General features: G+C 43.8%; 3 protein-coding genes across 3 annotated transcripts; 2 read left to right on the top strand and 1 right to left on the bottom strand.

Annotated features, from left to right (window-relative positions):
* Nucleotides 1-563: 563 nt before the first annotated feature.
* On the bottom strand, nucleotides 564-8,910 carry METTL6 (methyltransferase like 6). Its single transcript, XM_027897256.1, has 6 exons — nucleotides 8,360-8,910; nucleotides 7,324-7,702; nucleotides 6,474-6,608; nucleotides 5,337-5,507; nucleotides 3,785-3,926; nucleotides 564-1,080 (listed from the first exon to the last, which is right to left on the bottom strand). Exons 2-6 carry the CDS (start codon nucleotides 7,603-7,605, stop codon nucleotides 920-922), a joined length of 891 nt encoding a protein of 296 aa, XP_027753057.1. The 5' UTR covers nucleotides 7,606-7,702; nucleotides 8,360-8,910; the 3' UTR covers nucleotides 564-919.
* A 491-nt stretch (nucleotides 8,911-9,401) lies between these two features.
* On the top strand, nucleotides 9,402-29,499 carry EAF1 (ELL associated factor 1). Its single transcript, XM_027897269.1, has 6 exons — nucleotides 9,402-9,584; nucleotides 12,704-12,798; nucleotides 16,114-16,250; nucleotides 18,788-18,954; nucleotides 25,529-25,759; nucleotides 27,750-29,499. The coding sequence occupies exons 1-6, from the start codon at nucleotides 9,482-9,484 to the stop codon at nucleotides 27,794-27,796; spliced, it is 780 nt and encodes a 259-aa protein (XP_027753070.1). The 5' UTR covers nucleotides 9,402-9,481; the 3' UTR covers nucleotides 27,797-29,499.
* Nucleotides 29,500-41,601: 12,102 nt separating this feature from the next.
* Nucleotides 41,602-54,279, top strand: MTURN (maturin, neural progenitor differentiation regulator homolog). Its single transcript, XM_027897282.1, has 3 exons — nucleotides 41,602-41,810; nucleotides 47,520-47,642; nucleotides 53,970-54,279. The coding sequence occupies exons 1-3, from the start codon at nucleotides 41,649-41,651 to the stop codon at nucleotides 54,078-54,080; spliced, it is 396 nt and encodes a 131-aa protein (XP_027753083.1). The 5' UTR covers nucleotides 41,602-41,648; the 3' UTR covers nucleotides 54,081-54,279.
* Nucleotides 54,280-70,767: the final 16,488 nt, after the last annotated feature.

Below are 70,767 nucleotides of genomic sequence, written 5' to 3' on the forward strand. Positions count from 1 at the left end.
AAAAGGTCCTGCAGTGCAAAGTGCCACAGCTGCTGAAAGGAAAGGATGAAGTTCCTTCGAGCAGTTAAGTCTGTGGCAGGCTATGAGCCACAGCAACAATACAGTGGCTTGTAGTAGTAAGAAGAGCAAAGACCATCACAACTTTCCTAAGAGTGATGGAAAAGAATTAAGACCTCTGCTCAGGAAAGAAGCAGCTGACAACAATTCATATGAAAGAAGGTACTCCCAATTTGCTGATTTCAGTTCCAAATGGGGAACTGACTTGCAAAACCTCAACTAGTTCTGCTAATCAAATGAAGAACGTCCGAATTTAGGAAGGGATACAGACAGCCCAATCCACTAACACGCTTCTTCAAGCATGAAATCAGAAAAATTAGGATCTTATGTAAAAAAATGTTTACATTCTAAATATCTAAATGCTAAGCATATTAAAAAGATACCATTATTAAATACCAAAGCATGTTGCATTATACTGCTCACTGACCCTGTTTCATTCCTGTAAGTCCTACAAGTATGAAAGGAGGCAAAATATTGTAACTTTAATAAGCCCCGAAAAACACAAGTGATAAGAAACACAGGATGTTTATTTAAAAAATAGTTTTTAATAAAAATTAAAATAACAATTATGATGATAACTAATGGAAGCTAATGCATAAAATTAACCTTATTTAGTGTGCTTTACCTGATCCTCTAAGTGTTGCGCAGGTTTTACTTTTTAAGTAGGAATACAGACACTCAACAGGTTGTCTGCATCAGTAAACCATCTTAGACGTGAATTAGAAGTAACATTCTTATTTTGTATCCGAGGACGGAAACCAACAGGAGGCACTGGATGCAGTCATTTCTGGTTTACCAGAAAGATGAGCACACACGAGGCTATGTGCTAGCTGCCATTTCAAACAAGCAATGCTGTTGCTAATCAGCAAGAACTTAACATCTTACTGAAAGGCTTTTGAAATTTGCCTTGAAGAAAAACTCTTGGAACACGTAAGTCTTCTTTCCTATTCACAGTTTCTCGCTGCACATATTCATTGACCACTTGCTCATATCCCTCAGCCTTGAAAAGCTGAGATAAGAACTCTGGAAGAGAATTGGGGGAGAAAAAAAAAAGATGAAATATTATGTTTAAGCTATTTTTAAAACACCAGACAGCATTTATATAAGCATATGTTCTTCTCTGTTACAGCATGAAAATCACACAGGCCTTCAGATTTCAAGCTGTTCTATGCAGGCAGACTGCTGAATAAAAATCAATACAGATCTCCTTTAGAAACATCAACCTAAGCAAAACAGCTTGTAAAACTGGGGCTTAAGCTAGTTACTCAGTTGATTTTCCAAAAATTGCCACATCTCTTATTTTTACTGAGCCTTGTCATTCTCATTGTGACTGATGCCAGTGCCTTTTTACTTTGTGCAGCTGACCTTCGCTGGCTGAATACATCACTAATGGCAAATATTTCAAAGGTAATCCAGTCTTGCAGATGCATCTCTGCTCAGGGAAGAACATCACACCACGTTACATGCCATTGCTCAACAGAAAAACTGTCAAAGTGGCAAGGGGAATGTGGTGATATCAAGCCTCCACTAAGTCCAACTGAAAGTATTTTCCACAAACAAAAGAATTTTAGTCAAAGCATGTCTCCCTTAAGGAAGGCAGAAGTACCTCACAAACAGGGTGAACTACGCAGCAGGGAGGGCTGATTATGCTATTGACTTGTCATGTTAATTAAAAATCATAATTTTTCCTTTCCTGCACCTTATTTCACTTACTCAGGCAGTAATTTCACAGTAAATTTAAGCCATTTCTAAACTTGTGTTCCTTGACAGAAAACAAAGAGCATGCCATTTTCCACTGCTCAGGGGGATGAGCTCGATGAAACACTCACTGATCTTGAGGGTACAGGAAGCACTAGAAGAGATGGTGCACTGAGGAAGATGAGACCACCCACTCTGGTGGTACTGCAGGCTTATATCAACCTAAGCCCACCATGAAGCCACACGCACTGGCTGTGAACAAAGTGTGTTTTTGTAAAATGGGGGACCCATATTGATGAAATATAAATAAACAGCACTTAATTGTGGACCTGTTGAAATCTCACTGTAAGGAAGTTGCACATACTTCACAACACATAATTGCAACCACGCATTCCTCCAAAAATTTAATATTATTTCAAACAGTAAGAAAATAATGGATTTTTTTTTTCCCATGGAAGAAGTTCAGTGTTGTTATCTGAGGCCAGACATACTATAATAAGCATCATTCAAATCATCCCATGCAGCAATTACTTGAGGTACCAGTGTAGTGCCAAACAAATGAAAAATAGCATGGGGTTGCAACCTGTGCAGAATTGATGGGAGTCATGTCCCCAGTAACAAAAGAATTCTCAAGCATTAAGCAATATTGATATGAAAATTTGTGAGATGAATGAGATCATAAGGATTAAAAATGGGAGCAGAGATGATCTGTGAGACAGTCTCAGACCAGCCCAAGGAAAAACAATTGCTAACATGAGCAATAGAGAACAAATTCTTTTTTTCTCCTTCCTTCCTCTTCCTCCTTCCTACCTCAATTCTCCCAGCAATGGAAACACGCATACTAGAGAGGAATTTCTCATTCAGAAACAATTCTAACACACAATAAAAATGGGATTTAAAATTCCACAGCTAGGTCGGTCAGTCTCCTATTTGTTCCCTTTACCATCCATTCTCTTTGCAAGGCCTATTTGTTCAAACAGTACCAAAAATCACTTCTAGATTCTAGAAAACAATTCTAGAAATGCTTCAATGAAGCTGTACCACAGCCTGCATTATCTCAGATTTCATCATTGTCCTGTGAAGGATAGAGAGAGGATAGAGAGACAAGATTAATGGGGTTTATATATCAGAATTAGCAATTAGGTAATATGTTATGGCATGAAATATGAATAACATTTGTTTGGCTCCAAGATGGTCTCTTCAGTGTCTATATTTCACTTTAGACTAAAAACAAAGAGCCCCAAAGAAATAAACTCACAGCTTTTATTATTACACAATGCTCTACAACTGATAGGGGGAGTAACGAGTTTAGCTTGAGGAACAGAGGGAGTTAGAAGCTACGGCCAAACTATAATCCCAACTCATTTTGAAAGTCTGAGCAAATTCCTTCATCTCTCCCTGCTTCACATTCTCCACTACTATGCTGCAATAATTACCTTCCTTCCTAAACCATTATGAGCACTGTATTAAAAACTTTATATACTGTATCACATGAAAATGTTTTTTGCACCATCTTTACTGGAAAAAAAACCACAAAAACCAGAAGACAGAGTGACCGAAGCAAGTCAGTGCCAACTCAGCAGGATCTGTGCACAAGCTTCTCGGCACTGTAGTCATGGTTCGGCTCTAGAAATCAATGGCTTCTTCAGTAGAACTCCTTTTGCACACCAGGAATAGCCTTGCACAAAAAACGATGTCAAGAAAACTGCTTAGTTGCTTCATGAAGATTATCAATTGTCTGACTGAACATTGGTCTTTTTCCCTCAGCTAACAAATCCGAATGAAATTCAGCAAATTCAGAAACTGCTGCTCTTGGCACATACAACAAGCTCGTAAACAAGAAAGTGCTCCATAAAGTCCTGCCAGTCTAAATACCCTCTTGTTTCCAAAAAGGATGGTAAACCAAATACACCACAATTTAACAGCTCATCTGCACAAAACAGAACGTCCATGGGCATGCTGGCAGTTCCCTGAAGCAAGTTTAAACAGGAGATTCACAGAAAAGAAAGCACTCCACAGCATGTCTTACCTTCAGTAAAAAAATACGATCTTGTCCCATCTTGTCTAACATAGAAGTTTTCTCCAAGTTTGCTGCCGGATTTAAACCTGAGCATTGCGTGGTCATACAGTCCATAGTCCCGGAACAAGACACACTTGCCTGGTTTTAATACCTGTCACATAATACACACATGCTTTAAGAAAAACGTTGCAATATATTAAGAGATAAATAAGGAACAATTTCAGTAAAACGGGTTGTGGATTTTGGTTGTTTCGGGTTTATTTGCTCTTTATCAAAGGAAACAGGCCATAAAGAGTTTAAAATTTAGAAATACGTGGTCATTGGCCATGCTGATTTTAGATATCTGATGCATGCAACTTTCCTATGTCATCAAATACCAGCTGTATTTGTTAGAGGAGCAAAGCAGTACTTGCCACTTGCCAATCTGTGCATCTCCACTGAGAAAATAAAAATTAGCCTTTTCATAAGCACGAGCTAAGAACCAATCCTGATTTTGCAAAGCAGCTGGAGATGTACCAAAAAAACCTAACATTCCCATTTCAGACTACTGAAAATAAAACAAACAATATGAGAGAATATAAAACTTTTGCATATATGAACACACATATGCATAAGTACAAAACATATTGACTGTTTCCCTCTGCAGTCAATATATGACAATCTCGGGAAAATCAGAACTATCACAATTCACATTTAAACCACTCTTTGGATGGGACTATCCTAGTCTATCAACTAACAAAGGCAGCCTAAGGAGATGGGTCTCTCTGGATTAATTTTGACCTCTGAACACTCCAATTTTAAGTCACCACAGATCAAGTGTGTTTAATAATAACAGCAACATCCTAACTCCAAGTCACTTTATCCCTGGAAGTCAATTCTGGCTCACTATCATTCACACCTTATCAACACAGACATCTCTGCAACCTATAAACATTACTTGTAGCATGCAACCCAAGTCAGAGCTTTAAAATCATCAAATCATAGAATGGCCTGGGTTGGAAGGGACCTGAAAGATCACCTAGTTCCAACCCCATTGCCACAGGCAAGGACTCCTTTCAGTACACCAGGCTACTCAGAGTCCCATTCAGCCTGGTCTCGAACACTTCCAAGGATGGGGCATTCACTACTTTTCTGGGAACCTGTCCCAGTGCCTCACCAACCCCCCAGTAAATAAATTCTTCCTAATATTTAATCTTTTTCGGTTTGAAGCCATTCCCTCTTGTCCTGTCACTACATGCTCTTGCAAAAAGTCTCTCTCCATCTTTCCTGTAGGCTCCCTTCAGATACTGGAAGGTTGCCTTCTATATACCTTTTGGTTATGTTGATAGCATGAATTAGGCCTCAATCCAAAAAAATCTCACAATACCAGGATAAAAAAAAAAAACAAACAAACATTATAAACCATATTTTAGTCCTGTATGCTAAGTGAACTAACTGAATACATCCACTGTATATAATATTAAAGATCACTATTACAAGAGGGGTTATGTGCTCAGAAAAAAAAGAAATGAGCTAAAAAGAAGGAAAGTGCTTTAAAGGCTGTAAAATCTGCTGGTGCTACCTTGTAAATGTTCTTCAAGACAAGATTCATTTTGTCAGGATGAATGGCAGAAAGGACAAATATAAGTGTGACAACATCCACAGAATCTGCTGGTATATTGTCTAGAAGATCATCTTTGGTAAGATCGCACTGGAACACTTTACATCTTTCAGTACTGTATAGGGCATTTTTCTAGGAAAATAAAAAGAGTAAGATTTAATTGAAAATTAGTAGCATTTGTTATTGAAAAACAGTAAAAAACTTGTGAAACTAATCCATACAGCAAAATGAAACATGGTGGCAAAAGAACAGTAACTTCCAATAGGCTACTAATGCAATCAGAAATTTTTTGCTGTGTACTACAATACTGAAATTACAACTAGTAGAATAGTCCGTTCTCATGAGTTTGAGAAGGAATGTGCATTAAGACAGTTCAGAAAATTCAACCATTTCTGTTTTACCTGCTTCTACTCTTTATAAAATACATAAATACCATTAGAAGGAATTCTGTATTACAGGGTGATCGAAGCACAGCTCTTGAGCTGACTGCAAACAGTTTGGGTTCCTGTCACATAACCTGCAGCTGGGCTGTTCTAGCCCACAGTTCCGCTGGGTAAAAGGAACTTGGTCTTGGCAAGAAATAAGTTCAGCAAGAGCTGTGACTACAAACTTAATAAACCAGGAGACTTTTAAAGGCCAAAGTTCCCGCCAGCCCTGCTGGAAGACTCAACTTATAAAAGTATAAACACACCTACTTCTAACCAGGCTACAAATTTCTTTAGCAATAACTTTCATAGCCCTGTTTTTAAGGTTCTCCTTAGGACTCCCTCCATCAAGGGCAAGCTTCCATTGCAAATAAATTTTGCTTGTACTGCACAGTCAGCAGAGACATAGTAGTATTCCCAAAAAAACACAGTCTTCATAAATTATTCAAGTAATGTACCATAATACTACAATGTGATGCTGAAAAGCGAGGTCTGGAGCAATGATTTGACTTCTTGCATAGGATCTCAACTGAAATGGATCAGTCTCCATTTTTTGGCAAAATATATTCTACCCTTCTTAAAAAAAGGAAGGCAAGAGACGCCTGTTACATTCATTTGCAATTTCAGATGCTTCTAAAAACACTCTAAAAGAAGTTCCAAACATCACACCAACCTTCACGTACTCAACAGCTCTAGGAGAGAAATCACAGGCATATGCAAAAATATTCAGATCTTCTTCTAAGAGTGGAAACAAGCAGTTCCCAACCCCACAGCCTGCTTCCAGAATGGTCAGCTTCTGATCTGCAAACTGGGGAAGAACCAATACAAGATAAAGCACATCATTTTTGTTTTCCCCATTACATGAGCATTACACTCTTCAATGAGCACTTTAAAAGCTAAAATCAATTGTAATTACCACTGACTCAAAAAAAAACCCCAAAGTAGACAGCCCCTGGATAATCTGACACTAAAGCCCAGGCAACTTGATTTCTGCAAAATTAGAAATCTTCTTAGAATATATTAATATTTCTTTAGTCATCTAGCCCTTAAGTAAGCAACAGACTGTTGTACCATTCCTTTCTTATCTTTCATTCAGCTCTAGAGAACAACAGATGCAGCTGCCTATTCCCCTTAACTGTGTTCTGCAATCAGCCTGCAAATCTGGATGCTTTTCTTTAAAGGAGTGTACTGAAAGCACACCAACTTGCATCTGAGAACATCCCACCACAGAGAGACAAGCTGTCTATTTGGGACACAATACAAATATTTCAGACTTCATTCTTAGCATCCCATATGCTATGAACGGTATTCCCATCCAGTATGGATCAATTATAAATTGAAACTGAACTGATGCATGTGATTTTCAGGAGTTGTCTTTGATACTAAGAGAAACTACACAGAGCATTGCAAACTTGGCAGCTCTTACCCAAACAGCTTTGTTATAAGTATTATTAACTCACTTGGAAAGAACTGACTGGAAATATTCAATCCCATCTTTTACAGCAGAAGTGTATAAGTCTCACCTCACGACATGCTTTTAACTCTTGAAACTCTCTGGTTGTCCAATGTCTGTCTTTGAAGAAGTTGGTACTATTTCTTTTGTAAAACAGATCCCAGTTCTTCTGTGCCTCTTTCTCCAGTTTTAGTTGTTTGAACTCAGACACCAAAACCTTATCTTTTGCCAGTCTCTCAGCTTCCTCTGGGCTAAGGACTCTTGCACTATGGCCTTTCTTTTGAAAAGCACCATCTTCAGTAGATGTTGTTACTATATTTAAGCAACTGGCTGATGCTTTTTCTTGGAACATCCTAGATTCTTTCACACAAACATGAATGCCAAAGACCCAAGGGTGATTTTTTTTCTTTAGTGTATGGTTCCATCACTTAAGTAAAATAAGTGAGGATCTAGAAGAAAAAATGATAAATAGTTACAGTATGCACTTACAACAATTTTACAGTAATCTGTCCTGATGGACTGACATACCACCAGATTTCTCTTAATTACAGAAAACCTTCATCCAAACTAACAAGCATATACATCATCACACTGATGTCAAAGATACTTCACAGAGTATCTTCTGCATCCCAGAAAGCTACTCGAGAAGAAAAAGATGGTGCAGCTCTAAGCTTATTTTCACTCAAACAGACTTCAGAAGGAAAGAAAGGGCTTTGTTTCTTGTTAGCCCCAGCTGGAAGACCTCAAAAAAATAAGAACTGAAAAACAGATGACACCTAAAAGTCACATTAAAATTGATGAAAAACAGTAAATTCATGTTATCACTTCTCCTTCCTGCTTTCACCTCTGTGAGTTAAAAACGGTGAAAACACCGGCATTTATAACACATCGTCTGAACAAAAGAACAAAACCAGTATTGTGGCCAAAATGTCCAGAGCTGGCCCGTGTCAGCATTCTTTCCACTGCCTCCTCCTGAGAATTCACGCTGGTTTTAACAATCACAGGTGGGTTTATTTCCAGAAGTTAACAAAAACAGAGCAACAAAAAGAGGTTTACGTAGCTGGGAAGGGATCCAAATATTTCTCTGATGTTGAACTAGTTCTCACCTCTGCCTTGCCACAAGCATGCAGATTCTGGATGATGGCACACGCAAATTAAATCCTGCAAGGCCTGGTAACTCCCAGGGAAGCCCAGGTAGCAAAAATGTGCCACTTGTGTATGTCAGTGCCCAGAACCAGGCACTGGCGTCATTTTACCGAAATAGAAATGAGAAAAAACGAACCATAACCACTCCACAGCAAAAAAAAAATAGTACTTCACTTATGTATTTATCTTGCGACAAAAATATATGATACAAATCATGTACCATGATATGTCCATGTTATATATGATGTTGCCATGATATATCCATGTTATGATACAAACATAAAATACGGAAGCGTGTAATTGAAATAAAGAACTGCCAGAATTTTGTCCAGCGTCACAGGAGACAGACGCCCCCTTTTTCCTCCAAAAAACAACAGGCTGTAGAGAAGAGGTCCCTTTGAAATAAAGTCTCTTCGAGAAGAGCGTGTTCTAAAAACAAACAAACAAGCCTAATCAGCAAAATGTCTACTATATTTCTACTACATGCCTATATTCGTGCTCCAAGGAGATTAAGGTGAACGAGCTGGGGGGAGCGGGGGGAGGAGGGGGCTGTAAATCCTAGCCAGCCTTTCCACTGCGCTCAGAAAACGCCGTGTTGGGAGGGCAGCGCGATGATCAACTCAGCTGCACCAGCCCACGCTTGGGCTAAAGAGCCTTTTAGAGCTGTTTCATCCATCCCTAAGACCGCCAACTTGTAGCACCTCCGTGCAATCCCGCGGTCCCGCCACAGGGACCCGCAGGCTCCGCGCCCGCCGCTCGCGCTCCAGCGGTGCCGGGGGCTGGATACCCCGGCAGGGAAGGAAGGGAAAGGAAAAGAAAAGCCCTCCTGCCCAGCCCTGCCCTGCCCAGCCCTGCCGGGGGCGGGGAGCGCCGCGCTCCCACCTCCCCGGGACCCTCCGCGGGCAGCGTAGCCCCGGCTCGGCCCCGCGCCCCCCCTCGCCTCACCCATCGCCAGCCCCGGAGAGCTTTCCCGGAAGGGAAACCGAAGAATTTCCGGGAGCGCGTCGGGCGGCAGCGCACGGAGGGCAGGGCAGGCAAGGGGAAGGGGACGGGAAGGGACCGGCCGGGCCGGGAGCGGGGCCATGAACGGCTCGGCGAACTCGCTGCTGGACAAGGAGGAGCACCCGCTGCAGCTGGGCGAGAGCTTTGAGCGACGGCCCAAGGCCTCCTTCCACACCATCCGCTGTGAGCGCCACCCCCGCGGCCGCCCCTTCCTCCCGCTCTCCTCCCGCTCCCTGCGTCCCGTGCCCCGGCGCCGCTTCTCCTCCTCCTACCGCGCCCACCCCGCCGCCCCTCATGCCTTGCTTCGCGCCGCCGTCCCGGGGCTTCGTCCCCTCTCAGCGCCCGCCTCCCCGCCTTCCCTCCTGCTCCCTCATCGCCCTTCTCCCCCCTTTCCCTCCTGCCCGGCTCATCGCCCTTCTCCCGTCTGTCCTTCCTGCCCCTTCATCGCCCATCTCCCCCTTTCCTTCCTGCCTATTGCGCGCCCATCTCCCACCCTTCCCCGCTCTCTCCGTGCCCATCTTCCCGCCACTGCCACCACCAGTGTTTTCCCCAGGGAGGTGTCCAAGCCGGGGAGAAGGGGAGGGTGGATGCTGGCAAGGAGGAGGTTTGAGCGGGGCAGGCCAGGGCGGACAAACAGCTTTAGGAAGTTTTTCATTAGTCGCTTGGAAACGTAAAGGGATCTCCCCCGACCCCGCTCCGCGAGGGGTGGCTTTTCCATTTTGTTTTATTCTCTTCGTGGCAGTGGCAGGACAGGTCCCACCGCAGGCCCTGGCCTGGAGAGGCAGCCGGAGCACCTGCAGTTTGATTTCTAACTGGGTATTTTCGTGATGAAGGCAGTGTCCAGCAGTAGTCCAGCAGCACTGTCCTGGCTGTCCCGGCTCCAGCCAACTGCAGAAAGGCCTCGGACACATACAGTAATGCCTAATTAATGCGAGATGAATCCTGAGGTAGGGTCTCAAGCGGTTATAATTGAAGGAGTAGTTTATATCTTTTTTTTTTTTAAGATACCGCTAAGGTCATTCCAACTGCTCTGTTTTTCCTTAGGTGTAGGGAATTCCATATTGGAAGACTGTTTTGAAGAGGAACTCACTGCCTCTCTGTACTTGAATTCTGTGGGCAAGAAATCTAAGCTAAATGAGACCAGGAATTTTTACTAAAATGACTAGTAAACCATCAACAGTAAATGAAAAGAATACTGAACTTATAATTCACCAGTTTTCTATGAAAATGGGCAATTTACAGAGACAACAGTGGGATTTTTGGTTTAAGATGCATAATTCTAGGCCCAATCTCGTGGCCCATCTTCATCCACTGCAAGTAAGAAGTGTCAGTGATGTGATATTGGCCATCCAAGTGCCTGATCCTGGGTGAATTGAGCCTAGACCATATCCAAGTAGAAATATACTGGATTTCTTGAATGAAAAGCGCTTCAGTAATCAATTTCCTAAGGTATTGCAAAACCAAAGCTCTTCAGATTGCAACTGGAAGAATACAGTTTTATTTCAAAGGATCTTTCCATGTGCTCTGTTTTCCATCTGTGACTTTGAAGTGCAATCTCTTAATTGCCTGGTTATAATTCTTTTTTCCTAACTGTTGTTCTGGTATTATTTGTCTGGGATCCAAACATTGTATTGTTCCCATAATCCTCTTCATGCAAATTACAATGAGAGGATTTTGGAGGCTAAATTTTTTTGGGCCTTCTTAAAATACTTCATTCCTTTCTGTAAAGTTTATGAAATACTGTACTGAGAAACTGGATTGTCCCTGGAAAACACATCTTAAAAACAACTGACTTTTGGAAAAAGGACTGTGGGTACATTTGGAGGGAAGTATGTGCACTCTATCTACACCAAGATTAGCCAAGCATATGGCCCTAGTAAGCTAACAAAATGAAAACAATTTGTTGAGTGTTTGTTTAAAGTAACTCTGTTTTGCCATACCTAAGAAAGAAGTGTGGTAGTGATATTCCTTTTAAGTTAGTGACTGTGCTGTTGAAACTCTTGATCCAGTTTTGGCAAAGACACTAGCTCTTGTGCAGCTGGTTTGTTTTATTTAGCAAGCTTGCACATAAAGTAGGTGGGAAACAACAGCTAGAAACAGATTGCTCAGATGAAAACGAAGGCTATGATTTGATCTGGCAGTTAAGGCATGAGGATTAAGTCAAGTGTGTCTGATTCTGCTTGTTGTGCTGTCAAAGTTAAACTCAATTAAACATTAACGTCGTCTTAATGAGAATTTATTACAAGCCAGGGTTAGGGTTTTTTTCTGCAAATGCATTTTTCGTAGTGGAATTATATTTTAAATTTGTTCTGAGGTATTAATTTTGTAACTAACACAGTAATTTGAAGCCTTGATCGTGAATATAATTGCACCTCTTCATATCCAGGGATGCTATAATTGAATGGAGGATTCTTTTAAAAACAAACAAAACAAACCAACCTATATCTATCTGAATCTATTTCACTTCGTCTAAATCCTCTGTCAGAATATTAGAGGTTCTGATAGCTTTTTTCTTTTTTTTTTAATGGCTCATTAGCACAACAGAATAATGAGGGGAAAATACTTATAACTTAACATGTTCTCAGGTGAAATGAATATATTAAACAGAAGTCCCTTGACGAGGAGACAAAGCATTCTATACAATAGAGCAAAAATACTTAAAATGAGTGTTAGTTTAAAGCCACTGCAGTGCCTCCCCTTAGTCATGCTTTTTATCCACAGTGGCTTTGGACTAACATGGAGGCTGCTGAATTAAGATCAGCACCTCTTTTTTTCCTAGTAAGTGAGATCTGAGGTCGCCTCCACCCTTGTGGAACTTTTGGTGCTATTGTGGAGGCTGTTAAATAGCCGGAAATATCAGTAAGGCTAAATGAATTGGTGTCACTAAAGCAGTGTTTGTCACAGAGCCCTCAGGTTTGGAATTGGCAAGAGCCATGCAGAGCCCAGGCTCTTGGAAGTTGATACTCTCGAGATGCGTGGTACGCTTATACACTTGCCTGCAAAACTAAGTGCCACTCAAAGCCTGGGGTTTGGAGAAGTCTAGTTTTAGTTTTCAAACACAAGGTCTAAACCCTTATTTCAATTTTAAAAGGGAAGTTCAGAATGTGGTACTATCATATATATGACTGAGGCACTACGTGTAGACACAGTGTACTACTGTGTTATTCCATCCCTGCTGCGAACACCAGTGTGTATTTTAGCATTCCCTATAATCACAGTTAAGTGTATGGTGGTTCTTTGCAGGGCGAGGTGACGCTTCTGAAGACTCTGAGAAATGTAATCACGATTGTTTTCCTCTTCAGATGATTTTAAGCCAGCATCAATTGATACATCTTGCGAGGGGGACCTCCAAGTGGGTAAAGGAGATGACGTTACGATCACTTTGCCACATATTCCAGTAAGTCTGTTATGTTTATGTGTCCTTGTTTACTCTCCAGCAAATTTGCAGTGTAGTTACAGTCTAATGTAAAGGCTATTTTCACTTTCAGCTTTGCTAACACTAGTGGGTTCAATATTTGAGTGGCCAGACTTACCTTAGGAAAGGACTGAACAATTGGATCTTAGTGAAGGCTTATACTTGTAAGGTTACAGTTTGTTCTTTATTTTTGGTTTCTTCTTTTCTGTTCTTCCTTGAACAACAAGGGGACTTTAACTGTTAGCTGAAGCTGTATGCCTGGTACCCATCCATTTTTAGTGCTATGGCTTAATGAAGCAAGGCGGTGTAACTTGGGCTTTAGTCAAGGTTTGATGTTCAGAAGCCACAGGTAGACCTGTAAGCATATTCCTGCCATTACTAAAACATGTACAGATAGGACATAGGGGGTTCTCTTTCTTTACCTTTATCAGTGGAAGCAAGGGGGGCAGTTCTGGTGAGTGGCAATGAAGTGGTTTGATATCCACTTCCTCTGCTAATTACACCATAAAGATCTACTGTGTGAGGATGATGGTCCAACAGCAATACAAACTGTTTATAGGTGCAACTGTTTTGTAATAGAAGATTCAATAGTTTCCTTACCAAAACAAAAGAAAGCGCTCGCATGCTGGAACTGGATTTGTTTTATTAGATGAACCTAATGCTATGTGTCAAACCAATAAACCAGAATTCACAGATATCAATGGGTTTGGTGGCTGCAGGGGGGCACCAGTCAGTTTGGAAGCTGTGTGTCAGATCCTTTAGTGTTGTTTATTCTAGCACCTCGGTGGCTTTAATTGGTAGGTGATGGTCTTGTGGTAATTCTCACCAAATGAGGCTTTAGCCTGCTTTGCCCTGCTCCTGGGTTTTATATGGCTTTGGTCACCTTTAGTGCTGCAGGAGGTCACATACTGGGTTTTGTCTAAAAGAAAGGATGAGTATGGTAGTGCTATTTGAGAGCAGGTAACAATGCAGTTAATAGCAGCATTCATCTTGGATTGACAGGAAACAGTGTTGCTCCTTCATCTTTTGTGTTGAGCAGCATCACTTGTAATGTTCCTTTCCAAATCTCTGTGCTGATGAGCTTAGTTTGGTTCTCTTCCCCCAAGTATGAAGAGCTTTAAGCTTACAGTGTGCTTCAGAAGCTGAGGCAGCCAAGCCACTATGTGTATGTTGTTCCAGGGCAGTGCTGCCTCTGTTCCGGACAGAGAATTGGAAAACACCAGACGTGCTGGAAAAGAGTGAGACGTTTTGAGATCATTTTGTCCTGACAAGTTTTACTGAATTTCTTGGATCCTATTTTTGTTCCCAGTTGCCCAACAACTGGATAGGATTCAGTTTCTAAGTATTTGTGTTTTTTTTAAATGTCCTGATCCCTGAGGATATCTCTGATAATTTGTTCAGCTGAGATATTTTGGTGTCCCTTGCTGCTTGATGTACTATTTCTACATGTGGATTTAGTGACTTTAATATTTGATAAACAGTCTGGGTTGGGGAAGTGAAAAATTTCTGTTTGTTAGATTACTATAGAAGAAGATTATAGAAGATTATGGAACATCCTGAGTTGGAAGGGACCCACAGGGATCATTGAAATCCGGCTCCTGGCCCTGCACAGAATAACCCCAAGAATCACACCATGTGCCTCGGAGCATTGTCCAAACACTTCTTGAACTCTGGCAGGCAAAAAACCCTCACGAGTAAAAATAAATTGATTGAATGTTACTTGTTTCACCTTCCTCCTTTTTCTATTCTGTAATCAACACAATCTTTAAGCCAGCGTAATTTAGGCACTAACGTAAACCCTAAACATTTAATTTTATGTCAATGAGTGGGACTGTAAATTTGCTTAAGCAGTTACATTTCTGCATATTTTTTTAGCCAAGATCAGTCTTTGCTGAGTTAGGAGGCTTCTGGGTAGCCAACAAACTTTGATCAATTTTCATTAAATTTGTGCATTCTGTGTTTCCTGGCTCAGTTGTCAGCAGCAAGCAGGATTTGACTTTCAGCTTGCTTTTTATTTTCTTAAATGTTGTTTTTCTCTCTTAAATGTAGGAATGATAAAAATGTAACATGCCTTTGAAGACTAGACTTTCTTGAGACATCCTTTCTGAATTGTGTTTGTATTTATTACTGTGTCTTTGTTGGGAATTCAGATTTTTCACCTTTAATGTTCAGAACCCATTCTAAATTCAAATATATTCTGTCTCTTAGGAATATGGAGAATAGGAATTGCTTTCCAAATGGTTAAAATATCGTTGTTCTTTTTTGCTACTCAGAATAAAATGTAGGAAGAGTGCAGGTTTTTTTTCTTTTTCTCCATGATTTTAGTTACTTTCCTACAGCATGTGCAAAGGTGAATAAATAAACATGTGTTTTCTAAAACATTTCATTTTTAACATGCAGATTTCAACATCTGCATGTTACAGAGAAGTCTGAGAATGTTTCATAGCTGAGAATATAAGCCCTTGAGGAACACGGCCTTTGTGACATGGCCAGATGTGCAGCCCGTGCATGGATGCAGCACCGCTGAGCATGATCTCAGCGTTATCGGTCAGCCAGTGTGCACCACCACAGGAGTTTGTTGCCTTTATTGCTTCTCAGTCTAAGCCTTTAGACTTTTATGGCTCTATGCAGCCTTGTGTGGACTGAAGGACTTTGTGGAAGGCATCACATCACATCACAAAGCCATTTCCTTTTGAGAAGACATTTCAGTATAATTGCACGGGCATGTACGTGCTAATCTGACTTAGAAGAGGGCAGCTGTTCTTGCATAGTTTATGACAGTTGCTTGTAATCCACCCTGAAAATACTGCCACATATATATATGTAAAATATAGAAATCTGTTTAAATTATTTTTCAATTGACCACATATTTCTTCAGGCAATGGTTGCGCTACACAAATAATTAGAACTTTATTTCTTATCCAAACCCATGATTTCCATAGCAGAAACGATAAGAAGATTTCTGACACTTGTCAGGGCCAGCTATGCAAATTTAGTTATGCTGCCATTTTGGGAATGAGAGCTGTAAATAATGGCAACCATGGAGAAGATGTTTTGTCACTGCAGAGACACTTAAAAATGATGAAAGGCATAATATTACTGCGAGGAAATGTCTGATCTACTGCACATTTTCTTTGCATTTTTCTCTTTTCATTAATGAATGTTTTCTTTAGGAACTAAACATTAAGTGCTTAACCTCTTGTTCAGAACAGTGCATGTGTTCTTTTCTCTTAGTGTTTAAAAACCTTTGGGTAGGGGAATGTAACCAAACAAATATGTGCACTTTCTTTGTACCAGGGTTCAACTCCACCAATGACTGTCTTTAAAGGAAATAAAAGGCCATATCAGAAGGACTGTGTGCTTATTATCAATCATGACACTGGGGAATATGTGCTGGAAAAACTTAGTAGCAGCATTCAAGTCAAGAAAACAAGGTAAAGCTGGGGACAGGGTTGTTGATAGGGTTAATTCTTGCTGAAGTTTGTTCTTCAGACTGTTTTTTGAAATTGAATTTTTTTTTTTTATTTTGTGGTGATGTTTAATTACTAAGCCCTATGGGCTTTACATGGCCAATTATCATGTCCCAAGTATGAATCCAAGAGTAAAGAATTTGTAAATTCTCCACTGCTGAAATGACATAATTATGGTTTGTGGTGAAACACCTCTGATAATTTGAGGCTTCAGAAGCTGGCTGAAGGATGGGATGTATTTCAGGAATCTCTGGTTTACCCGAAAAAGACTGTGGAGATATTAGACTGTCAGAAGGATCATTGGACTTCCTAGGTTTGTTCCCTACAGAGTCCTGTGGGAGTCATGATGTTTTTATAGCATAATCTTAGGGAACAAGAAACACTCATCCCTGTATTTGATTAGTGATATGTAAAGCGGAACGCAAGTACAGAGCCTCCAGCTGGTGAAGGAGTGGGGGCAACTGTAGTAAAAATGGTTGTGAGGTTTTTGCCTAGAAAAATTGCTGAAGGCAGAAGTCCTTTCCGACCCAATATTCTTAATTTGATGCACAAATGCCACACAGTATGCAGTTGGAACATTTCTTAGCAGTCTTACTGCTCAGCAAGTACCTTAAGTCTCTGGATTGTGTTCTTTCAGCATCACTGGACCACAGGTTATTTGAGATCTAAAGAAAAAGCAGTTATTCAGTTATTCAAATTTCTCACGACAAAGAAACTACTTACAAGTTTTATTTTAAAAAACCCCACGTTACTGCAGTGTAGAACTCTTAGCTGCTAAAACCATTAGAAATATGGGCTGCAGTGCATCAGTAGTTGGCTGGAGGTTTGCCAAGAACACCTCGAGTTCAAGGTAAATGGACTGTAACAGTACTCTGAATCATTGATGTAAAAACTCATCCATGTGGCATTCATCTTGTCCAGTGGACATGAGCATATCCTAGATGAGACTTGAATTCCAAATTTAACTTCTGCTGAACTTTATCCAGGTGAAGTTGAAGTCAGAGGAAGCAAATTAGTGCAGGACAGCCTGAGTTTAGTCAGGTGTTTGGATACACTGAGTTTTGACTCGGGTGTGGTGAGAAATTTTTCTCAAGCAGAGGAAGGGTAGTAAGAAATTGGGATCCCTGTTTTGAGGACTAGTGCTTTGCAAAGTCATTAATTTTCTAGATCAGAAGTGCCTTTTTTTTTCATGGCTATTCTGATCTTTAACGACCTTTTGACAGGCTGTGGGAACAGGTTTTTAGTGTTAGCACCTAGATGACATTCACAGGGGAGTAAGTGAAGAACTTACTCTACATAAAACCTTCTGTAGTTCCAAGAGCATAATTATCTACCAGAAACAGCCTTTGGCTTTTATGTGTCACGTGATACTATGAGTACATTCCCAAATCCTCACTTCTGTTGCAGATAGTCTGCGTAAACTGCATTACTGTGGTATCTAACACCTGCATGTTACTGATGAATGAAGGGGCTGAACATAGAGTTCAGGGAGGCACAGAGACCCAAGTACAGGCTGAATGTACTAGCTCAGGTACCACAAATGGTTTAGGTGAAGTCCCAGGAAGTTTGACATGGGCTACTTTAATTTATCTCTCAGCGGGATTAGTTTACACACACAGAGCGTAACACTGCTAAGTTAGGGCCCTCCTAGAACTGAAACTGAGCTCTAATATCCACACAGGCTGCTTCTGTGCTACACTACATAAAGCCATATTCCCAAAGGCTTTGGTGTTATGTGATAAATACCCCGCACCCTTTAACCTTACTATGGTGTACCATAAAGGAACCTATTTTGGTTTTGTAGTTGTTGTTTGGGGGTTTTTTCTTCCAGGGTTATTGGCTGTCCTACAGTCTCAATCACATAACTTATTCAGTAAAAGGAAGAAATACCTGCTTTGAACTGAACAGCTAGGCATACTGTTATTCTGGAGACTGTTTTCCACTAAGAAAACAGCTTAAACTATTTTTAAGGACTAACAGCAAGCAAATGAAAAACAGGAATTAAATGCTTGCATGCTGTATTTAGCAGTAAGAATGATTACTCTTGGCAGGTTGACCTCTAAGAGAGTTCAGTTTGAGATGGTTTAATTGCAAGTGAGAAAATTATTTCTTTTGCTGTGATTGTTTTAAGCAGGATTTTGTTATGAGTGGATTTGTAGTTACTTTAAGTTACTATTCTTGATTTTTATTTTTTAAAAGTACAAATATTAATTACTAAAGTAAAGCCTTCGTTGCTTTTCAAGTAGAGAATTTGACATCACCAAACCACATCTGGATTTGAAAATAGATTTTGTAAGGTTGTTGCAGTGTAGTTGCACATGTTTCTTTGTTATTGAAAGCAAGTGTTACGTACAGAAAGCTGTACTTCACTTTTATCATTATAAACCAAAGCAGAGATCTGTACAAAAGGAAGTCATCAGATGATGCGTTAGTACAGGGATATTGAAAAAGCTGAACATGGTTGCACAGTATCACTGAATGTTTCTGGTTGTTTTTTTCAGAGCAGAGGGCAGCAGTAAGATCCAAGCCCGAATAGAACAACAGTCTGCCCGAGCATCTCAGCCTCCTTCGCAATTCAGAGCCCCAACCAAGCCAGCAGTTGGACCTAAAACTTCTCCTTTGAAGGATAACCCTTCACCTGAGCCTCAGCTGGATGACATTAAGAGAGGTAAAGAAGGGTTTGTAGTTTCCTGAGTTTTGGTTGGTTCTGTCTTTCTTCATACTAATAAAAACTGTGACTTTGCAATTTCTAAAAACATTCAGGAATTAAAAGATGGTACTCAACGGCTGTTTTGTCATCTTTATATCTTGTTTTAAGGCATCTTAGTGAATTATTTATTCTCCTTTGCTAGAATAGATATTTATACTGCAGTCTTCTCTGGCATGAGAGAACTTCCTCTTTCTGGATAATTTTCAGTCTTCCAAATTATTTCTCTGTTCTGAAAACAAGGGAAAAAAAAACAACCTGAATTCAGAAACCTATAGCTGAGTGCTATACAGATTGCATGGGTGTCTTAGGCAACAACAATAACAAAAGCTAATGGCCCAAGATCTAGTTAGGCAACCAAGTCACTTGGACAAAAGTTGTTCCAGCACTGAATAAGGTTGGAATTTGTCGGTGTGATTGAAGCGGTAGGTGGCTGTGTTCCCAGCACAAGGCAAGCTTGCACCGTGCCAAACAGTGCTAGTAGGGGAGGAATGAGAGAGAGAACAACCCTGCAGCTTCCCCTTTCCCAAAACCACTCCCTTGCAGCTTTGATCACGCCATATAGTTGCTAAACTTATATTAAAGCATCTTGAAGGGATGACTGGCTCAACTCACTCTTCTGCTCCAGCAAGGCTTTGTCTCAATGTTTCTCTGTGGGCAGGATGCACTTTGTTTGCCCATGCCCTTCTCTTTATACCGGTGTGATATCTGTTTTTGCTGTGGATAATACAATCAGAATGAGGAAGACTTTAAATTTAATTTTTTATTTGGTTTTCTTGTGTTTCTTCTCTGGCACCAGATGCATTTATTTTATTTTAAGCCTGTAAGCTTGTTCTTTCTGTCTGATTTTTTTTTTCCTGGGTTTCATTTTCTTTCTTTTTTTTTTTATTCTGTCCCATATAGCTATTTTTGTCTGTAGACTTAGCCTACGTTAATTGCCCAGATGACGTTAATTACACGGGGTATTTTTTCGATTTATGGTAATCACTAGGTGACATTTTTACTGCTAAGCTATCTGTGTGTTTGCATAGGTGCTGACTGGTCTGAGTCTTCTGCAGCAGTAGTATTTTCAATACCTGGATGCTGGTCAGCAGACACAATCAACGTCTGAGAGTTTCTGTTAGCTACAGTTCCCTTAGCTGCATTGTCATTTTTATTTTCTGTAATAGGTAAGGAGAAAGATAACACATGATATATCAATTTTTTTAATTTAATCAGTAGTGGATTTAAAATGTCTTTTCTTGTAGGGTGTAATAAGTCACTTAAACTTCGGGGCACGCTTATGTATACATGCAGCAATCTGTAAAGGTCATGTTATAGTAAAATAGTTATACTTATCTGGGGTGAAATCTATTCTACAAGACCATTTTCTAGTAGTCTAAAGTATAAGTCACATTTTTCAGAACTGCCGTAGTGGGGTTTTTTGCCACCTCTTCATCTTTTATTGGAAAGTACCTCTAAATAAATAACCTGTAGAGCTTTGTTTCTAAAATCAAGCAGAAGAGCACCTGACTTGTACTAAAAAAAGGAGTTTGAGTTGGTGTTTTATTGGGAGATTTGTTCGAGGTCCAAAAAGAGCCAAATGCCTGGGCAAGGGTGTTTTTTGCTTGCAGTTTATAACTTTCTCCAGCATTGAGGATCTAGAGCGCCAGCATTACTAAACCATTTATATCATAAGAATCGACTTGGGAAAGGTAGAACTAAAATGGCACCATTCTACAATGAAAGTAGTTAATGAAACTTACCTGTACAAGCTGTAAGTCTTGCTATATTCCCTTAGTGAGTCTTTTTATGAACACAGACTTGTAAGTTCTGAAGAGAGTGTGTTCTCTCCATTCAAGTAGTAACTTTCCTTTTGGTTGATGTACCTTCTCTGTGGATAAACATAAAGGTGAAATTCTGTGGTTTTTCTTTAATGAACACAGCACAGAACCTAAAATCCCCAAAGGAGGTGCTTGAAAGGATGTCTGGCACTGTGACACTCTTTTTGCTTTCAGTGTGCCCTACTTAAGGGTGTGGTGAGACATACAGCCTTAATGTGTCAGATGTTTAACAGCAGTTTTAAGGTAACCTCAGTGCACATTTCTGCTTTCCCCTGGTACCCTCAGCTGTGCATTTCCATAGCTCCACTTACAGATGAGCTGGAAAATGAACTTTCAGGTAGGTCAGTTCTCTGTCCCATTACGCGCTGTCCAAACAACAGTGTCTGAGGACAGAGTCAGAGCATGTGGGAGTTGAAGCACTCCTTTGGGAGGCTGTGTGTAGGGTTTTGCACCAGAGGAATCTTTTCCCCGAGAGCTTTTATGTTGTCCTCCTGCCTGAAGGGAGCATAGGAAGGGGTAAGAGCTTGTTCTTTTGAGTACTCGGCTACATTTGAAAACGTTTCATGAAGCAGCGGACATTTACACACATATACCACCATATAGCCATTTATGTGCATGAAGTAATTGCTGTTTATCAGACATATTTGACCACAACAGAAATGTTTTCAATAACACTGACATAATTACAGCATGCAACATATTGACATATGTCAATAACATTGACGTAATTGCAACATTTGGGAAAAAACCTGCAGAAACATATTTATGGTTTGGAGACTCTAAACTCAGTGCTTAAAAATGTGAGGACATCTTATTTACTTGAAATGCAGCTGTAGTGCTTGAGGATTATGCCATAGCACTTTTGTCTCTCGAGAACACCTCAATGAAATTTTTTTGCACTTCATTATAAAATACTGCCTCTTTTATGTGCCATCTCTGCATGCTCGAAGTGCCAGTATCAGGTTGATTTCTCTCCACCTTGCATGCTATTATTAACAGTAGGTGTTCTGCTATAGGCAAACAATCTTACCCTCCCTAAAGCTGAATGACTTTTTTCTAAAAGTCCTTGGTATTCTTGGAGCCCAAGGTTAGGGATTTACTTAAAAATCCTGCATAGCCTATTGTAATTGAGAGAAGAAGTGAGAACAGATAAACATGATTATGGAAAGAATATAGGGTATTTGATACTGTATATATACAGAGGACAGCCCTGTTGTGAAGTGTGTTCTGTTTGGATAATGGTTTCTTATCTTGAGGGCTTTTTTACTCTACAGACTGCACAGAGTGCCAGTGTAAAACAGTAAGCCGTTTTGTTTTCTTGAAAGAAATCCTACAGCTCTAACATGAAATGCAGAAAAGTTAAAGTTCCTGCAGCAGTGTCAGCCTTTTCAGATGATGTAGACTCAATTAAGGCAAGTGTTCAGAACTGTACTGTCTGGAGAGCTTTTTTAAAAGTAACTGCTGCACATCTTGACACTTCTTATCTTTTAAGACTTAAAGGCACATCAACATGAGGTGTTTGATCTTTTGATGCAAAAAGATCTAGGAAAGGTCAGATGGTGGTGTTGTTCAGATTAGAATGTATGTACCCATATACACACACAACTGTTTTAATTGGAGGCACTGCAAGGAAATGCTTAGCCACGGATTCAGTACCTATAACTTCACTGAGCATAGCAGTCAAATGGCAAAATGCAAAACTGGACAGGTCTAAAGCAGGTATGATTTTCCTACAAGGCCTTGGTGTCATCACTGGCTTTGCCACTGTCTTGGACAGTGTGACACAAGACTAATTTGAACAGACTTCCCTAGTGGTCCTGCTGGGAGTTCTGCCTGAGAGGTTTTAAATGGTGCATCAGCCACCATAATATTAGTGAAAACAATTGTGTTTTTTCTCATCTGTGCAGATGAGGTGTTTAGAATTCTGGACTCAAGGAATTAAGCGACAACCCCTTCCTCAGGGGAAGCTGTCAGCCTGTGAGGCAAAAGTTGACTAGAAGATGGACTCTGACCAGGTTTCCACCAGTGATCACTGTCACCTATAACAACCTTAATTTCCCAGTCCTTGAAGTTTGTGATACTGGTGCTGTTTTGCTTTTTCTTGCCTGTATTCAGTGTAGTAGGCCTTACCACTTCTTCCAAGGCATTCTACTGTTCCCTCCTCATTCCCCAGACCTCTTTTATGGACTCTTAGTTTTCTGCTTCCCCAGGAGAAAACCTCCACTTTTCATTCTGACATTAACCTGTAACTCTGTTTAAAATTGGCCTGGCTAATTTTCTTTCCCATTGGTCAGACAGCATCACTTCCTTCAGTCTCTGCCTACTGTATAGAGTTCAAACTTCTTGCTTAGGTTTTTTTTTTCCTAGTTCCCTGGAGTGCACTTTTGTTTCACCTTTACCCCTCTCACCACCAATGCCTTAGATCTTTTCACCTTCTTCACGCTATTTTAAATGCTGCTTTCTGGGCTCTTTTATTCTTAGCCTGTGTGCCAGCACTGCTCCTTTTCAGCCACAGACTCTAGCTATGTAAGCCTACATGTGTAATTCTCAGGCACCTGCCTTGTGTTAGACTTGTTTCTTGTATCTTTTTGCAGCACGGACTGTGATAGGGAATTGTGCTTGCTGCAATGCAGGATATTCTAACAATGTGTTATTATCATCACTTTAATTTGCAACTAACAACTCCATCAATAGAAGTATGTGGAAATTTTACATCATTAAGCTGTGGAAAAAGAGTTTAAACCTGAGCATTTTAAAGGGAAAGAACCCTTATTGTTTATCTTTCCTATAGCTTTCCCCTGTTAATTTTTTGGCCTTGAATACAAGGAACATTTACAATTTGAAATCCTCGATGTGGATAGTCTGAGAACAGTGAGTTACAAGTGCTCATTTGTCTTGGTATCAGACTCCAGGCCTGAAATGGATTTTTAAAGCCTACAAGACCATGTTGGGAGGGAATTAGGGAGAAAGACATTATAGTACAAAGTAGTATCTTCTGTTGGCCTAATCATATATTCTTCCTCCCTCTTCCAATGGTCTCGTATGCTGTGCCTTTGGGATGAAAGAGTAGCTTTTACCTGGCATACCAATAAAGTACAGAGAGCACACGTGGTCTAGCAGGGATCTAGATTTAGGATGTAAGTTGGAGGAGCAACACCGCTATCCTTAAATGCCCAGCTGCAGTGTAACTGTAGCACTTGAAACTGAGAACTTTGAAACTGAAAAACAGTGGTTTTAAAACTGGCAAAAGAAAACATAATTTCTCAAACTAATACATGCTGAGCTAGAGGAATTCTCTCCAGTAAATATTGTGGAGGCTGGAAACTTAGCTGTTATTCTATAATGTTAGGCAGCCCAAGGATCTTACTAAAAAAGGGAAGACTTCCAATTGCTCAGACTTACTCCTGCAGGGGATGAAGATAAAAAATATTTAAATTGAGCCATTTTTACATAAAGGAAATAGTAATTGTAGATGATCTGTCTCTATGCCATACACAGGAAAGGTGTCATGATCTGTGTAGCTGGGGTTTGTCTCACTCTGACACGTCTTACCTCAGGTGAATTACTCCTGTCATGACTTCTCCATTTGTCAGGTAGAGGTGATAATATCTCATCTCTCCTTCCTGCATTCTTGTCCCTTTAGTCTGTGACTTCCCCAGGGCAAGCATGGAGTTCTCACCTTGTGGGTATAGAACTACTAGCACAACAAAAGCCTAAATTTTGAGGGTTTCACATCCTGTGCTTGAATGTTGCTCTCATGGAAACCTGCCTAAGTGAACTGAGTCATCACATACTCAGCTTTGTGGGTGGGTACAAAAGAATTGTCCTCTGGTAGTGTTTAGGCCACTTACAATTATGACACATTTAACAATATTGTATGATTTGGGGTGATGTACCTTAGTAGCTCTTAAGTAACCAGTCATTCAGCCAACACTAGCTGTTGCTGATGAGGCTGTTGTGGTGCTGTCATGGTATTCCAGCGTTTCTTTGCACTGGAAACCCTGAAGTGGGGAGTGTCTGACTTGAAAAACTTTACAGTTTCAGAGTAGTTCCCGTATTTCCCTGGCTACTTGTATGCTCTGTAGCAGATTATGGTATTTTTACCACTCCCCCAGCATGTGAAAATTCTCAGCTATTCTCATCTGCTCCGCTGCAAGATTATTTGATGTCACCCATCTGTTTCTTAAGTTTGTTTAACATGGGCTCTGATACTGTACTGGAACAGTTTCACATATTATCTGAAGCTGAGCCAGTTTCTGTTGGGATCATTTGCCTTTGTCCATGTTCCCCACACACACGCCCCTCCCCCCATTTTTTGGTATTTTCTGAAAACCTAAATGTCACTGGCACCTAACAATTTAGATTTAGATTTCCTTGGTCAGGAAAGGTACTTACTTTGTAGATGGAGTATATAGCCTGTCGAAAATAAAGAAGAAGTACTTTCAGGAGTGGAAAAGTATATAAAGAGTAATTAGTGGAAGGGAAGGTTTTCTCATACTAACCTATGCCGTTGCCTCTTTAAATTTAGCTACAGCAATAAGTAAAAAAGTTTTCAGAATTTTTTGATTTCCCTTCCTGTGTCTCTCTTTCATGTGAGATATTTTGGTGTGACAAATTATACTTGACAAAACTATTGCATTTTCACATTCTTTTCCAAAATTCCATGGGGCCCTGTTTATGGTTTCAACCAGATGAATGTCTTTTTATTTCAGAGCTGAGAGCAGAGGTTGAAATTATTGAGCAGATGAGCAGCAGCAGTGGGAGCAGCTCATCGGATTCAGAAAGCTCATCTGGGAGTGAAGATGAAAGCTCCAGCAGTGAGGGGGAAGAGGCAGCACATGTTTCCCCTTCCCAACCACCACACCAGCAGTATAACAACAGGAATGCTGTCGCTAACGGCACCAGCAGGCCACAAGGAAGCAATCAGCTCATGAACACGCTCCGTAAGTAAATGCTTGTGTCTTATCACCGTTGAAAGCTGATTGAGACCACTCATTTACTTAGCACGTTAGGCTGACTCCATGAAGTGCCTTTTGCCAAATAGCAGCCCCAGGGAGTTGCACTGGCGTGCAGTACAATTTCAATCCACGGGCAGATTTTGTGAACGGAGGGCTGAGACCTTTCTGAAGGTGTGGAGAGCCTGTGGGCATCAGGGCAATGGCCCCTGTTGGCCCTGGTGAGCCTTGATTCAGGCCTCCAGGTGGAATAAGTGTGTAGAAAAGAACTTACCCACTGGTGCGGGAGGGTGCACTGAAGGATGGGAATTACTCTAATGTGAATACAGAGATTAGGTGGAAATAGTGGGGCTGGCGTGTGTCATTTAAAGGTCTGGAAAGAACTGTGAATGGCACAAGACTGTTCTGTGTTCATAAATGCACAGTCTCTGTGGTCTCTGCTACTGCTTTGTCAGAGAATTTATTGTGTCGGTCTCAGCTGTATTTTCACAAATACCACATTTTGAAGGGATATTTAAAGGGCCATGTATTTGGTTAAAATATTGCAGCTATGGGATTTGCAAGCATTTAATCAGTACAAGCTCACTTCACCCTTTAAAAAGTGTAAGAAACATTTTTCGAGCATGGTTCTGTCCCATGAGGATCTCTCTGGGGACATGCTGTACATCTGTGTTGCTCTTTCCTTCTGCAAGATCAGGTATATTCTATCTTGGTGGAGTTAAAATATTACATTTACAATTATCAAAATTGTTCTTAATTCCTCCTGAGCCATGTTTGTGTACATCTCTTGGCACTCACACATAGGGAACCGGTACGGTTTGAATGCAGATGTCTGTATGTTTTCCAACTTTGAGAAGACACATACATTGTACAGACCACACTGAAAAGCCCTGCTGGAAAACTGTACAGCCCTGTCAGTCTTCCTGCCAGTAATGAATGTCCAAGTGAAATCTAAAGTTCAACGAAGTCATTAGGACTCTGTACGTTTCTCTGTGTCTGGTTGTGAGCAGCCTCCTTCCTGCTTCTCCTGGGCCATGAAAACAATACTGCACAGGCCACTGAATGGTAAGAAGCTTCTGACTGCCAGAGAATCTGGGAAATGATAGGGTAGCTCCTCTAATCAGGCAGTGTTTTTTGCCTTTGGGTTTAAAATCCTTCTGCTATGGGAAGAATCACAGCTAACCCAAGTTCTGCCCTTGTGAAAGGGTAGAGGAGATGAAGAAATCCAGGGCATAGCTGCTGCATAGCTGCTCTGCAGATGTTTTGGGGGCAGGGCCATGGGAGAATGCTGGAAGAACTAGGTTGAGTTACCAGAACACAAGCATGATTCTTGCCCCTTTTTACCCCCTCCACCTCACCAAATCAAAAGTGCTCTGCAAAACAGGATCTGAGACAGTAGGTTTGATCCATATCCTGGCCTTTAGTGCAGTCTCTCTTTGTGCTTTGCTGGGGATCCTTTGCAGTCACAGCACGTGTCAGCTTAGTTCAGCCAATAGCCTTGGGCTGTGATGGCTTTAACATTCCTTTTGGTTTATTGACTTGTGGAGGCCTTGTCTTGGCTAGCCAAATGGCCTTAAACCAAAAAAAACCTTTTTTAAAAGGGCTGAGAAAGCCAAGGAATTCCCCGGTGCCTTGTCCCAGAGCCATATACGGGAGCTTGGCTGGGTGGAGGCTGTGGAATGCCTTCCACAGCTGCTAGCATGGAGAGGGCTGTTGTCCCACCAGGGAGCAACTTTGGTGGCTGCGGAGCCAAGGACGCTTGGTTTGGCCTGGATCCAACTGTGTATTGGCAGCTCTTGATGTTCTTGGGCATGGAGAGTAGTTCATTAAGTGACAGATGATGTTGGCATTAATTTCATATGTTGTTGTTCTTTAAATCTTCCAGTGTAAATGTGACTGTTCTTTGGTTTGATTGCCATGAAATGTGAATTATCGCCTACTCACTTGTTGTGTTTTGTTGTTTTTTTGTTTTCCATAGGAAATGACTTGCAGTTGAGTGAGTCTGGGAGTGACAGTGATGACTAGAGGCTGAGCTTTCGCTGTTTCTCTTACATATACATGAAGAGCTAATTTACCTTGAAGTGATCCTATTGCTTATGAAGAGGAGCTGGCACAGAGATAGTTCCATGTGTGGAATTTTAATAGAAGAAATGCATAGCCCTACAAAATAGCAGACATTGAGGGCTGTTTTACTCTGTGAATTAAGTGTATATATTGTGTATATTCTTATGCCGTTAAAGCTTTGAATAGATATGTACAGTGGGTGAGCCAATGTATGTTCCTGTCCACAGTCTGTAAGTTTAATGTGTAACTATGTCATCTAAAAGTTTGTTGTTTGTAGAAGATGTTCAGCGCATCATGACTTTGTCGGGGGACTTTTGTATATAGGGTGAGCATGAGCCAACAATGAGTTTAAAATAACATGCAGGATCTTGTGTGTGCACTGAAGAGAGACTCTTGTAAATTAAGTTTCAATACTAAGTTGATTTCCTTGGTTTCAGACTTTTCTAATGCCTTTTTATTGCTATTTATGGTTGATTTAATGGACTGACTTTTAAACAGCTGAAAAATAGGAATCATAAAACCGTGTTTGTCCCAAACCTTGCTGCACCAGTGCCTTATGAGCAGGTTTTTTAAATAGCGCTTCGATTCCTGCCGCCTTTCCTGAGGGAGCAGTACTGAAACCTCCTCGGATTGCTTTTGCAAACAAGAGCTGCATGTCACATGCAGCCTGCTGTACTCTGAGGGCAGTGACTCTAGTGAGGTAAAGGATATACATCAGTCACCTAAACTCATCCAAGTAAGAATCAGATCAGCATTTTCGTTTGCAACTGAATTGTTTAATTTAACTCAGACCTCATTTAACTCGTGTAACTCGGACCTAGTCTTCAGAAATATTTAGAAGCCCAACTACCAGTGAAATTGCAAAGTCACAAGTACAAAATTTTTGTATTACTGAAATCTTAAGACCAGAGCCCTCTTTGCATTTCCGTAGAGAATGCAGAAAGAAGAAACGACTAAACAAGTGGCCATGTGTATTTGGGTCTGGCTGAGATGGAGTTCATTTCCCTGTAGCAGCCCAGCATCCAGCCACGGTCAACCCACCACACCATGAAATAGCAGAAGTCTCTCTCCCACCACAGTTGTCCAGGTAGACTTTAGTCCATAGTGTTGGTTGGATGAGATCTCTTTGTGCTTGGCAGTAGTACACAGAACTTGAAATATTTGCCTAGGGTGAAATTCATCCCTGTTCAAGGGAGTTTAAAGGGTGCTTAGTTGGATTATCATTAACTATTTTTGCTCACATGGGAAATGAGTGCCATAGGCAGCCTCTTACATCTTGAACACCAGGGTGACTTTTTAAAACCAAGTTCTACTGGCATAGGACAAAGTTGCACCATAGTTTTGGTGTGATTCGGAGGAGTGGGAAGCTGAATCAGTTGCCTCTCTGTTCTCATTCCTCAAGAGTCTGCTTTGCACTGCTCTCATCTTTTAGTTTGTGTTTTTACTCCTGTTTACTGAGCTCTGTCCTTTTTTTTAATGTGTTGAAGAGCAAGGGGACATTTGAAGGGAGATTTTATTAAATGGTTTATTTTTTTGCATTAGATACATATTTAGGCATATTTTTGCATTATTGTACATACAATTAAAAATAATTGAGTTTTTTAAAGTGTTTTGTGATGTGGGTACATATTTTAATGGACAATTATGAAATATACTTGATGAAAGCCACAATTGCTCTCCCTTTTTCTTTTCTCTTTCTTTTTCCCTGTTCATCCTCGGACAGTGAAAATGCTTTGCTTGTACCAATTTGGGATTTTACACTTTGGTGCAGAAGATCTTCATGGTGGTCTAATTAATGTTGATACTGCTCCTGATTCTTCCCCAGCTAAAGGTCTGAATAAGCAGGGAGACATTTCTCTGATGCCATTTCCCCATTACTGGAGCAAATTCCTGAGTTCTGTTGACATTATTTGCGCTCAAATGGAAAAGCAGCAGTGCAGCATTTTCACTGCTTACCATTCACCGCCTGCTCGTGCACTCTAAAATCCAGGACATGTCAAAGGAAGTTTATTAATTATGTGTAAATAAAATATACAAAACTTGAGAGGATAAGAGAGCACCAGGCTATATTGATTTGCAGTTTAATTATGGTTTAGGTCGGCAAATGGGAAAGCTTCATTCAGATAATCGATTTCTGCCATGTTTGTATTTGCACTCTAGGTCACATTTCCCTGCTGGCCCTCCCTGGAAGATTACTTCTCCCCTCCCTCTGTTGGTAACCAAGTTAACATATTTTCACATAGCTACACCACTTTTGGCCATCCTTTGCATCCCTCTCAGATGCATCAATATCAAGGGTGTTGTTTCTGAGCTGTTTAGCTGCCCATCTCCACTCCCAGGTGAGTAACACGGTGGCACACAGCCTGCTCCTGGGCATGAGCCAGCCAGTCCCTACAGGTGTGTGACCAGCCCATCCCTCCCTGCCACTGTCCCCAGCGACTCCTGGCATCTCCTGCCTGAGGAGCTCTGTGGGATCACCTTCCCACGGTGCTCATAGGTATGAGGAATGTGTTTTGTGAAGGTGAACTATGTGGAACTTTAGTAGGCAACATGTAAGATCAGAAAGGGTGGCTGCCACCTTTTTCTTTAAAGCCTCTACCAGCCTGATATTTTAATTGGGGCCCTTGAAATTTTATGTTTCATGTATTAAGAAGTAGTAAACATTGTCTATCTCTTCCTGTTAGACGGCTGTTCATTTGTTCATAATTTGCAACAAGTTTTATTTGGATGAAAATTGGAATTCAAGCACTTACTTAGAATTCTTTTAATTAGTCAGCAATATATTTAACATGCTGGAGACTAAAGTGTTTTGATTAAACCTGTTAATGAAAATATTCCTGGAAGGTTCTAATCCTGCAGGATTTTAGCAGTAGCACCTGTTACCACCTTACACTAATTTTTCTACATAAAGTGGGAATGTATTTTATATGCCAGTTAGCTTAAACACGAATTAACAATGTGTGTGGAATGCAATTATCAGAATGAACTGAAACCAGTGATTTCTTTGCATTCACAGAGAGCTGCCTGCTGGCCATGGCAGGGTGGGTGGGTCAAGTCAGCCTTGGTTTCTGATGGTTTCTTCTGCCCAGTGACTTCACCCATTTCAGTGGTTTGGCTTTCCTTAAACTCCATCAGCAAACATGGCCCGCCTGTGACTTCCCATAACTAGAATTGCTTTGGGAGTAATAATCAATAATGATTTAATTTGATTCATGTAGATTGTTACAATATTTGGTCATCTACTTGTCCACGTGGGACATCCCTAAGTACAATTTCAGCGGTGCACAAGCTCGTGTTTCAAATTCTAGTCATGTGCAGAAATCCCAGCAGCAAGGGTTGGCCAGCCCTGCCAGCAGGCACGATTTGAGTCGCTCAGCTAAACCACAGGCACGGTCACCTCTGGGCAAGAGGTGTCCCACTCCCCTGATGGGAGCCACACCTGTGGAAGAGCGGGAGGCGCTGCCCTCTCTTGTTCCATCAAAGCAACCCCCTCCTCTCGCAAGTCTTGGCTGAACTGATTTTTGTGGAGAAGGCAGACGGATGGGAAAAGGTTTTTCTTCAGCATTTCTCAGAATAGCTCCACGTTTGACTGTGGGTAGTACAGCTATTTTGAAGATACTGTGCCTAAGTTGATTTGCACAGTTTCCTTTATTATAGACTAGCTATAGGCCTGTTTGTAGATATGTATAGAAATGTTTTGCTGTGCCAAGCTTTATAGTCTTTTTTTTTCTCCTTCAAAGTCCATTTACTTGAGTTATCCAAAAGAAAAAAAAACAAAAGTTCAACTATCCATGCGTGTCCTTTTTGTTCTTTGTTTTTTGGTTTTGTTTGGATTTTTTTTAATTTGGAAACTAAGACAAATGTAGCCTGGAAATGCGTGCGATGGAGAACACTTATTTTCAGTGGGCTAGCTGATGAGTCAGAGAAATCCTACAGAAAATGCAGCTGCCCAGCAATGGGCATCTCGTTGGGATGAAGGCTTCTGATGATAACTCCGTGGATTCAGCTACTGATGATGAATGATGACATCTTGAATCTATCTGGTTATTTAGAGTTTGTTACACCCATACAAACACAAAAGGAAAAGAGCATTGCTGATGCTTGCCTTAAAAACAAAAGCTGTGGTGTTTAGGAGTCTTTGGGACAGACATGTGGTCTAGAAGTAGTTGATTTTACACCCAAACACTGTTCTCAGAAGATAAGCTGATTAACGACCTAATAGTCAGTTAGCTGATAACCAACTCTGGTTTATGTGAGAAGGGTGTGTATATAAATTGAAAAGTATCTGTTGAGCTATTTCTTCCTATTCCCACTGCTTACACTCCCTTCCTTTCTTTCTTTTGTAATTCCATTACTTCTAGCATAGTTATGCTTTCTGCTGCCAAAGTCCTGCAGGAATTTACAGGAAAGGGGGTGGGTGTTGAAATGTTACAAATCCATTTGCTGTATTCACCCTTGCTCTAAATTTAATTGTAAATGGCAAAGACATTGTGAATGGACCCATCTTCCTCCCTGTCCTTGTCTTTGCCTTTTCCTTTGGACAGGAGAAAGAAAGGGCCAGATGACAGAGCTGATGTTGAGTCATCATGTTGCATTGATGTCCCTGTGGGTGTTGGGGATGTTCTCTCACAGAGCTGTGGTCTGAACTAGTCCGATTCGATCTCACAGCATCGTTGTAAACTGAACATAAAATTCATTGTTACCATTGCCCTGTGGCAGGGCAGAAAGGGGTAGAGGTTGGAAAAAAAATAGGCTGAAAATATCTTGCTAAATGGATTTGTGCAACAGTTCTGATGGGATGTTTGGCCCTGCTAAGTTTCATTTAGCTTTGCCAGTGAGTTTTTGTGTGCCCTGTGTAGTGGGGGTACCCACATTTCCCTAACTTACTTGATAGGTGCTTGTGGAAGCAGAGGCTGGAGCAAAGCTGACAGGCTTTTTTCTATGTGCTGCTGGATTTAGTTGAACTGTGTTTTTTTTAAGTGGCACTGACAAGCTAAATGAGAAAACTGATGGGATATCTTGGAAAGAACCATATGAATCTGACTTGAAATCCCACAGAATCTGTAGATTCTGGTACCTCTGACAGCAATTTTAATTGTCACAAACTTTTGTAAAATCAGGGCTTTCTGAGAGGCAGAGTGTAAAAATGCACCAAATACCATCCTGAATGTTTTGAAATTTTGACCTGTGTTTCTGCCTAGACCAGCTAGCTTTGTTGTTGTAGGATCTTGTGTGAAAACTGAGGCACACTTGTACAGGGCGAGGTCTGAAGGAAAACGTTCCCCGTGTGTTGCAAGTAAGATATAATTGTCCACTTCTTTGCAACACCAGTCAGCACATAAATTCTGCCATCACCCCTTCGTAACTTGGGAGTTGCCTTTTTCCTCCTCAGCCCTGACGCCTCCTTAACATTTTCCTACTGGCAGATGTTATAATCACTAATAAAAATAAACAAGCACCTGCTCAGGAAAACAGCTATCATACTTCAGTGAGCAGCATGCGTTTCACTCCAGTGCTTCAAATAAGTCTCAGGATTGTGACAGTGTGCTTGGAACACACATATCTCATGTGATATGAGACTGGCATGCTCATCACATGTAACAAAGATGGCAAAAATCTCTTTAAGCGTATGGGACATGCACCAAAATTTTCAGTTATGCCAGAGCCACAGGCTGTGCCCTGTGTGCATCGGGAAGCTGAAGGGGAGGAGATGTTTGTGAGTGAGAGGAGATGACAGCAGGGCCATTGATGGGACTGAGGTGGAGGGGACACGAAGGTGAGTGTCCATCCAGTGATGCCAGCCAAAGGGTGCTGTGAGCTGGGTCACGCTGTAGCCCCAGAGCAGTCCAGCAGAACCAACACGAGAGGTCACCAGTGCGGTGGAGCAGCTTAATATGCCTTGAGAGATGCTGGTGGTTGTCACTCTCTCCTTCATGATGTAAGAAATATTATGTTTAGGTATGCAGTTATTGTGTAATTAGGGAAGAGAGAGAGTCACCCGGGTCGGGATGGTGGAGAGCAAGGGCGGAAGGGAAATTTAGGGATGGGGACAACTTAGCAGCAAGCTCTCATGGTTTCCTGCTCTTTTCAAAGTGGAGCTAGTGGGTCTTAAGGGAGATCACTAGTTCCCACTGGGAATAGATAACTGACTGAACCAGACCCCCAGAAGTGATTTCCAAAACCAGCTCTGTTGTAACCCTGTCTTACTCCAAAATAATTTTTCAGGCTTATGCAAGACATTAAGGTGCTTTACCTCACAAATACAGCTAGATTTTTCTTACATGCTACTGAGGCTGGACTCAACATCATAAACAAGATGGTGTAAACAAGAAAATAAAGCCTCTGATTAACCATTAGCTGGTCAAGATACCAGGCTTGGTGGTTAATTAATCCAGACAGTGAACTCACCTCCCAAACGCCATCAAGAGATTTTAAGGTGCATTAATGTGCTGCAGCTGTGTCTATGCCAGCAAGTAGTAGAGCCCGGGAGCAGATCCATAATGCAGAAGAGTGCTGAGACTGCAGTGTGCGTGCTGTCCACCTTTCATCTGAGAGAAATCCACCTCTTGTGCCCTCTTCATGATGCAAACCACAGCAGGGCAAGTGGGAATGATTTTGTAAGTGCTCTCCTGACCCGAGCTAACCACTAATGTGTAGGCACCTTGAATGAATTGGCTCCATTCCAGCTTCTCTGAAAAAATGCTGGGATAAGAAACACATTAAGAAATACTGCTTAATCCCAGAAGCATAATATTAGGCTTTATGGAGACATTCTCAGTGTAGAATTAATACATGAATCATACTGAATAATAATACATGATCAAATTCCTAAGACAACCATTTGGTTTTTAAAAAAAAAAAAAATTTCTTCAGCAGAAACTCATATTTTCACAACCTTTAAGGCAAGAACAGCATTCCTAATTTATACACACAGATCTCCATCTTATAAGGTGCTAAGTGACTACGCCAAATAAAAAAGAAGGCTGTGAGCAGCCTTCTCATCCTGATAGCAGCCTCATGCCCATGACATCAGCGCAGTGCTTGCCCATGCAGGAAGGTATCCCAAAAGACTGAAGCTGGGAACTAGGCTGATTTCCAGAGAACAGCTTTGAACTGCAGATCAGTGATCAATGCTGTTTGCTTTTAGAAGCTTAGGCTAAACTTGGGAAGGAAGGGAGCTCTCCCTGCCATGGGATGTTGACCTGGCCAATGCCACTGCTGTCACTGCCTGTGCTTGATTTCTCACTGCTCTTCCCCAATAGCAGGTGACTGTATCAGATTTACGGAATAATTCCAACATGAGTGTGGACTTACAGAGCAATGGCAACAGAATTTAGGGCAAGGCCAGTACCCTGCTTGGGAAAAGACCCTCAGGGTACGATGTGCCAGATACTGCCCTATCTGTGTCAGTTCACACCAGTGCTGTAGACAATACAGTCAGTTTTCCTCTGCTTCTCCCCTCTCTTAGAAGGAAAGTAAATCACTGCACTTAAAATCACAAGTCCTAGTAAAATCCTGCTTGTGCCCAGAAAGCTAAGTATCAGAGCTTGCCTGAAGCTTAGGAAGAAGTGGCATCTTTTTCAATAAATTTACATCTCTAAATAGATGATAAGTGTTGAATCAATTTCCATATGTTTAAAATAGCAGAGCATTAAGGATTCTGGCACTTCAAGCAATCAACTAATTTGGGACCATTATGAGAATATCTTTTATATTAGTGGAGCAATTCATCTGAAAATCAGGGACAGTCTGCAGCTCTGTGCCCTCTCAATATCATAAAGGATCACAAAGAGACAAAAAAATCCTGTTTGTTTGCCTGATGATATTACGGTGCCTTGCGGCATTCAGGTCTTTGCAAAACCACCTTTCAGCCCTTAATAAGTCAATTTACAACATACCCCCCACCTGGCTTGCCTGGCCACATGATCTGCTCATGGCTACACAGATACAACGATCAGTAAGAGTGCTGGCGGATACTTCCTGGTGAAAAAGGCAGAAACTGTGATGTGACAACTTCTGTATCCCAAGAAGATGCAAGGGCAGAAGCTGTGTAGTGCTCTCCTCCCAGTTTCTTACAACCCTGTATCCAGTCTGGGCTCACTAAGTGTCATCTCTGGCCATGCTGACTGGCTGCTTCCTGACCCTCAGCTGGCCAGCCCTAAACAAAGCTCACAGCTCTTCATTCCTACCATCGTGTCTGTGTCTGAGATGAGACAGAGCATTTCTGAAAGGACACTGCATATTAAACGTGTGCGCTGCGTACTGTGCTTCAGAAAGCTTCAAGGAAAATCATCTTTCAAAATCAGCTGGCGTTGGTTTTACCTGCATGTGGTAGGATGAAGGCTTTGTGCTGGGCTTTGAGGGTGAGAATAAAGGGAAGACGGAAGAAATGTTTCAGATAAAGGAATCCACAGTTAATCTGGCCTCTCCTGTCACCCTCAGTTTGCTGAATCATCTAATATTTCCATCATATTTCAGTACACTGCTCACATATGTAATCTGCCATCGCTTTAATAAACGTGTAGCACTATCAAACCAGAGGAGACACTGTGCTGTTCCTGCACAGGACCCAGCAATGTGGATGTCAAGAGCAATACAGACTTCAAAACTGCCTGCCTGAAGGACCAGGAAGATGACAGGCATCAGTATATTCTCCCTCATATTTATCACATGATCTTCCTATTCTTAAAAAGCAGGGACTATGAAGATGACTGATTTCAGGGGTTCTTTGATGACTTCTTAAAATTTAAGTTCATATTTTGGACCAGGCAATGCCACCAGGGAAAGCTTCTAATTACCAAGTGGATTTTGCATGGCCTAGATCTTCATCACTATTTATGTATTTCTTACTGCCAAAGCAATAGGATATTCAACCACTGACTTCAAAAGGAGGATTTGTGGGAGCAGCAGGATCTTCAATCTATATAGATTTTTAACTAACATTTTAACTTAATTAATAAACTGTGCATTTCTAATTCACTTTCCCTCTACATCTTCTTGGCTTGGATCATTCTTCAGTTTTCTTGCTCTTTCCTCAACTCCATTTACCATAGAAATGGGGTAAAAAAAAAAAAAAAAAAAGAAAGGCAACCCAAAGCAAAGAGAACAGCCACAGCTGTGTTCCTCATTAAAGACAAGAAAAACACAGACTGCTATCTAGAAGCTCTGGAAAGCAGAGTATCCTCAGGAGCAAGGAAGTCAGGTGGGGAATAATTTGCAAGATACCAGCGTGCTGACTCCTGGACTCCAGCCTTCGGGGATGATGTGGGTGTGTTCTCAGGGAAGATGCAGCAGCCGATGGGCAGGTTGGAAATACAGCAGCCAGGAATTTTTTTACCTTTTAGTAGCCTCAGGGTAGATACTTAGCAGTTAAAAATGGATCTGTTGGTCAACAGTCACTCAGCTTGAGTCCTTGGAAGAAGCCACCGCTGCTTTGCTGCAGCAGGACACATTTGATGCTGTTACAGGCTCGGTGGAAATGCATGCGGAGCTGTGAGGGTGCAAGCACCACTGGAAGCCCTGCACAGACCAGGCACGACTGTTTCAGCACCTCTCTCAAGCAAGTGCAAGTGTCAAGGCTCTGGACAGGTGAAAAGAGTGTTGTGAATGAGCCTGTACTGATAGCAATATTTTCTTTTTAAAGAAAGATCCCCATGAGGGATCAATCCCCCTCACTTATTTTATTCCTCCTAGGATTTCTTGATGCTTTTCTCTTCTGGAGCAAGGTTTCCTTAGGAAAACAAACTGTGGAAACAGCAAAGATGCAAGAGAATAAGCCGACGCAAAACAGCAGTTAAGGGTGTATCTCTAATAATTTACTGGAGCTCACCCTCCTGACCTTTCTGTATTTAGATCAGCAGGAAGGGTGCATAATGAGGGCTGCAAGAGGGCAGTCGGGTTCTTACAGCTGGTCAGGCGAATTAGTGTGAATTGCTTGGCAGTTCACCAAAAGCAGACCAATGAGGGCTCTTCATAAGGGAAAAAAAATTTAAATCTTGAAGGTGGCCAGTCCATGGGTAGGATTTTTCAGATTTCTAACCTGCTGTAGAGGAGAACAGTGGCTCAGTGTTTCAGAGAGACACCACAGCCACGGGCAAGTTGCCTTTGTCTGACACATTTCAAAAACCCTTCTGCTTCACCACCCTCTGCAGTTTCTTGCTCCCCCCTCCCCTGCATGCCTTTTCCCCATGTCCTTTAGTGTCACTGTGTCCTGGGAGAGTGGGGGAATAGTGAACACTGAGCAAGGTACTCTTCCCTTCCTCACTGGAGCACGGGGCTGTCGAGTTTTCAGCCTTCAAGACCACGCTCATCACCAGGCATTGCAGAGGCAAGAGCTTTTGTAAAGATAAGTCCTGGGAGCTAGGTACTTTAAAAACCTTCCCCTCCACACCTCCTCCAATCCATGCAAATGGCAGAAAATTGGTTTATCCACTCAGTCCTCATGCTGTCCTTCCCCTTTGACCTGGCTAATTAATTTCTGTGAATGTGGAGAACTTGCATAAAACCAGAAGTCACCTGTAAAATGTGGATATTTGTATTTTTGTTCCAACTATCATGGCTGTGGCAGTGCATGTGCTCTCTCTTCCTAATACTCTCCATAGGTTCTTCAACTTGAAATGAGTTTTCCAGTAGATGATAGTTACTGGCTCATGGCATCCCTCTGAAATGATCTAGCAACATTTCCCTGCCTTTGCTATGGCCTGGATCAGGGCAATGGAAAGCACCAGAGCTGCTGTGTCCCAGAAGGAGATGGAAATGGAAATGCATCCGTGCAGGATAGGAGAAACTACCTTCCCTTTGGTGCAGTTTTCCATCTGCAAGCCATCCTTGCCACAGCAGACAGCTTCCTGACCTCCTCTCTCCTCTCCCAAGAGGACAGTTGCTCCCCTTATATGGCCACGCTTTGGGGCATGAATGCTTATGGGTATTTGGAGCAAGTAAGGAGAAAAACGATGTGTGTGATTTCAGTAGACAGTATTTCAGAAAAGCTGAGGCATTTTACAGCACTGCTGGCCATCTACTCATCTCCTCAAATGAGCAGCAGGTGCTTCTGATTTTGACTTGAAAAGAGGCATGAGGGTGTCATGAACATTGCATCTGCCTCACGTCCATGTTGCCATCCCTCAGCCTCTGACATCAGCACAGTGGCCAGGGCCACTGAGCCTGGCTTGCTCTGCAAGCAGCACTTCCACGAGTTGCTTTCTAGCATTGCCAAAATCACCAGCCTTTACCAGGTTGGTTTTAGAATTTGCTCTTGAGGTACAGGTGTTTGGGCAAAGAGACGCATCACATGTAAATAAACAAATAATCACATCTTTCTGATTTGAATGGCTGTGCTGTCAGACGTGACAAAGGATTTTGCAGCACATGCTGCAATAAGATATTTTGAATCTCATTCGAAACCTGTCAGCTTCCCTACTCCACAGAAGGGAGATAGCGAACAGCACATACTTCAAAGAGACATTTTAAGGACTAAAAAGACGTTCACATGGGGCTTTGAAAATGCATATAAATCACAGGTGTTAACACTGAGACCTCGTTTATTTGAAATTGTGTCTGTTTGCAACGCAGCCCTGACCTCCCCTTGCTGCTCTGCGCCAGGGCGCTGTCAGGCAGGGGGACACGGCTGCCTGGCTGCCCACCTTGGGGAAGCGCAAAGAGACAGTGGGATTGAGGTTGACCTTGGTGGCTGAGCGCTGTGGCGCGGGAGATGTCTGCCCCGGTGGTAGCATCCTGCCCGCTGGTTGCTGGCAAGCAGTCAGTGTCACATTTTAGGAGAAAGGGCTGTGTCTTTTCACGTCCAATTTTCATGCTAATTACTTAAATACACTTGGAAAAGAAAACACCAAATACCCAACAATGAAAGAGTGTTGAAGTCGAAAAGTCCCGCACAGGACTCACAGCCTTGCCAACCCCCGGAGGCCCAACAACCTGCAGTCACGTTTGGGTTTCTGCAGGACCCCTGCCTCCTTCAGGAAATGGCAAGAGGTTTAGGATTTCCTTTCCAGCTGTTCAGGACTCACTGCTCCAGCCTCAGGCTTCCTGCAAAGCCATAGGTTTTTCACAAGTGCTCTACCCAGCGAGGGTATTACTATACTCACCTCCCCAGGCCTGAGCGATAGGTAGGAGACTGAGATTGCCTCATTTTCTCCTAATGAAGAGACATGCAGCAGGACCAGGGTAATAACCTACAAAAGCACACCCAGATTCTGGGATTTGAGGCACCTAGACCAGGAGCTTTGGAACATTAGCAATTTTTACAATGCTTTGCACATTCAGAGCACAGCTCCAAGTGTAATGAGGAGCGCTCAGCACTTGCCACTCTAATAGCACCTCAGGCACGAGGGCACTATCCAGAATGTCTGTGCAGAATAGAGGAAACATCCTTTGGTGGGAAAATCAGCAGTCACTCACAACCCACACGCAGAAAGGGACTGAGTTACAGTTGCACAAGCACTGGTGGTGTTGGCATTTCCTTATACCTCAGTGCTCGGCTGCAATGCCAGAGGAGGTTTTTCTCTGTGGTATCACTAGAGAGAAGTTCTGCTGTATCCATGGCCACACCTGGAGCCAGGGGCAGGAGACAATGACCAAGGGGCTTAGCACAGCAGCGTGGGTGCTCAGATCATGCCCTGTGCCAGCCAGAGGCAGTGGGGCTGCGTTCTTGCCGCAGTCTTGCTGGCACTGCCGTGCTGGGCCTCATTACCTCTGCAACTTGGAATCATGGAAGCATTATTACCACCATGCTCTAACCAACTGAGCTACTCTCGGGGTCCTTCAGGTTGGAAAAGACCTATCTAATATCACGGAGTGACCTCACTGATTACTTTGGAGTGGTCAAATGATTTATGTACCAACTAATACCTACGATGGGAGTGTATGATGTGTGACACAGACCATATCAGCTGGGCATTTGGTACCTGCTGTGGAAATGCAGTTAAGCACCACTCAGGAGACAAGCAACAGCCTCTGGGCTGTGTTAGAGGCCAGTGTTGTCTTTGTCCTTGCAAACTTTTCTGCCCACTGCCACATATGGGCTCTGTGATTCCTGTTCCCCTCGATGAATTCCCGGGCTTCCAGCTGAAAATCCATCCAGGCCTGTGGGGATTTGTTTTCCTTTGTGACACAGTGGACACCGGTGCAAATCTAAGGCCCTTTACAAATGCAGACCAGCTCTTATACTTCCTATGCCTTGCTTAGATATATAGATAATCACTTGGGATAAGCTTGGAAGAGCATCCTGAGCATCACTGCAAACCCACCAGTCCCCAGTGACAGGATGGGGGGCTGGGAGCAACCTCCGTAAAGCTTTCCAGTGTCACGAGGTGAATCTGTCCACATCTGGACAGCCCAACAGCTCACATTTGGGTGGCTCCCACGAGCCCCGCGCAAGGGGTACCCACCCGTGAGTTAAACACAGTGGGTTCTGCCGAGATCCCGGCCCAGTTCTGGGAAGATGGAAGGGAAGCGAGAAGACGAGGCACCATCTCGCCGACAGCTACTTCCTGAGTGGGCTTGAAGGCTTTTTTGTTTGTTTTTTTGTTTGTTTTTTCTCCCCCGCCTCAAGTTGCCAGAAGGCGTCGAGTCAATTGTCTGCAGCGAATTCCAGCGGGGCCGGTGGCGGGGCCGGTGGCGGGGCCGGTGGCGGGGAGCTGGGATCGGGGAGCTGGGATCGTGTGGCGCGGCGCGGTGCGGGGGGCGGGCGGGGCGGTGCGGGGGGCGGGCGCGGGGCGGCGCGAGGCGCGGGGGGCGCGGGCGGTGCGGGGGGCGCGGGCGGGAGGCGGCGGCGGCGGCGGCGGCGGTGGGGTCGGCGATGGCTTTCGAGGCGCTGGCGGAGGCGGCGGAGCGGTGGTGCGCCCGCACGCCCTTCCAGCTCATCGCCGCCGAGGAGACGGAGCGGCGCATGGACTTCTACGCCGAGCCCGGCGTCTCCTTCTACGTGCTGTGCCCGGAGGCCGCCTGCGGGGACAATTTCGTGAGTGCCCCGGGAGGGGACCGGGGGTCACGGCCGTGCGCGGGTGTCCCCCGTGCGTGTGCGGGAGCGGGCGGGGGAAGCCCTTGCGCCGCTTTGGGACGCTCCGTCCGTGCGGGTCGCCCGTGCTTGGGGGGAGCACCCGAGGGGGCAGCGCCGAGGGGGCGGAGGACGGGGCCGTGCCCGGGAGGGAGGGATGCGGTGATGGAGGGCGGCGGGGCCGGGGGCCGGGGGGATCCTCCCACAATCTGCAAAATGGAGTCCGCTGCCGGTGGGGGGCGGCCCCGCGGGCGGGGGCACCCCCCTCGCACCCCCCCATCCCCATCACCCCAGCCCGGGGAGGCTGCGGGCCCCGGGGCGGGTGCGAGCCCCCCCCGCACCCCGCGGGGTTGCAGCTGCTGCTCCCCCCGCGGCGCCTCCATCCTCCCGGGGTGCCGGGCTGGGGCACGGCGCAGGGACGGGCGGACTGGCAGGACTGTCACGGCAAATGGAGAATGGGCAGGGATAAAATGGAGTCAGGATGACAGGAGGGCCGCGCCCCCCCCGCCGCTCCCCCGGGCCCGCCGGGGCCGGGGTATCCGGGTAGGTGCCGCCGCGCCCCCTTCCCCGCCCGCCCGTCGCCGGTTTCGGCGGCAAGTTTCATGCAGAAAAGGCACCGGCACCACATCACCGGGCTTTGGGAAGGATGTCGGGGGGTGCTTTTCCCCTTGTCCAGACCCTCCTGGTGGTGAGCAGAAGTGCAGGAAGAGTCACCGAAAAGCGACACCTCGACACGAGGTTTGTAACTTGCCAAGTGCGAGTTAACTTCAGTGAAAAGGTTTTATTCTACCTTTTTTTTTTTTACAAAATAGCTCCTAGCACAGACCATTATTGTAGGAATGTTTTAGGTCTTTCCTTTCCCGGAGCAAGTTTTCTCCCTCCACCTGCTTGACAAATATTCACTAAGTCCCTTTCGAACAGGTAAGTGCAGAGTGAGTCCATTTGACAGATGGGGGTCCATGGAAACAAAGAGCAGTGAAGTGATTTCTCCTGGACCACAGATCCCAGCAAGCAGGATATTTATTTATTGTGCTGGGCAGATGGTCGTGCTGAATTATGGAAGAAGTTGTCTGGAGTTTAGTTATGCATCTGTCCAGGGATGATACATGGGACCTCCAGCTGTAGCAGTAGAACGTCTCAGAGTGTGGAGTCTCTCAGTCCTCTGTGGGACTAGCCCTGCACATCCGTCTTCCCAGCACCTACGAGCCTGTCAGACCCCAGTGCTCATTCCTCTCTAGAGATGCCTGTGCCCAGAAAGGGCCATGCCTGATGGACTCTTAAGCAGGGATAAATCCAGTGCAGCACGAGGCCAAAACTTTGACTGGACACTAATGCTATTGGAAATTGCAAAGAAAGCCCATTATTTTTCTTAGACGTGTTTTGTTTCTTTATACACTGCTCAGCAAAAGAGTGAACTCTTTCAGAACAAAGTCTAGTCAACTTTAAAAAAAAAATCTTAAGCAGTTTCAGACTCAATTCCCATGCCTCCAACACTGACCGGTCTTTTTTTTTAGTTTTCAATCACGTTTTCCTCTCTTTTGACAAATATTTTCATTCCAGGGTTACTGTGGGAAAGATTCCCTGCCCAGAGCCGCCAGTGGTAAACCTGAACAGAAGGACCAACTCCCCTCAAATGCAGAACATAAACAGTGGAAAACTAGAAGCATTGTTTTCTTCTGTGTCTTTCAGCATTGTTACTTGAGGCACTTTTTGTAATAAGACTTTTAAAACAGGCAAATAGGTGTCATTCTTAATTTTTTTCCTGTTGATGGTGTCTCTTTAATGTGATTAAGACCCACTGATGAGCAGATTCTCCAGCATCCTGTTCTCTGCTACTAGTGCACTGTGGGGCTTAATTTCTAGTTCCAGCTTGGCTATCTTGTTTTTTGCAGTCTTTTTTTTTTTCTTATGTTCCAGAAGATAACTTTTCTTTCTACGTGCAATTACAGGCTAAAGATTATTTTAAGGAGACTTAAGAAAAGCCAAGGGACTGATTGTCATTTGCACTTTAAGCCTTGTTGCCTTTAGCACAGTGGAGTGTGAAAGTGAGTAAATATAAACAGAATTCACGGTGACACACTTTACAACCTTTTTGGCACCCTGTGACTCTTATAAAGGAGCCTTACATTTAATAAGCATCTGGTGCCTGGTATTCTTGTACTCTTTTTTTATGTCTTCATTTCATAATAATGCGACTTAAAAAGCTATGTAGGAGGTGCCAGAGAAGTCCATGATAACCCACTTGTAAGGAGGAAATGATGAGCCTGATGTACTTAAAAGGGAGGAGGAGAAAAACATGGAAAGGTTGCCAAGATGCAATCTGGGGGAGAATAATTCTGAATTTTGTGTAAAATCAGAGATGCCAGATCACAACAATCAAATATTTTTAATTTCCTGAAAAGGTATCTTTGAGCTAGGTCTTTAGCATGCTAGGGAGGCAAGAGGCCCATGTAGATGCTTATTGGCATTTTCAGTACCACCTGGACACTAAAACTCTCTGAATCAGCATTTTAGATAGCTGAACTATGTATAATTTAGCTCCCGAGGCTTGTGATGTTCTTAAGAAATTAATTGGACTTGTGTAGCCATAATCAAGGAGGGTGAGGGTTGTGATGCTATTCCTTCTAGTCTGTCATTAGTTTTGTCACCATGTTATTTATATACTGGTATTCAAAATAACGATAAAATAAATAAAAAATACGAGGCCATTTTGATGCAAGATTTCCTGTAAAATATTTTAGAACAGAGCCAGTGAGCCTGAATATTTTCTGCAAGTTGAATTATCCCCACACAGAAAAAGTTTTGCTGCCGTGCTCAACAAGTGGGCTGGTTAGAAAAAGGTGGTCTAGCAAGTGATTTTGTTGTGCAGCAACACTGAGTCATCTGGAAGTGCGAGGGAAAGCAAACCCCTCCAGATGCATCCCTATGCATTGTCTCAGCTATCTGCAGTGTGTAGACGCTGAGCTAAATAATTCAGCCATGATCCTAGGTCAGCTGAGATGGAAATTAGTGGCTGTGTGCTTTTGTAGTGACACAAAGCAACTGCGAGCAAAACTGGGCAAGCTTGGAAAACAAATACTCAGATGATGAGGTTAATATTTTTTTAATTAAACAGTCACTGCTGGGCACTGTGGTCCACCTGCTTGACAGCAGCCTGCTTCTCCCACTGCAAAGAGATCCTTAGGCATCAGGTTTTCCAGGAAAAGCATCTCCTTATGTGCAGCCTTAATGACTGCTTTAACTTTCTAAGCAGGAGAGCTGAATCCTCAAATTACGTTTGTTTTTATTTTGAGGTACCAAAATTCCTTTTGCAGGTTCCTCTGGAGATTCATGAGTCAGTGCTGAGACCGTTCCTGCACTGCCTTGGTTGCAGCACTGAACCTCCACAGAGAGCTGTAGATGCAGCTGGACCTATAGGTGTCATAACCCTGGTATTTGTTATGGTTAAGGTTTTTTGGGGGCAAAGATGAAATCAAGCTGTTTCTGAAGGAGATGCGTGCACTAATGACACATGAGACCTTTCGTAGTGCATCTGTTGCTACAGTCAACTTTTTAAATCTTTTGCAGGTAGAGAGATTGTTGGAAACCTTACTTGCTTGTTGCCTTATGATGCTACGCAAAAAAGTCTCCTCAAAAACTCAGTGACAAATTCACACTGGAGTCTAAAACGTGGGGCAGCTTGAAAAGAGATTGTAAGAGCATGATAGGACAACATGGGGTTAACTTTCCCTGGGGAACGAAGTAGCTATTATTTATTAAAGGGCAGGACCTGATTTTCATTTATGTAGAAGCTCCTGTGTACAGCTCTGGTAGTCGAAAGAAGCCACAATTTAAACAAGAATGAGAATCTCAGCTGTCATAATCGTTTTATACATATAAACAATTACCACAGGTTTAGCGCAAGCCAGGAATTTCCAAGCTGCAATATCCAGCTCTGAAGTTTGATGAAAAGATTAGGAGTAACTAAAGAGTTATTGCTAACCTCAATTAAGGAGCCAGACCTCCAAAATCTTGAGGCTGTTCTTAAAATGTTCTGATTTGAAAGTGTTCATTTGTTATTTTAAAGAGGGCTCATTTGAGTTCACTTCATGTACCTTCTGCCTTTTTAGGCCATAGAAATCACAAAGTGCAGGCTTTTTTTCTGCCTTTTTTTTTTTTTTGTAAACAGAAGCTGAGATTTAGTTGTATATTTATAGGATTGCAAGGCCCATGACTCTAAGATGGCATGAAGTATCATGAGACTTGTGGTATGTGTGTTTGAGAGTTGGCAAGACTGCAAAGAACTTATTTTTATTGCCAGAATGGCTAAGGGATGACTCTGGTTATATGGAAAGAGCAGAACCTCCTCAGTAATGCGGAGTTGTTTTCATAACAAAACATTTCGCTATGTTTATGCTTGTAAAATGCAACAAGCAGCAAAGAAAATGTAGGTCAAGTGAGGTTCATAGCAAAGCAGCTACAGTTTTTATCTTAAAGGTGCAGCTTAGATGATGTTAAGTGCTGTTTTCTTTCGTTAAGTGTAAAACTGCATCCCTGGCAGGTACTCACCACTGAAGGGGAAGGCGAAGTGCAAGCCTTATGTTAGGGATTGAAACATCTGTCGTTTTGAGTCTTTCCCTGAACGTTAGTTAAGCTTCAGAGAGACCCTCCTTTTTCCTTGTTTAAGCATAACCTGCTGTTTATAGCAGAGTAAAAAGCTGCACAGCACTTCGGGGAAAAGAGCTGCTGTGCAAAAAGGGAGGTTCAAGAGTCTCAAACCAATTTGGCAGTATCGCGCTTCTCCGAGTAGCTGACTGCCTAAGACAGTTCCATGCACAGAGCCTTCAAAAAGAAAGTCTTTAAGGTTATATGTTAGTGTGTGTTGTGCTGTGTGCTGCCCTTGTCTGAGCACTCCCACCATCACTTGCCAGCTCTGTTTCAAACAACTTCCTAGCAGCAGAATAAACATGAGTTTTGGGAGAGGCTTCGCAGAGTCAGGCTGGGGAAGCAGCATCTCCAAAGCAGGAGCAAAACGAGAGGAAGATCCCAAATGGGTTTAAATGCACCTACCTGAGAAGAGAAGATCAGGTTGTAAGAAGAGTAAACCTCAAAACAGGGGGGGAGGCTTGAATTTTCAGGATGTTGTGAGCGCCCAAACGTCTCTCCTTGGCTCCGTGTCTAGACTGCGGGTGTGTTTTACATCTTTTCTTCTGCATCGTCAGGAGAATTACACATCAAATTCCACCTCCAGGGTCACATCACATTTGCACTAATGCCAGGAGGAGAGAGAGGTGCTTTATCTTCCTGAGGGCTTCATTGCAGTGGGTGATGCAGAAGAAGAAAAACCCAACATGACTTCCAGGTCTGAGCAGGGCTGATGTCAAACAAAAACACCTTTATAGCTAAAATGTGTGTGCACAAAGTGTGCATACCCTTCATTGCTGCTGCATTTTCACTTCTGGATCTATTTCCCTGCTTTCTGATGCATCGTGTTAATAAAATGCAGGTTCCTTCTCAGAAGTGTGGCTTCTGAAACAGCCTGCAGCGCCTGTCCCCAGGGCGGGTCTTGAACTGCAGGGGGCTCGGTGTACTTTGGCAGATGTTTACAACATGTGACCTCATAAAATCACATGGAAAGGTTGGCGTGAATTCCTGTTAATACCTTTGCTTTCTTGTGTTGCTGTTGGCTTTCAGCACGTGTGGAGCGAAAGTGAAGACTGCTTACCTTTTCTGCAGCTCGCACAGGATTACATCTCCTCCTGTGGGAAAAAGACGCTCCATGAAATATTGGAAAAAGTCTTCAAATCCTTCAGACCTGTAAGTGCCTTTTTTTTTTTTTAACTTCTAAACATTGACTATTACCTGTGACTTAATAGAGCAGCACTGATAGAGCAATGTGGTTTTTTCTTCTCCAGGCACTTTAACTTCCAATCAGCTGCCTGGGCTCACGAGTGTTACACATAAGCTACTGTTAGGCCATTGGAAATTGTTCCTTGGAAGTTAGCTGCCTTTTTATTTCCACCTCTGTGTTTGAGGGGATGAGACTCCCATCCGGGGTGGGAGGCCAACTGGTGTGTCAGCCGGTGGCAGCGGGCAGGGACCTGCATCCTGCTGATGCAGCGCTGACTCCGAGGGACGGGACGCGAGTCAGCGCTGCGGGACTTTGTGGCGGAGTTATTTCCTGGCACTGGAATTGGGGAGTTTTGCAAGGATATGAGTAGCAAGAGTAAACCTCTGGGAAGCTGGAAGTACGATCTCTCCTCAGAGTGGCTTGTTTTATTTTACGGTTGGCTTTTTTTTCCTCCCAAGTGATCCAGATTTTGCTGTTAGGATGGTTTCCACTTGGTGTTTGCAAACGCCAGTTTGGTCACTGCTTGAGAAGAAGCTGGAACAGAAGCTGGGTTTTGTGGGGAGGGGGCATGTGTGTTTCTGTTTTGCAGCTACTCAGCTTTCTGTCCTTGTTTAACACTAAGATTTGGGTCAAAGCCTGGATTTCATCAGGGTGAGGTGTCTTAGGCTGACTGTTGTCCTTCCTTTTTGCCAAATCCTCCCCTTGCACAGCCTCTCCTTTTGAGTGCTTGGGGCTGGCTAACAACTTGGTGCAAAGCAGAGCAGAGGTTCATTGCCAGAGCCATTCTCCCAGGATGTCCTTGAGAAAGTTGACTGATGGACATTTTTATGCTCAACTGAAAATGTAGACCTTTTTCCTTCCTGTCTTCTTCTTGCTGACTGATTGAGAAGACTGAAAATGTATCCCAAGTATTTAGTGCAAAAGGGAGTGCCTGGAGCACCGATGTAAAAGCACAGGCCCTCCCTCTGTTACACCCTTGCAATGGTTTGCCGCAGACCGCCACAGCTGGTTGACATAAAAGAGCATCGTTTTGAAGAATCCTTTGAGAGGCTGGAAATAAATAGAACAGATGCACACTTTTCTTAGAAAGGACTGGAAATCTGATCTGTCACTACAGCTGCTCGCAATTGTGAAAACATACAAAAAATATAAATATGTTTCCCAGAACAATATTTGGCTCTTGGATCTTCTTAGCTGTTTTCTCCTGCTCAGAGAAGCTGCGTCTCTGATGAGAAACTTCCACTGGTTTAACTAAAGAGGACTTCAGAAAGACTTAATTCAATTGGTGCAGATTACTTATTTCATTCAAACCACATTTATTTCAGCATAGTTTAAGTTACTGAGAAACTGACTTCAGTCAAACCAAGTTGAGCTACTCTTCAAAATAAAAAGGTTCAAAGCAAGAGGAACCATTATGCTCATGTGCTTGGGCCCTTCATTAATACATCACATTTCACCCCATGATTCTGACAACCAGGCACATAAACTGTGGTTGAACTGGAATGCGTCTTTCCCAAAGATACCCACTCTTGATGTAAAGTCTTCAGGTGAATTAAAGGATACAACACTGCTGGGCACTTTTCCTTCTCGTTGTTAGTTGTGGTGCTCTGAAAGTCTCTTTTACTTCCAATCTACATTTTTCTAGTTTTGCTTCCTAGCAGTTGAATTTCATTTTGCTTTTGTTTGCTCAAAAACGGTGTCTTCAACTGTCAGAAACCTCTTGCAAACTGTAATCAAGTACCTCTTTTAATTTTCTCTTGGGAGTACCACAGAGAGTAAGTTTCTTAGATTCTCCTTTGGCCTAGTACAGAGAGATTTGCATCTGTATAACAAAACTGGGTTTATGATTTGAGGTATAGTTTTGTGTAGATAAGTCTAATAAGGAATGTATTCACATTTTCCCCTTACTGTAATTATTAAAAATAGCACATACACATGATAGGAAAGATTTTTTTAAAATGAGTGGTGTTACCACAGATGTATGGAAACAGTTATTTTGTGCCCCCAGGCCTTTTCCACAACAAAATCACTTTTCTTCAGTATTGGGAAATTATTTCCTTGGCATCACTTCATGCTGTCCCACGTCCTTTTTCTGCTGGACCTGTTTTGCTAATGAAACCACCTTGCTGTCAGCTTTAAGGCAACAGTGCATTTGCAGGGCATTTCTTCTCCACTGTACCAAGCGAGTCTGTTGTCAGAGACCAGTCTGGCAAACTTCAGTTTGAAAAATGTTAGTTTAGGTAAAAATTTCTGCTGAAGGTCAGACTGGGCTCTTCTGAAGTATATCTGGTGGTCCTGGCTATCAGTCTGGGAGGAGGGGGGACTAGGTTTTTGGCATTTGCTTGCTAAGCACCTTTTGAAAGTCTTCTCCGTTTCAGTATTCCCAGGAGACATCCAAGATTATTAGACAGTTCTCAAATTCTTTGTTGGAGTCCTTTGAAGGGAAATACTTAGACGAGAACAGTGGCAGTGCATCTGCAGCTTTCCATGCCCTTGTGCACAGCATGAGCATCTTCCCTCCCGTAACTGAGGGGTCCAAGACCAATATTTGTGCAGTAACTGAGCTCAGCCCTGCTCTGCACATTCTGGTAACAGACCAGCTGGGACTCCATAGCTTACCCTGGGGCTGCAGGGTAGGAAGGGACTGGCTGCTACTTCACAGGGCCCTGTGTTTCAGTGACAGTGAGAGCAGGGATGACCGGCAGTTGGCATCCCTCTCAACACTAGGCAGAGATTTCCCTCTGCTCTCTGCTCTTCCCTGGGCACAGAAGGCAATGAGGGTGCTCTGGGGCCGCTCACCATCCCTCACTGCTCTCAGGCATCTCTCCCTAATGTTACAGTGCCAGAGCAAGATATTTCATTAGACAAGGCTTTCAGAAAGTGTTGGTTAACCTTCACCAGCTAAACCACACCTCTAAATCCTGCAAAGTCAAGCTGTTTCTTTACTGAAGGTGGTGGGCGGCATGTTGTCTTTGCCCATCAATGCCTTCCTGGGTCAGCTTCCACCAAAACTCTGATTTGCCTTATTATTCACTTATTCAGGGAGCATCCAAAAGTGCCAGACACCATGCAGGTACTTGGGATCAATCAACAGGACTGTTACTTGTCTCAGAGCATCCCAGTCCTCCAATGCCCTTGTCTCTCTGGTGTCAGAGGTGCCACACTCAGGTGCCAGAGTTGCCCATGCTGGTGGTTGTAAACACATCTGCATGGAGATTAAATCCTTTCCCCAAGGATCCAGCAGAACTGTGTTATCTCTACTGTAGCATCATGTGGATGGACCTCCAAAGCTTGATCTTGCACTTGATTAATTTATCAGTCTGCCTGTATATCAGCTTTTGGTAGGAGGCGATGTCATCTGCTTCCTAATAACTTAATAACTACTAGGTTATTTGTATAAAATCAGGGCACTTGGGAAGAGTTAAGAAAGACAAATACAAGAAATGCCTGAGGGACGTCACACCGACTGGCAGTGTTTGCAGAGAACCAAGGCATGAGTTGTTCAATTCAGCAGCAAATTCTGGGCACCGCACACTGTGCTCCTCTTCAGCCTAAAAAACCCTACAGCTGACCTAGGGAGTCTGCAGTGTAAAAGCTGTTTATCCCATGTTCACTGAATTCATACATATCCTGGTGACCTCTCCTTTACCTCCAGATGGGTAGTTTGACCAGCAGGAATAAACAGCTGTAGTTCAGGCGATGCTGCCGCTGGTTGTTATCTTCTCTTCCTGCTTTCCTCCCTCCCTCCTCACCATGCTCCTGACTTCCTCCTCCCCACGAGTCTCCACCTGAGAGATTTGTTCCCCTTGGCTCTTTGACTGATGGATCAGCTCTCTCTTTCTATACCCCTTTCCTCTTTTACCTCTTTTCTCCTTATTTTTGCTCTCCATTTAAGTCTTTTAAGTCTGCCACATAGCTGATAATGTAATATATGAAGCAGATATGGACTAGAAGCAGAAACTAGTGTGTTTGAAAGAAGACAAGGTGGGAGTTAGTCTAGGGTCAGCTCAAGCCATCTTCATCATCTTATTTTGTCCTTATCTTTTTTACACCTTCCTTCCATTTTGACCCAATGTTTGTAGAGCTCCCTGCACTTTGGACCCTGATCACCCCTCCTCGGTGTCAAAGTGTGGGCTGATTTGCCACTGCGGTCCAGAGAGCAGTAAGGGGTTAACAGCAGTGAGGGGCCATAGTCCTGTGGGAGGTGACAGGATTTGACCTCTAAAAGCAAGATCTGCATGGTCAAGGTCCTTGGTGCCTTGGAAGCTTGTAAAGTGTGAGAGAATAGAACTGCTTCTCCCTTGGAGGAGCCTCCCATCCCATACTGTCCCGTCCCATCCCGTTCTACACTATCCTATCCCACCCCACCCCATGCCATCCCACCCCACCTCACCTCATCCCATCCCCATCCTTCCTCCATTAAACCACCAACATCACTCTTATTTGAACCACTCCAGGGAAAGAAAAGCCAGGTTTCCCAAGGGTGAAGAGAGAGGGGATGTGTGAAAAGCAGGATGTGTTTCCTATGCTCTGAGATTGTATACGTCTGTGCGGTTCTTGTGGTGCACATTGTGTTTTCGATGCTCATTTTTGCATGGGGAAGTCTTAGAGCATCCCATAAAATGAAAACCCACGTGCCTCATTTCCTTGCAAATCAAGGAGGAATTATAACCAGAGCTGGGGAAACAAAAAAAAGGGGTCAAAACTCTTTCTGCCAGGTGATAAAAACAGAGGAGTACAACACTCGCATTTAATTTGAATCCACCAGATTAGCAAAAATAACACCAGTGTATAAGAAAGTCTAGAGAGTCCTTGCTTTTGCCTTTTGAAAAGTATTTTGGTTTTAGCTTCAGCACGAAACAAAACTCCTGCATCCTGAAAATGAACGAAGCAGTTTCACGTTCAGTTAAGCATTTGATTTGAAAAACATGTACGCAGAGGAATTTACTTTGTTCTGCTCAGAAGACAAGAACATTTCCCATTTGGGGTCTTTCCATAAGTGTTTTTAAAATCCAAAGGAGGGGATTTAGTCAGAAAATTTTCCTTTCGTTTCCCTGCTGAAGAAACCCTGCAACTAAAAAACTGATCATCTCCCAGTGACAGTGAGGAATACAAGCTTCATTACATCCAGAACCTAATTCTGTACGTTGTATTTGCGTCCACTGAATAATCTTGAATGTTGATCACAGACTGAATTAGTTTAGGTCCCTGAAAATCTGCCTTGTCTCAGCCTTCTCATTTTCATGTTCTCACCTAGAGAGTGTCACCCTCCTCCCAATTTTTCTGGGCTTTGCCTCTTTCAAGAGCTAACAGCTGCATCACTCTCCAAACAGGATGTTGTGTGCACCTGCGCTGCTCTTCCAGCCCTTGCAAGCTAAATACATGGTATTCCCAGTCATGCCTGGCATATGATTTTGCTTTGTGGCTATTCATAGCTGTTTGTGTAGGACTCTAATATGAGATTTCCACAATAGTTGCGTTATTTTTACTATTATTTGGTTTATCTGTCTTCCTGACTTCTGTTGGCTCGGCAACCTTTTGGAGGAGAGGAGAAAAGTCCAAACATGGCTGTTTGCTCCTTTTCCTGTAGTGAACAAGGGACGTTGCAGTGATCAGAGCCATCAGGTGGAGGCATCCAAACCTTGTCCAAAGAAGATGTGCTGACAGTTCCTTACAAGCCCAAATCTGGTTTGCAGAAGTTTAAATGGGCTCGGACAGTTTTGAGTGGAATACACAGTATTTCCCACTGCAAGGGCTTCACCCAGCGTACAAGGCTTTGTCTGGTGTATTGGAGTGAAGGGTTCAAGAGAAACATTTAACAGGTTGGGTTCTTAAGGTTTTTAGTGAGTCCTTTCCTACTCCATACTAGCCTGTTCTGCATAAGGGTGCCTTCTTCTTTGGCTTTTACGGGGTTGCCAAAAAACAATCTTAAACCGAGGTAACTATTGCTACAGTATTATCATGGTTCTTTCTAAAGTTAAACCACTGCCAAGTCTTAAACACTCAGCAATTCATAATGCGACCTCAGGGAAGAATGTGAAGCTTTTTGCAAGTGCTTTGTTTTGGTTTTATTTATCTTCCGGTCTCTGAGCACTTAATTTGGTGTGAGGATGCATTTTCAACTCTTTCTCTATCCCAGGAGGGAGAGAAAGGGAGCTGAGATCATTATGCAATACTGTTATTCCAGGGTTTAAGGTTTTCAAGAAGTGGCACATAGGATTTGTGTGAAGATTTGCAGCAAAGCTGCACGAGTGGGTAATTCACTGTTACACAGTGTTTTCTCTTCTTTGTAGTTACTTGGGCTTCCAGATGTTGATGATGATGCATTTGAAGAATATAACGCAGATGTGGAAGAAGAGGAACCAGAAGCCGATCACCAACAGATGGGTGTCAGCCAGCAGTGATTTTCTGAGAAGCTAAAATAATTCGTAAGCCTTTGGTACCAGGTGGAGTCAGGTGGTCCCATGTTAGCCTGTTCGAATTAGCCCATCACAAGGGGATATCTGGCTGCCAAGATAAAGTTTCACAAAAAAATGGTTTTTAAAAAAAAAAAAATAATAATAATAATAATTTGTGATGAGCTTTGCTAAGAAGTGACCTGAATTTTGCTCCTGCTTCAGTGGGTTTTCTATGGAGTTGTCTTGGTAGCATTCTGCCGCAATCAGTCTAGAAGTAGTTTTGTCGCTGACTTGTCTCTTCGATTTGTGCTCGAGAGTAGCATTCGCTGACATGAATGTAGAGTACCGAGAATGTAGGAAACGTGTGGTGAGAGTGCCGAGTCCTCACCGGTGACCTTTCCGAGGAAACCAGCACAGAGAGCAAACACCACCTGCGCTTTTCTATTTAGTTCAACAGCTATGGTTTTTGAAAAAGTACCAAACTTGGAGAAACGTCTCCTTAAAAACAGTAGTTTAATAGTGGTTGGTGCTACAGAAGTGCATGTGAAGGCTAAACAAAAATAATAGGAAGTGGGAAATCCAGGGGGTGTCACACATATTAATGTTGTTTTACTGACACCTGAGTTTACAAGTGCTGAATGAATAATTGGGAGTAATGAGTATCAGCAGCACACATTATAGCCAACCCTGGTACTCAAACATCATGTGATCCGGAGGCAAGTGCTGCTTTCTTACAAATGAGGTAAAAAATAGCCATCGCCTATCCCACTTCTGCGTGACAACCAACTTTAAGCTTCGCTGGTTTTGATACACTGCCAAATTATTACTCAAACCTCGTGGCACATGAATTAGAATCATAGAATCATAGAATACACTGAGTCTGAAGGGACCCATCAGGATCATCAAGTCCAGCTCCTGGCCCTGCACAGGAGACCCCAGCAATCACACCGTGTGCCTGAGAGTGTTGTCCAAATGCTTCTTGAACTCAGACAGGCTTGGTGCTGTGACCACTCCCCTGGGGAGCCTGTTCTAGTGCTCAGCCACCCTCTGAGTGAAAAACCTTCTCCTGGTATCTAGCCTAAAGCTTCCCCAACTCAGCTTCCTGCCATTTCCTCGAGTCCTGTCATTGGTCATGAGAGTGAAGAGATCAGGACCTGCTGCTCTGCTTCCCTTCATGAGGATGTTGAAGACCGCATTGAGGTCTCCCCTCAGTCTCCTCCAGGCTGAACAGACCAAGTGACCTCAGCCACTCCTCATACAGCTTCCCATCCAGACCCTGCACCATCCTCGTGGCCCACCTTTGGATACTCTCTAAGAGCCAAACGTCTTTTTTATATTGCAGTACCCGAAAACTGCACACAATATTCAAGGTGAGGCCACACCAGTGCAGAGCAGAGTGGGACAATCCCGTCCCTGGACCGGCTGGTGATGCTTTGCCTGATGCCCCCCAGGACAAGGTTGGCCCTCCTGGCTGCCAGGGCACTGCTGACTCATATTTATCTTGCCATCGACCAGGACCCCCAGGTCCCTTTCCATAGCGCTGCTCTCCAGCCTCTCCTTCCCTAGTCTATACACACAACCAGAGTTGTTCCATCCCAGGTGCAGAATCCAGCACTTGCCCTTGTTAAACTTCACAGGGTTGGTGAGAGATTGCCCATCTCCCTAATTTGTTGAGCTCTCTCTGCAGGGCCTCTCTGCCCTGGAGGGAGTCACTAAATTGCTCCCCCCAATTTAGTGTTTTTGGCGAAACCTAGTATTCCTTTAAGTCCTGCATCCAAGTTGTTAATGAAGATCCTGAAGAGAACTGGAGTGAAAATGGAGCCCTGTGGAACCCCACTAGTGACTGGATGCCAGCCAATGTTACCCCACTCAGTATAACTCCTCTGACCAACCTGTGAGCCAGTTGCTCACTTTTCACATAACGCAGTTATCCAGCTTTGTCCTGGACGTTTTGTCCAGAAGGATACTGAGAGAGTATCAAAAACTTTGCTGAAGTCCAAAAAGATGACATCTACTGGCTTTCCTAGATCAGCTAGGTGGGTTACCCTGTCACAGGAGGAAATCAGGTTCCACAAGCAGGACTTCCCCTCATGAAGCCGAGCTGGCTGTAGCTGAAGACTGCATTGTCCTCCTCGTGTCCTCCCAGAATAATCTTTTCCATGATTTTATTGGGCACTGAAGTGAGACTGACTGGCCTGTCATTTCCAGGGTCCTCCTTGAGTGCACCTTAAGTGCAACTTGAGTGCAACCTAACATTGAAGCCATAAGGGTATAAACCAGCACCTGGTTTTTAAAATTATGCTGGATCTCTTCCTCTCCCTGGGCCTTTGAGCTAGTGTGGGGGCATTTACACCTCTTTGAAGGGGAGCTAAAACACCATTACTTTGGCTGATACAAAATCTAGTGAGTTTTGTTTGTCAGGGAACTTGCTCCCCAGAAGGCTTTGGTGACAGTTTTGGTATAAAGGAGAGGAAGACCCTCGTGTTTTATACCTGTTTTGCATAGATTTAAGTGACTTGGATGAGTGCCAGACTGTGAAGATGCAGGGTCTCTTTATTTACTTGCCTTTTGTACTGAAAATATAAGAAGCAAAGGTAATTCTATTGTAATACAGCTGAAGAAAACTGTTTCTAAATTCTCTCCTTTTTTCCAATTTTTTAAAAATTATTAAACAAAGGTCACACACTTCAAAAGCCCTTTTATACAGAATTAGCTTTATAAAAACAAAGAGTGAGTGAAGAGAAAATGCTTGGACAACTCCTAGAAACAACTCGCATCATTTTGAAAACCCTGTTGTTAACAATGTCTCCTTTTCAATAGACTTTTTAAAGACTCTTTTTCCAAGGTTACTAAAGAGAGCAAGTTTCCTTGGTGGTTTGATGATGGTGGCTTCAGAGATGCATAGCACATGATTTTTTCAGTTGGAGGTAAAAGACCTTCCATGAGTGGCATGATGTGTGGTACCTGAGTCTGCACAGAAGTGTCTACAACACTGTAAAAGTCAGAGTTTAAGAATATTAAAAAAAAAAAGTGGAAGAAAACCAGAGCTTAATGCAACTTTGTACATTCTTTCAGCATGCAGGCATAAACATGGTAGTCGCAGCACATTTTCTACGGACTAGTGACGTGAGAACTGTGGCAGTTCATTGTATAACACTGTACAGCAGCAATAGGCTTTTTGCTTACTAAAATAAAGTGTAAGACGAGTTGTTTCCATCCCTGCTTTAAGTCCCTAAATTTTTCTTTCCTCTCCAGCTAGGACAGATACTATAACCTTAAACAGAGCCTTCCTTCAGGAAAACCTTTCTCTTCATAGCATCCAGTCCTTGGGTCACGGCTCATACAAGTAGGGGCTGACTTTCCTCTGCTCTAGCATAATGTAAGAGAGCAATTCACAGTAGCCCAAGCAGGAGGCAAAGTCCTGCCATCCAGGTTTGCTGGCCGCTTGCACCCTTTTGGCTCAGGGGAAGGTGCAGGCACCCACCCACACACCTGCAGAAGCCACGGCACGGCTGCATCGTAAGCTGGGCTGCGGGGTCGGTCTGACTGGCATGTAACCCTCTGCCTTTTTACAGACAGGCAGTTTTCCAGCTGGATCAGTCCTACCATCTGGCTAAGTGTGTGGCTGCGTAGAGGAGTGCCAGCACAATGGAGGGGAGGGTGCAGGGGTGGACCGGGGTAGTAGCTGAAGACCTGCTGCTAAATGCACCTTGCACAGTGTTAGGGGCCAAGTGCTGTGAAGGATCGACTCCACAAGGCTCAGTGGAGAACTGGGCTCTGGCTGGCAGCAGGATAGGTGGGAATTCAGGAAATGAGGAAAGACTGTAAGATCCAGTGCTTGTAACTGCGTACAGGAGGTTGTAATATGTACTGCACTCTGCTACCTTTCCCTGTGTATTGATTGAATTGTTAATGAGGGGTTGAACATTAATGTGATTGCAAGCAAACAAAGCTGTAAATTATGTAGATATATTATTATTTTCTGTATTCACTAACTCACTTTTTTTTTGGAATGCCAAATGCCATTTGGGTGACTTCCACACCAGACTGCAAGTGCTGGACAGCTGGGGGCCCTTCTGCAGTGCACACCCCTGCAAAACTCCCACTGAAGCCAGCAAGATTTTGTTCAGACAGGACCTGCAGGACCAGGGGATGTGTGAGGCTTGGTCCTGCAGAGAGCTGAGCACTCTCATTCCCTCTCACTTTGCTAGGAGTGGAATGTGTTGAGAGCCCTGCTGCTGAACTGAAGCATGACCAACCAGCACTGAGAATAAACTGGAATTTTATACATAGAGAATTTAATTTACATGTGTAATAAATGTGAATGAGCATTAATATAGAATGTATTTTATCAAAAAATATTGATTCCTTACTTTGACCAAATACATTTCTGTATTACTGTGTTACTTGTTCCATGCTTGCCAAGTGATGCAAGAGATGCAGAACTGGTATGGTTGTACTACAAAGTGGTTTTATATTTTATTTGTGTTTTATTTTTCCCTTCCTTCCACCACATAATGCAGTTAGTAGCAATTCAGTAATTAATCAGAGGTAGCATGAACCAGTGGATAGGCTGGCGACTGAGACACAAGGTTTGCCAACATAAATGCTTGCAAACCTGGGAAATGAGTGAAAAGATGTGGATTCATAGCTCTGCCATTGCCTTGCCCTGAGCATCAAGTGGGTCTCAGTGGCTGGGCAATCAAGGCAAGCCTCTAGTTGTGCATCCAGGCCTCTAGAAAATTCAGAAGGAGCAGGGTAACTCCTTTGAAAGTCCCACCTTAATCCTTTTGTGAATGGGACTGAGTATTATTTACCCAGCGGTGTATACAGTGCTTTAGATCTGTGAGTGAAGAGAGGCACATGTGAGTATTGCCTATCCTCAAAGCAAACCACTAATGAAAGGACATAGAAAAGTGTCCCTTTTCCCTCACCCTTTTCTTGTCGGCATTTCATGCTCTTAACTAAATATAAATACCCCAGAACAGAGCCTCTTGCAGAACTGGCGCTTCTGAATATGAGTGGCATGAATGCAGTGAGCAGAGTGCTGCTTGGGGGATGAGAAATACATGGGATGCCAGAGGGAAGCACAGATTTCAGAAATGCGACAGCTGGTTTGGGTAGCAGGGGCAAGAGTGAGCAAGGCCCCTTCCAGAGAGATGCTGTGATTTCTGAGACAGCCCAAATCATCCTGCCAAGTGGCTGCTTACTGAACCCGTGCCGTTTATAAAACAGCTCCTCTTGACTTTACTGGGGCCTTGAGCTCAGTCGTGTTTTTCCATTAGTGTCCTGCCTGGTGAATGCATTCAGATGGTTGAGGGGGGAAGGGATGGAGAAAAGGCAAACTGAAAAGCCTTCTCTTCCTCAACATTATGATACTGTGTGAGCAGGTAGGAGCAGCAGTCAGGGTGCAGGGTGCCCAGTAACACCTCTTAAAAGGACTTGCTCTGTGTGTAGTGCTGTGCCTTTGAAAGTCACATACTTGTAAAGAATGCCACTTTTGATGGGAATAGCCAGAGTTAGTTTTTCTGCACCAGCGATGTGTACACCAGCTGCTCCCTCTTGTTGCTGTGTCCCACATATGGTGAGCTGCGTGAGATAGAGCACAGCGTGGAGGAGTTCATGCTACAACAAAGCTTAATAGGTCACTGCCCTTTCCCCCTTTACAAGGTGGGACATGAGGCTGTGACAGTAAAAGTGATTGCAATAACGTTGTGGACATTGTTTTGGAAAGGTGCCGTTCAGGATATATTCCCAGCCTCTTTCATCATGTTTCCTGATCTTTCTCTGGGATCCAAGGTGGACGTCCATGGCTGTTTAGCTCAACATCAGGTTTAGCTGTGGCATGAGGCAAGATTACCAGTTCGTCCATCCTCACCCTGTGTCCATCCTTAGCCCATGTCCATACTTCCCTCCTGTCTGTCCTAACCATTCAGTTCTTGTCAGAATTTCTCACTCACAGAGGAGGGAAAGCGTAGGAAAGGGGAGAGAAGCACCTCTTACCTCCCACAGCTTGCAGCTGGGTGCATCAGTGAAAGCTGCAGTTCAACCCAGTGTGTGTTACCGAGTCACATTGTCTTCTCTGCACAGGGGGATGAGGTGGCATGGGAGATGTGTTATCCCTCAGTGACCCATGAGTGGTCCATGTCAGACAGGGGTTATGCAGAAGACAGCAGTCTTGTAGGTGCCAATCCCAGTATCTTCACAGGGAGCAATGTCTAGCCAAATGATCCACTCTCTGAAAATCATAACCCGTTGAGGCTTTCCAGGCTGGGCACCCAGAAAATGAGACTTGTCTGGTTGGATGTCTCTTTCTCAGTGCTGGCTGGTTTTGGTCTGGCCACAGGACATTAGAAATAGGGAAGCATCCCTTAAGGGGCTCTAGCTGGATGCACCTCTCTCTAAATCACTGAGCGTAGGCAAATGTTTTGTTTGATCTGTTTAATTCTGGCAGGACCTCCCCTCCTCCCCAGCAGCCTGTCTGTGCAGCCAGCTGCAGCTGGGAAGGCTTTGTGTGAGAGCCAGGCAGGAGTGACTCAGGGCAGCAGCTCTTAGACCCTATAACAGGCTGGGCTTGAGGTGGAACTTGCAGAGTCACCGGGGAGCTGAAGGCTCAGGGATATCACTTCCAAGGCAGATATTAAAATAAATAGATTGTCTAAATGTGATACTTAGCTGTGATAGGGAAAGCTCTGAGGACAGACCTTGTCACTTTGGGTTTTTATTAGACTTCTGAGACTTAATTGCATTGTTGGTATCTGATGTCTCTGTCAGGTGTACAAAGGAAACCTTGACTTAAACACAATCACCTGTTCAGTGGGCCAGATTATTATTTACATGATCTGTGTTTCTCTTTTTTTTTATTTTTTTTCATTTCTGGTATTTTTTTTTTAAAGAAAGAAAATCCCTAAAGTCACGTCTGCATTATTGCAAGTGGATTCTACAGAGCCATGTAGCACTGCACTGTCAGTACAAGACTGGGCATAAAAAAAAAATACAGATTAACAAAAAGGGCCTTGATTTGTCTGCAGAAAAAAAAAACTTCTTTGAACTAGTTATTTCTGAGTACAGTAAAGCTCACTGGTTTCACGTAAAATACACTGAACTTTGAAATTCCCTTTCTGTACCAACGTGCTGTTGCTCGTGTGGGCAGGGATCTGCAGTAACGCTGCATGTAAAGGAAGCTTTTATCTACTGGGGGGGGGGGGGTGGTGGAAACACCACCTCTGGATTTCACTGAGTGCAATTTCTTTGTTGTTGTCGAGTTTTCCTTTACTAATGTAGGGACCAGTCAGCCTTCAACACATCAAGCAGAAATCATGCTGTGCCATGCCAAAGCTGTCTTTGGTGTGGTTTCGACCATTTTTCTGGTTGGAAGATGTGTCTTAGGGACTACAAAGCTGGGAAAACGGGTCACTGAAAGTTGCCCTTTTGTTCAGCGCTTTCAAAGGTGTAAGCCTTCAGTGAAGTACTGTCTTCCTTCTGATCCTTCTTCCTCCTGATCCTCCTTCCTCTCCCACCACTGAGGCATCAAATCCAGCAGTGTCATTACACCATGAGCTTGCCATTAAAGAGCTTACCAAAACTCTGGTGACTGATGGAGTCTTCTTTTCTGTGGGGTTAAAATCAGCTAACTTATGAATCTGGGCGGCTAAAACAGCTACAATGCATGTGATGAGGGGAGAGACAGGCTTGAATTTCCTAGTTACTGCTGGTGTGTATGGTGGTATAACACAGTGCTTAAAGGTGTAAGGAGGAGAAAATTACGTCATTTGAGCTTTGGGCACTGCAAAGCCATCCGTGCTGGACCCAGAACCATCAGGTGGTTTGGCACAGTCTGAGATGGCGGATTTAGAAGCTGGGAATTGGTGGTAATATTTGTGTATGAGCCAGTATTTCAGACCTCTCAGGTCCTTTTCTATTTTGCACAGATTAGGGAGACATCTGTTCTAATTAAGAGACATGTAATAATGCTGAAATGAAAATTGGTGATTCTGTTCAAATAATTTGCCTCTTTTCTTTAAACACTTCACTTTTAATTGCTGCCTAGACATCTTCTCACCCTGATTTAGTTGAAAGAGTGCTGTCGGTTGTTACCTTTGGTCACAAGGCTCTGTGGGCTGACATGTTCCAGCCCGTGGAAGAGCAAGTGCTCTAACTTAGCACTTGTTTTATATTTTTGGCACTTCCCAGGGCACGAGCACTGAGAGGAGCGTGCCAGTTACATGCTTCATGGTGTGCCCAGAACCCTTAGTGCTGTCTATAAAGCCATTCCTGTGGTTGGTGGAGTGCCTGCCAGGACTGATTCCCTCATGTTGGTGCATGATCCCGACAACACAAGCCCCCAAGCCTCTTGAGAGACCTTTGCATATGGTGGAAGCCACTGTGGCAATTAGGTAGATATAGCTGCCCTCGTGGAAACGATGATGATCCCAAGCAGCTCTTCAGCTGCTTGGAGCCTGCTGCCCACTCAGGTCTGCTGGATGAAATTCTTCCTGGCATCAGAAAATTGAATAAATTTAAACAGTTTAGACTGCAGCCCTCTGCTAATATGGACCTCATATTAGACCACATCTGCCCTGCTGTGGTGGGGAGCTGCCCCACAAGGTGGGGGCTGCAGCCAGGGGCACTCTGTCACGTGCACAGCTTTTGCCCAGCCCAAATCTGTAGCTCTCCAGGGTTATGTCACACCTTTCCTAAGTCAAGAAATCGGAATGTTCCAGGGCTATGATAGGCTTTGGCTTTGTCTCAAGGAGAACTGATCCATTAGAGGTATGTAGTTTGTGCTTCCTCTGTAGGCTCCCGCCTGATGGTCTATTCCCCCACCACGGCTGTCCTCAAATGGTCAGCTGGGAAGCGCAGTTCCCCTCCTCGGCAGCACCATGTACTGTTTTAAGGAGCACGTCAGATTGTATGCTTGCTTTGCTTTCTGCAAATCTTACGTTCCTTGTTCTCTGTGGCAAGGTTCTTGCTTCTGCCACTTCTTTAGTGATGGATGAAATGCCTTAAAAAAAAGCACATCTAACTTTATTTCCAGTGCCTGGGCTTTTCACCAAAGTAAGTAGTGCTGTAGTTGTAACACAAAGGCAAGATTTGTATGCCTTTTATTAGACAAACTGGTACAGAAAGCCACAAGCTCTCAAGCTCCCAAGTGCATCCCACGCTGAAATAAAAGCAGCAATTATTATGGGGCAGTCTGATAGCAGGTAATATCTCTCCACAACAGCCTAGCCTTGCTTGTACACTTTTCTTGAGGTATTGCTGCCATAATGGTGCGATGGAACAGGCAGTGTTAGAGCCAGGGTTTTATTTACAGCCTCTGGTAGCGCTAAAGGGCCCAGAAGCTGGTTGTGTCAGCTGTGTTATACCCACCACAGGGCTCCTTCGGAGCCTGTGAAGGGCCGGAGCGTGCCATGAGCTCTGAAGCCTCTATGGTTTTGGGTTTGTAGCAGTCCCCTAGAGGTCAGCAGAGCCTACATTTTGAAGCAACTCTAGCGGATGGTAGCATCGCGGGAGCGATAAAAGCAAGCTTGCTGCTGGCCTGTGAGGCACTGCTTTTGCTCTCTGGCAATATCATCTGTTGCTGGAGGAGGGATCAGGCTGGTGAAACAAAAAGAATCAGCGCATGGGATAAGAAGTCCTGCTTTGGAGACAGGCAGATGGGTTGAGAACTTGCCTTGGAGAAAGACCATAGGGAGGAGGGGAAGAAGCAGCCTCAGAAGATGGGTGCTAGCATTGTCAAAGCTGCACAGGGCATTGGGAACTGATAACTAAACCTCTTCCCTCCAGTGGTACCCATTCTTCCTGGGATTGCAGCTGGACTGTAGAGCATCAGGAGCAATGTCCTGGCAGAGTAAGCTCCGCTGCAGCTGCGCTTTGTGTGTGCGCATCTGTGCTCCAGTGTTGCTGCTGGTCACACTGGTCTGTTCTCAGCGTTCAGCTCTGTCCACAGTGCCACACTGGTCTCGGCCACGCTGCAGCCCCTGACCAGATATTGCCTCTGCATGCCCAGGGCCTTGCAGTCAGTCCCTCATTTAGGCACTCGCTTTACCTGCAACTCCGGCCCGGGGCTAGAGGTGGAGCTGGGTTCTTCCTGGACTTTTTCAGCTTCTGGGGTTGGAATGGCAGTGTAAGGGAGCCAGGCTCTGCCACATTCACATGACTTGAGGCTGACAGGCTGGTCGCAGATAGCCTCTCCATGTCCAGTCAGCTTTCCACAGTTCCAGGAGAGGGACTGAGTTTTTGCACAAGAACAGGCATAGGCTAAAGGATGCTGAAGAGATTTTGAGTGGCGAGTCCTACCTGCTTGTGCTAGTGATCCAGGAGCCAGACCCCAAACCAAGACCTTAATTCCTGCCCCCAGCCCCTGGAAACTCTTGGCCTTGCAGCAAGCAGTCTGGTCAGAGGTAGACCCAAAACCAGCCTTGCTTTTGCCTGCAGGGCACTGCCAAGGTGTGCATCACATTTCTCAGTTATCTTGTTACCTTGAGTGGATGTGAGCTTGCATTTGCCCCATACATGGCTTGCCCTCTCCCCATCTGCAGCTGCAGACCAAATAACTGGGAGTGCAGTTAGTAAAATATGCCTCTTTCTCCTCAGTTTTTCTCCTGGTCAGCATGCCCAGGACTATGGCTGCCCTTTTTCCTATTGTTTAGCTGGATACTCTCCAAGCACAGCTCTCCGTTTTCCTCTGTATCCTTAAGGACCATATGCTCGGCTCCAGCAAAGAACAGAGACTTTGCAGATTCTGTTCAGGAGGACATGAAGTGCTGGAAATGCAGCAGTTCACACAGAAAATCAGTGCCAGTTTTTATGCCTTCATGCTGTCCCTTTTGGTTAATAAAAGTTTGGAAATTTTTATACTGGCTCTTCTTGAAGGCTTTTTCTTTTTTATTATCCTGTTACTCCCTGTTTGCTGTACTTATTTTTGTTTCTGCAAAACCCTTATCAGGAAAGCTTTTGAACTGCCTGTTAGTCATGTAGCAGCAATGGGGAGTGGCAGCCCTGGCAGCCGAGCATGTGAGTTTGTGCCCCGCTCGCATCTCATGACAAAGGCTGCTGATGTGTAACCCACAGCGTGTCAATGGCCTTCTTGGCTACCCTGCTGAGGGTGGTCAACCACTGTGCCAGACACATCTCTCCTCCATGTGCCCCTGGCTATGGAAAGTGAATGCCTTAACCTTGATGAATTCAGCTCTGTTTTTTTGAGCCTTCTGAAGTCAGTGTAGCAGACTGCAATAAAATTGCTTATGCAAAACCTAAATTACAAAGCACAGAGCGTGGACCCTTTTTCACCACACTGTGAAATGTCTGAGCCTGAGGGCAAGACAGTTTTATGGATGCAGCAAGCCATGAGTTGAAGATGTAAAGTGTGATAATGAAATGTTTGCTGAGACTTCTCCAAGTGTGCCTGAGGGTTTCCTTCCCACTAGTCCCAGGGCATGGGTGTGTGTTTTTCCATCTCTGTAGGATAGCAGGAGGCACCTTTCTGGGAATCACCACAGCAAGGCTCTTGCTGAATTTCTTCAGGTTTTGCCCATATAGTTTCTTTGTTGTGTCATCCAGAAAAAGGGAGGGAGGGCATTACTTGCAGAACCGGTGATGTGATCACTAACCTGGCTTTGTCAGTGCTCCCTGAACCCTCCCAAGCAGAGATGAGCAGTTAATTAGGTAACTGGCCCCATGCAGCATCTCCGGTAAAAGACAGTTTGCAGTGCAGCAGCAGATCAGCAAAAGTGCATACTATCAGCCCCAGGAATGTGCTTTCATCCATCAGCACACAAAAGAGCTCAAGAGGAAAACCAGGGATAGACTTGCCATTTCTGGGTTACAGTCACAGGATCATTAAGGTTGGAAAGGACCTCTAAGTAATCATTGAGTCCAACCATTAACTTAACACTACCAGGTCCACCACTAAACAGTCTTCAGAAACATGTAAGAAATGGGGGAGATAGCATCTCAAAACAGGGGTGAGGGGGTGTTATTGGAGGAAAAAAAATCAAATCATATTTGTTACTGTGGAAACTGAGCAGTGAACACAGCCCCAGAGGAACAGTGACCTTGGGCCAAAAGGCTGCAGGAAGAGCCAAGGAGAAGACATCTAGGAGATCACAGATCCCATTTCAAAGGTCACTGTTTCAGGAGCTGGTGGCATACTCAAGACAGGGAAAGGGAATGGCAAAGAGGAGATACAAGAGGAATGAGACTACGAAGAGGGCATTATAGGAAGGAAATGGTGGAGAAGAGGATTAGTTTGGTCCAAGGTGGGACTGGAAAGGGCCCTGTGACAGATGAATGCAACCAAACTCAGCCAAAGCCAGTAGCTGAAATGGACATGGAGACATAGCAGCATCTGATGGAAAAAAACTCAGGCAAACATAGCTGTAGCAAGAGCCTTTGAGCAGCAACCACTGCAGCTCTTCTTCCTCCTCCTCACCAGCCCCCCAGGAGGTTCCTGCACTATTTCTTACGTGTTTCTGAAGACTGTTTAGTGGTGGACCTGGCAGTGCTTAGTCGCTTACTCTGGGTTCCAGGAGCTGCAGCCCATCTGTGGCCCCCTTCCCTATCACTCAGATTCTTCAAAAAGAGCCAAAAGAGTGTTGCCAGGACCCCAGATCCTTTTGACTAAGCACCAGCTGCTGCCACACCCAGGCAGGCAGCACACTGAACAGGCAGGGCTGTTTGTTGCTACGTGATGAATTTCTGCAGCTCTTGTACAGATTGGCAGAGCTCTTGTACCCTTGGCACAGATTGTCACCACGTCAATTTGTACAAACTTGTACATGTTATCACACCACTGGAGCTTTCACTGCCAACTGTTCTTTCAGAACAATAAAAATCATGTTTTCCTTCCTAATAAAGTCTCTTACCTCACACTGTCCCTGCAGTGGTGCTGTCTGTACAATGTATGGCAAGCCTTGCCCACGAAGAAGGGACCTGCCCAGGCCTGCAGGTCCCTTAATGGGATGACAACGCTGAGAGTTAATACAACCAAAGCAAACTGATCAAATTTAGCCATTCAGTCACCTGCAGTGGCCTGACACCTACTGTTGTATTGGACATTTAAACACGCAAGGAAATGACACAGAAGACATGAATAACATGCTTCCAAGTAGTGCCACTGAAGCCAGCATGTCTGATGGGCAACTCATGTGGTCTTGCAGGTCCCTGAACCCCTGCTCTTTGTCTTTGCAGCTGTTGCTTGGCAGAGTAAAGCTTCCAGTCAGTGCCTGTCTCTTCATTCTTCAGAAGTGACTCTTTTCCAGCAGTGGTACTTAAATAATGTCAGTCATCTGCAAAATTGGTTCATTAGCCATGATGACAGAGGAGAAGAACTTCTAAGAAGAAGGAGAAGGCTGATGATCACCAATGTTCATATTAGCTATCCTGGCAGTGGAGATTTTTACATTAAATAAAACAGATGATAATTCCTGAATGTCTCCAGATGAAGCTCACTTCATCTTGTTAAACTTGGGCTGCAATACAGTAAAAAAATAGTTGTTTCTGTAGCTGACCACTGAGGGAGAGTTCAGCACTTTCAGCAGCTTGGAGGAGTGGGGATGCCCTCTGTTGCTCCTATGCAGTCCTAACCATAAGTAACCTCTCCTCCTGATGATGGGTGAGTCTTACAGCATGTAGTAGCTGCAGAGTACACAACCATTACTCACATCTCCAGCAGGAAGTCTGCACAGATGAATTTGGCTGGCCCTGACCATTTGTAGCCGAACCTGTGGGTTTCCTGCCCAAGTGATGGCCAAGTGCTTCTGAATGGACAACCAGCCTCTCAGAGTTGCATGCTGTACTGCCACCTCCACTGTTGACCCCAAGAGCTGGTCACAGTTCACAGCCTCTCTGATGAACAGCCCAGCCCCTCCTAGCTAAGGTGGGCATTTCTCCATGAAGTCTCCTTTGAAAGGTCCTCCGTCCTCTGCCCCTCACTTGTCTGCTGTTGCTGATATTGCTACAGCAAGCTGTAGCCAACACAGGCAACAGTGGAGTAGGGATATGGCTCACCAAGCCATAGCCAGCCAGAAGAGCACGTCAAATTCATGGGCAGGATGGAGCTGTCTTGGCCATAGATACACATCAGGACTTTGCAAAGTCCCCACCAGTCCTGGAGAAGCAGAACACGGGATGCCAAACAGGACTTGCAGGGGCCAACCTACCAGATCTGCAGTGTGTACCCTCCTGGCTATTTTCTCTTTCATATCCTGTTGGTATCATATGAGAGACTCCATGTGAATTTGGACTGACTCAGCCATGGAAGAAAACCCTATGTGGGGAGGAAACAACTTGATCTGGTGACTTGCTCTGTGTTTGAAACAGCAAAAGCCTGGCTTAATTTCTCTCCTCTGCTGTGGCTGACTTCAGTCCTTCAGTGCCATGTAGTGTATTCTTGCATTAATGCCATGAGGGTTATCTCAGAAATCATAGAATCATAGAATTATAGAATCTATGAAGTTGGAAAATACCTCTAAGATCATCAAGTCCAAATGCAAGAACCTTCTTTATTTCTTAAAGAAATATGTGTTTTGTGGCAGAGAGCAGGGAGTGGAAGTATCCCAGGTATGCAGGTGGGCTGTTGCTGGAGTTTCTTTCCTATGGGAATACACTGGATAGGACAAACTTAGTTCCTCTGCAGTGGCTCTGACCTCCTGGCATGTTAGCATTCAGGGTATTAACTAGTGCCACTGAATTTGTTTACTGATAAACTTGTTAAGATGTGAAATTTGTGTGAAAAGACAGCACGTGGTTAAAACTGATTTTACTTACATAGCTCAGAGGTCACAAGAGCCTTATAAAACAGCAGAATTCCAGTTTCCTCTTCAGCTTAATAGTGAATTTGAGAGCTGATTTTCATCCAGCTTCTGCTCTTTTTGTCCATCTACACAACTGCTTTATGGTTGCATTGACAACTCCTAAGGATGTTTTGGTTTTTCCTTTTCCTTTCATCTTAAGGATTTGCTGGGTCATAAAGTCCCCTGTCATGCTGCCCTGGCATGTGTACATGACTGCTAGAGGTGCCTGCTAGAGGGCAGACAGCAGCAATAGACCTTGAAAAACCTGGCTGTAATCCAGGAAAACTGGACAACCCATCTCAAGGCCTGGGCAAAGGCATGGATGAGAAGCCACATGCTGACCAGACCCTGCTGGAGTCATCAGCTGGGCAAGCTACAGTTTTGTGAGCCAGTGTCACTGTGTGGAGGTGGCACAGACATGCATTGTGTGCCAAGGCAGGCACTCTGGCATAACTCCACATCCTCCAGCTCACCCGCTCCCTCCTACACCAGCGTAGGAAGTTTTTTCCCCAGCCCTTCCCTAATTGTTCATTTCTGGACCCTGGCCACTATTTGCTGCTCTGAGTGCCTTTGGTACAACCACCTGCAGAATTGCACTGTGAAGTGAGCTGTGTTAAAGACCAACGACGGCAACCAGGTTTCTGGTTCCTTCTGAAGGGATGATTTAAACCTCAGTCATGTTAGCCCCTCATTTATGGTTGCTTCAACTCAGGAAGCAAGGAATGACAGCACAAGGGGACAGGGATGGTGACAGGATGGATGGGAACATCTTCAATTGGCTTTGCTGCCAAAGCTGGCAAAGCAACATCCCTACACATCAGTCCTGCTAGAAGCTCTCCCTGCTCTTTCCAGGCTCCCACCACTTTGCTGGCAGATTCCTACATTGCTTGAAGGAATTCCATTTATCTTTAGGGAGTAAATGGTTCATGTAGTTTGGCATTTATTCTGTCATGGCATACGTGGGACTGTCATTAAAAGGAATGACACATCCATCCAGCAGAGAATGATCTGCTTAATGGCTAAATAGGAAAGCTGTGTACATTAAATTGCAGGCAGCCAGTCAGCTTCTTGATGTAGTTTTCCCAACGATAAAATTGAGACTCATTTCAAAACAGGAAATTAATTTTCCCTCTTTTTATTCAATAGGTGCCATAAATACAAACCTGCCCCTTGACAACCCACAGAAGTCTCTGCTTTGATGTATTTATAGGAGCAGACGTGCCATGGAAGCCTTAATGTAAAACCAGCTTCTGGCTTGGTTGGACTGATGGCTTCTGAAGTGACAGGTAGCCTGGGACAACATTTGTCTGAGCTCACACCCAGTGCCTACCCATGAACAACCTTTACAGGCTGAACTTAAGCATTTGAAGTTTCTCTGCTGAAAAGCAGGAGACGAGGTGATTTGAAAGAAGGCTGAAAAAATGTAGGTGGATGATAAGTACTTGATTTGTAGAGTTATAAGTTACCACCAATTATTTAGTTGTTCTCAAGAAGAGAGTAAAATATGGATGTATTTCATCAGAAAATTCAGACCAATTGTACTTGAGCCCATGCTATTCTTTCAAAAACTAAAGTTCTGGCTACAAGTTTGCATAAACAAGGACAGAAATTCTTTGTTATGCGTTTTAGTATATGAAATGGAAATATAGCTAGAGAAAATGGGAACTAGGGAAAAGTCACTGAGTATCCAACAGCAGTGAAACTACCTTGAACTGCTTGAGCTACTAGCCTTGAACACTTGAACTGCTGCCTTCTCCATTACACGTTCAGCTTTTCAGGGGATGTAAAGCAGTTGCTGATTTTCAGTCTTTAGAGTGTGTTTACCACTGCACTGCCCATGCAGATTGTGAAGAGTGTGAGCACTAAGCAGCCCCTGTGGGACTTCATTCTGCATT

Source organism: Empidonax traillii, unplaced genomic scaffold (genome assembly GCF_003031625.1).
Source record: "Empidonax traillii isolate 1590-97213 ecotype Southwest subspecies unplaced genomic scaffold, ASM303162v1 scaffold19:size3308961, whole genome shotgun sequence".
In the NCBI taxonomy this organism is placed as follows: domain Eukaryota; kingdom Metazoa; phylum Chordata; class Aves; order Passeriformes; family Tyrannidae; genus Empidonax; species Empidonax traillii.

Coding starts and splice junctions, on each gene's coding strand:
- MTURN (XM_027897282.1), top strand. CDS start 41,649: ATGGCTTTCGAGGCGCTGGCGGAGGCGGCGGAGCGGTGGTGCGCCCGC. Junction 41,811..47,519: donor CCGCCTGCGGGGACAATTTC/GTGAGTGCCCCG, acceptor GTTGGCTTTCAG/CACGTGTGGAGCGAAAGTGA. Junction 47,643..53,969: donor TCTTCAAATCCTTCAGACCT/GTAAGTGCCTTT, acceptor TCTTCTTTGTAG/TTACTTGGGCTTCCAGATGT.
- METTL6 (XM_027897256.1), bottom strand. CDS start 7,605: ATGTTCCAAGAAAAAGCATCAGCCAGTTGCTTAAATATAGTAACAACA. Junction 5,508..6,473: donor GAGCTGTTGAGTACGTGAAG/GTTGGTGTGATG, acceptor TTATTTTCCTAG/AAAAATGCCCTATACAGTAC. Junction 3,927..5,336: donor TCTTGAAGAACATTTACAAG/GTAGCACCAGCA, acceptor ATTATGTGACAG/GTATTAAAACCAGGCAAGTG.
- EAF1 (XM_027897269.1), top strand. CDS start 9,482: ATGAACGGCTCGGCGAACTCGCTGCTGGACAAGGAGGAGCACCCGCTG. Junction 9,585..12,703: donor CTCCTTCCACACCATCCGCT/GTGAGCGCCACC, acceptor TTTCCTCTTCAG/ATGATTTTAAGCCAGCATCA. Junction 18,955..25,528: donor GCTGGATGACATTAAGAGAG/GTAAAGAAGGGT, acceptor TTTTTATTTCAG/AGCTGAGAGCAGAGGTTGAA.